Genomic DNA, 71,705 nt, shown 5'->3' on the forward strand with positions numbered 1-71,705 from the left:
TCTTAATCATTTGATGAGGGCAGATTTGACTCTCCAATGATATTGTGACAAATGGCACCTCAGAACAAGTAGGTGACACTTGAAACTATTTTGGCAACAACTTGTCTTAGTCAAGTTGATGGCGTCCCACTTGGTGGCCTGGCATAGGCACGGCCTAGCACAGGCGCGACTTGGCATAGGCGCGACCTGGCACAGGCGTGACCTAGCGGTCTGGCCCTAGCATGACCTGGCCCTGATGCGGGCTAGCAACCTGGCACAGGCATGAGCTGGCAGCTTGGCACTGGCGCGACCTGGCGGCCTGGCCTAGCGCGACCTGGCCCTGGCGCGAGCTGGTAGCCTGGCACAGGCACGAGCTGGCAGTCTGGCACTGGCGCGACTTGGCGGCCTGGCACAAGCACCGACCTGGCAACCTACGAGACATGCTCACCGAAAAATTCGGCATGCATATCCTAACACTCCCATGATCCTTGGAAGTTGGCCCACGTGCTGAACAATCCGGAGGGTGGTCAACGTGCATAGCGGTTACCTCCAGGAATCTCAAACTACTTAGATGACCTCACAGAAATCTTGGATATGGTGCGTGAAGAGCAATGAAGCTCATCAATCCAGCTCGTCACTAGGAAATTCGACACCTCATAGTCAGCTCGCCGCCAGGCAGCTCAGCACCTGGTCAGCCCGGCACCTCACAGGTAGCTCGGCACCTGGTCAGCCCGACACCTCACAGGTAGCTCGCCACCTAGGCAGCTCGCCAACTCACAGGTAGACCTGTTCATGGGCCGGGCCGGGCTCGGGTCGGGCTTTGACACTTTATTAACAGAAAACTGTTAGGCCCGAGCCCGAGCCCGGCCCGACCAACAGGCCTACAACTTGGGCCCGAGTCCGGCCCTGATAAAAAGCCCGAAGCCCGAGCCCAAGCCCGAAGCCCGACCTAATAAAAGAAATTCAAATTTTTGACATTTTCTATTTTAATTTAAATGTTTTTTTCCCCTATTTAAATGAACAATGGGTCTACAAGTGAATCAATGACCTCAAATCAAAAAATTTATTCAAATAGACATCACATAGGGTTTTTACTTAGGTTTAACTATAGGTCGGGCCGGGTTTACTTAAGTTTAACTATAAGTCGGGCCGGGTCGGGCTCGGGCCGGACTATTTTGGCAAAGCCCGAGCCCGACTCGAATTTTATGCGGGCCGGGCTTTTTGGCCCGAGGTTAAGCCCGCGGGCCAAAAATCTTGTTCAAGCCCGTCCGGGGGTCGGGCCGGGCCGGGCCGGCCCGTCGGGCCACCCGGCCCATGAACAGGTCTACTCACAGGCAGCTCGCCACCAGGCAGCTCGGGCACCTCACAGGCAGCTCGCCACTAGGCAGCTCGGCACCTCACAGGCAGCTCGCCACCTAGCTTGCCCAATTTGAATCAACCCGTCAGCCAAAGTTATCCACTTCGGCCTGAGTCATCGGCCACTTGGAAGTAGACCAAATGACGAGGTACTTAGCATAAAAAATTGGCCATCACCCAAAAATCGATTCATCACCATTCACACCGGATAGTGGCCTCAAGACGCATACAAATACAACGCTCACCTAACAGTGAGTAGCCCTCTTCGCAAGGAAGTAGATAAAGATGCCCATGGTGCTGTGTAGACGCATCATGAAAGCAGTGGACGAAAAAACACCAACAACCCAAACATATTGGACATGTCTCAATTGAATCTCGAGATCTATACAAAGGTGAGCCTTCACCCTCAGAATGTATGCTCACTATTACACACACACTTTCTTGCTCAGTTGCTTTTATCACCTCGTCAACTTGGTACTTAACCATCAGAGTTTCTTGCCTGGGATTTCCCCCAGGCCTTCTCACATCACTTGTCTTACAGATTCAGCGACCAGCTACACTCGCCGAGTTCCGAACTATCACTGCCAATAGGACTCATAACATTCTAACCATCATCACCTCCCTTGTGTTTTCTGATATGTTTTAACATCCCCCAAACCTTTCTTGACATTTGAGACCCATTCTAATAGTTTCACATTAAGGGCATGTTCGTTTCCTCTTAATTCTTATCTCTTAAGAGGAATCTTTTAACTTTAAGAGAAAATATTTGTTCTTTCCTCGCAATCATACAACTTTTTATTTTCTAATGATACCATCAAAAAGACAAACAAAAACTCTAATATATGGGGTCAAAATAGATATTTGATGATATTCAGAATTCAGAACAACATTCTTTGGATTCAAAGTTTAGAGGAAAGAAAAGTTAACCAATACCAATATACCTCTTAATGTAATTATTGCACTTTCAGATGTCAGACTTCAGAGCAAAGGAACAGGTCCTAAAAATTCAATAAAAAGTGATTTATGTCATTAAACACTTTAAAATTTCCAAATTACCAATGAATAACAACATTGGATTGTTTATTGACTTAAATGCCTTCAAATGGCTCTTTTCCAGGGGTATTTTTGTTTAATATGTAAAAGAGCCTTTTGTGATCATTTTGGTTAATAAACACTCTAATGCCATTCATGGGTAAATGGGGAATTTTATTCTGTCTTTATTGTTATAGGATTCTTTTTACTTCTATTTTATTACCTTAAAATTTTGAAAAACATAAAATTTAAAATGATGTTAAGTGAATAGAAATGAAGGCAAAGTAACACATAGAGACAAAACACCAAAATACAATCTACTCCTCAATTGGACATATATTTAGTCTCTAACCTAACTTCTATTACATATGTGTAGGTAGGGGTGATCATGGGTCGGGCCGGGCTTGAAGTATTAAGACCAAGCTCAGCTCTAAAATTTGCGGGCCTGATGTGGGTCCAAGCTGGGCCTAAATGCAAAACCCAAGCCCAAGCCTGGAATTTCTGGGCCAGGCTGAAATGATCACCCCTATGCATAGGGGTGTCAATGGACCGGCTTTGGGTTGGACTCCGTTCAAATCAAAATCAATTTGAACGAATTGGAATGACCAATAAGACATTGAATTTGGACAGACTGGGCGGACCAATATGAGACATTGGATTGGACCTGGTCTGTCCATAATGAATTTATATTGGATTGAGCCAATATCTAGTCTATCGATAGAAGATAAGAACATAGGTATCAATGGATCAGGTTTGAGTTGGAACCGATCTAAATTAATAGGAATTTGAACATATTGGATAGTCTCTAGACTGATCCAAAATGGTCTAAAATATTCATTGGACTAGACTGGACCAGGTCCATTTATAATGGACTCACATTGGACTGAATTGGATTGGACCAAATCCAGTCCAATTGATACCCCTGCATATGCATGATTTACCTCATTTGAAATTTGACCCCATGATCCAAATTCGATCTGTTTATAAATGAATTGAACACGGATCCACTCTTATCCCATCCAATATAATATAAATCAATGTTTTAAAAACGGACCTAAAACTGAAACCTTTCTAATCATCGGTTTTCGGGTCAATGGTTTGATTGTCCAATTCGAACAGACAACCTGTTCTAACAAAAAAAAAAGATAATTAAAATAAAAAACGGTTAAAAGTGTTGAACAGGTCGAATGGGTCGACGATTTGACTACCTGGTCAACGGATCATTGACCATTTCAACAGTTTTTGAGTAGGGATTGGGTTTGGGGTAAAATAGAACCAGTTGCTTGAACGGTTATCAAGCCACAAGGTTTGACAGTCCGAATCAACGGCAGTTCAAAAACATTAATATTAACACATATGATCATATATTTAAAATTTATATTGTAGTTGATTTGAATATTGAAATTTTTAAAATTTTCATATGTACAATTTTTTAAATAAGTAATTTTTAATTAATATTATTTATAACATCAAAGTCATTTTTAAATATTCAATGTATTAATATAATATAATATTTTGATCATTTTTAATTCCATCTATTTACATTATTCAATATTGGATTGCAAGCCGAATTCTATTTGAACCTGACACAAATCTAATGTATAACATCCAATTCGAATTCAAATATATAACAAAAAAAAAGAAAAAAAAAACAATTTGGATATACCTACATCAAATCCAATTCAACTCATTTGCAACCCTAATTACTTTGGATTGATCAAAAGGTACCATTTGCCGATGTCCTACACCGAACAAGAATTATTACAAAATGGATGAGGGTTTCAATGATTTATTCCAATTTTATTTGCTTTGGTTCTAAGTCTTCGGTACGAGAGCAGTAGAGATGGTTGGCACCTTGCGGAATGTTAGGACTTGAGAAATGATACTTTTCATTTTGCGTGGCTTTAGACTTAGAAAATACACAATATGCCAAAGCGAAATCATTTATATATTTGGTTCAATACCTACATGAACTGCTTCACGAGCTCATTTATTGACTTATAGCTATAGGGATAGGTGATCTCTGGATGATAACATAACAGTATATAACTTAATTATTCAAATAATATACAAGGACTAACATGGAAATCTGATTCAGTCCTCACAAAATCGTGGGAATATCTTCCATGCACAGTTGCAAAAGTAAAAGGCTGTGAGCACAAAGAGAGTTTTGTGAGGATTGAATGAGACGGTAGACCTGCTTAGCTTTCATTGCCGATTCTCACTCCAACATTGATACAAATTGGTAACCTGATTGGAAGAATCTTTCTTTGTATGAAAACTATCAAGGGACAAATCATCAGATTGTTGTATGCATTAATGGAAAAGGTTTGGAAATCTCTCACATTGGCTCATCTCCACATGGCTCTTTGCATCTTCAAAGAATTCTACATGTCCCCAATATCACCAAAAATTAAATCTTATTTTAGTAAGTCAAATTCTGCTGCAAAAATAAAGCTAAAGTCTATTTGGCATAAGAGACTCGGCCATCCGAGTCCAAGAATTACGCAGCATGTTATCTCTAAGTTTCAACTACTTGTTTCTAATAAAAAGTTGCATTTCTATGCTTTTTCAACTTGGAAAGATAGCCATAAGCTCTCCTTTGCGTCTAGCACTTGTATTGTTTCTAGTTTAATGGAGATCGTTTATTTAGATGTTTGGGGTTTTGGCCCCTTTCCATCTCCTAATGGTTACAAATATTATGTGTTGTTTGTTGATGAATATAACAAAATATTCATGGCAGTTTCTGATGACTTGAAAGCCCCAAGTTACACTTATCTATTTTTCTTCAATTCAAGGCCTTTATTGAAAACAAGTTAAATTGCAAAATAAAAAACTTACATATATTGTTGGTAGTAGAGAAGACCACCCTCATCCTTTTGTCTAAGAATATGGCATCTCTCACTGATTCACATGCCCACATATTCTAAACTTTGTCATCATCAACCCATTGTTGAAATGGGCCTCATACTTCTTTCCACCTAATCTATTCTACAACCATATTGGGTTGTTGCTTTTGAAGCTATGGTACATCTGATTAACATCATGCCATCCTGAGTCACTAACATGGTCTCTAGCTCCATGTGAAAAATTATTTGGCTCTACTGCAAATTATATGTTTCTTCATGTTTTTGGGTGCTCTTGCTATCCTTACATTCATCTATATCAGCACAACAAACTTCAATATTCGGTTTTTCTTTTTATTTTTCTTGGTTACAATAGTCAACATCGTGATTATAAATGCCTTGGCATAGCAACAACACAAATTTACATTTCCAAACATGTGGTGTTTGATGAACAAAGTATTCCCTTTGCTAATAAAGCTCCCTCTACCATTCATCCTACCACGCCTCCTCAACCATCCATTCTTGGGCCCCCACCTGTACACTTCCCATGTTCCAACCTAGGTCCCTCTCTCATCCAAACACAACTTACTTCAAGCCCACCTATTCAACCTTCTCCATATTCATCATTACCACCACAACCCACACTGTCAGCCCAATCCCCTTCCACCTCGCTTGCTCTCATTTCATCCCCTTTTATATCTAATGTTGCTTCACCTTCTGAACCATATCACCCCATGGTAATTCAGTCCAAACATAACATTGTCAAACCTAACCCCAAATATGCCTTACAAGCTAGCTCATTACCTGAAACAGAACCCACATGCTACACCATTGCTCACAAAAACCTCCTCTATCTGCTTCCCATGACTGAAGACTATTAAGTCCTTCTTCACAACAAAACATGGACTCTAGTCCCACCACTCGCTGGTCGCATGCAGTACTGTCATTAGCAACAAATGGGTCTATTGCATCAACTGAAAACCAAATGGATTAATTGACTGCTTCAAAGCCCACTTAGTGGTGAAGGGCTACAACCAAGCCATTGGGCTTGACTACGAAGAAATATTTAGCCCAATCATAAAACCAGCCATAATTTAAGTTATCTCTTTCTGATTAAGCCATCAATTGGATGTTAACAATGCTTTTTTCCATGGCCACTAACCTATTAGATTCGTTGATCCAAGACACCCTGATTATATCTACAAAATTCATAAAGCTCTATATGGACTCAAACAGACTCCTAAAGTATAGTTTAAATGCTTTTGTTATTATCTTCTCACTCTTATATTCTTTGACTCCAAAACTGATGCATCCTTGTTTATTCGACATACAGTCAAAGATATTACTTTTTTTATTATATATGTTGATGACACTTTGATCACAAGATCAAATCCTACAACCATTCATAACATCATCTTGGATCTTAATCACAATTTGCTCTCAAAGACCATGGTCAGCCACACCTCTTAGGTATTGAAATTCATCGCTCCAATCAAGGTATATCCATCTCTCGCAACACAAATACATACAAGACCTTCTTATACGAGCTCAAATGCATGAGGCAAAAGCATACTGTACCCCCATGGTAGCTTGTACTCACCTCATCTCCACAAAGTGGTGATTCCATTTCCAATGTCTCTAAGTATTGAAGTATAGTTGGCGCATTTCAATACATGATTCTCATGCAACCGGAGCTAGCTTACTCTATCAATAAAGCATGCCAATTTTTAAAAGCTCCAACCACTAAACATTGGTCTACTATCAAAAGGATACTTAGATATCTTAAATACACCATTGATTATGGGTTTCTAATAAGGCATGCTCACTTCACAATTACCCTTAAACCTTTTTTAGATGCTGATTGGGCAAATTGCCCTGAAGACTAATGCTCTTATGGTGGGTTCTACATTTATCTTGGTCCCAACTTTGATCTCACAGAGTTTTAGGAAACAAAGTACTATTTTCTATTCCTATACCAAGTTTGAATAGGGGAGTATTGCCTCTATAATTGCTGATCTTACATGGGTTCAAATGCTTCTCATTGAAATGGGCTTATCCCCCACGTCTCCACCCACAATTTGGTAACCTATCATGCCAGAATGAAGGACGTCAAATTGGATATACATTTTCTATATGAAAAAGTTGTCAACAGCTCTCTTCAAATTTGTTTTCTCTCCACTAAGGATTAGGCCACTGATATATGTACCATATATAATCTTTAGTCTACATATTCAAAATTCAGATTGTCATAAATGTTACAGCTAGCTTGTACTCTATATGTTGGGTGTGGGTCTAGCCAATATGAGGGGCCCACCCCATAAGCTTCATTGTGGAAGCCAAAAAAGGCTCCCACCTTTTTGATTTGGTGTGCTTCCATTTTGTAACCATCAAAGTGAGAAAGAGAGAAGAAAAACAAAGGGAATTGAGGGTTTTTTTGGGTTTGGAGTTTTGTGAAGAAGAGAACAAAGAGCTGATTTCTATTCCATTCAAGACCAAGTTCGGATGTATTATCAAGCTTGTTCTTGATGTGATTAAGTGTTGTTCAAAGAATCAAGAATCTCACTCCAGTTCAGATTGGTTGTCTTTTCCTTTCTTCTCATTTTCATATTTACAACTTGGTGAGATACAAACATTTTGTTTTTATTGAATCCACCTTACATTTGGTGATGTTAATGCTGTACTTATAAGCTATGGATTATTTTCTTGATGTTTGTAAACCTCTAGTTGTAACTAGAGAGGACTGTTGTACCCATTAATTTTTTAATTAGTGGAAGACTTTTATTGATCATAGGTCCTGTGTTTTTTCCCCAATTTTGAGGTTTTTCACATAAAACTTCTGATGTACTATTGTATGGTGGTTGTTATTTGTATTTTCTGTTATTTGGCTGAATTGTTTATCTGTTATCATTGTTGTTGACAAACCCATTTTAACACGCAAACTTAGGGAAAAGTTTTTTCCTGTCCTAGGATTGCTTATTTCTACTACTATAGTGTATCTTCCCCAACACTATATATCTGTACCTTTTGAATCAATACAAATGTAGAAAAAGTTCTTCATCTTCCTTTGTTCTTTCAAGTGGGGTTTTAGATATTTTAATTTTTCTGAGTCCAAATGTCCATTAATGGTATGGACTACATTAAGTTTAATGGTTTTAAGCAAGAATGACATGGCATAAATTCATTTATAGTTGCAAAAATTTTTCTGCACCATGAATGCAAAGGATGTGAGTTCATATTTATGGTTTCTGTAGACTCTGAATCCGAGAGTGAAGGGAGACAGATACCAATCCAACCATCATATGCAACAATCCAAAACGTTAATTTTTCTAAAAACAGATGTTTTTAATTTAAGAATGACAGATAGATACCAACCCAACCATCTCCCACTATTTACCCCTCCAATTTCATCAGCCATGATTCCTCTCCTAACTCCAGTTCTGCCCTTAAAGGTCCCACGGGCCACATATGGAGAAACTCTCTCCAAGAGAGAGAGCGGATGAACACTCTGAACACAGGGCAGACCATACAGGATCAAATGATCTATGATCAAGATCTCCAAGTTTTAGTTGAACTCAAACATGGCCAAAGTGCTTTAGATGAATGTCAATCTCTGAGAATACCAGCTGGAAAGAAAACCAACACTGGCCTCATTTGACGTGTATTTTCGTGCATGTTGTCAGTTTTTTAGAAGTTTGGCAGTTTGCATTTTAGTCTTTTTCCGTTTGGTTAGAAAAAGATCTGGCCGCAACCTTGAAAAGACATGAAAAAGCCCATTTTAGACTATTTTTGAAAAGTTTCAAATAGAGTTTTTTATCTTTTTTTTAACTTGTCTTTGCACGGAAAGACATACAACCAGATTCACCAACAGAGGCACCTTAACCAAGTAGTCTTCAAACTGCTAAGATCTTAATACAAAAGATTACATCTTCTTTTAACTACCAGAACTTCTAGAAGATCTTTTAAAATAAAACTTGTCAAACGGCCCCACTGTTTTTCCATACTAATCTTCCTTTGTCTAAGCTTCACACATCATTTCCGATCCGAAAGAGAAATCACGAGAGAGTTGACCCCTGTGGATATATAGCGCGAGTCCACCATAGTCTAGAGTACATATTATCATAATAAGAAATACCTCGTGGGATTTGGTCTACTATCAAAAGAATGAACTGCCAAACAACATCTGGTCAAACTTCTACACAATTTAAATACAACTTGGCTTCATTTGTCGTAAGAGTGCAAAATACTAAATAAAATAAAATAGGAAGTAGATGATGTGATACCTACTTTAGATGACAAAAGCTTTTTTTTTTTTTTGGAGAAATAATGAGGTAGAAAATTTATATATGGGAGAGAATTAAGATAACTAAAAGGAAAATGGTGTAAATCTTGCATCAGATTTAAATGCAAAATTTGCACTGCCGCTTGATAAAACTGAGACGAAAATGGAAATTCTGCATCAGATAAGAGTGGTCCAGATCCGGTTGATCTGGTTCGGCCAGTGGTCCAGTCTTCAGCAAGGCTTCATGGACTGTCAACGAGTCGTGGTGGGAATCTCCTTTTTGGGGCTTATCGGTTATTTTGTTGGGGAATTAATATGTAATGTAACTAGATAACCACCACACAAAACATTAACAAAAGAAGAAAATAATATAATATAAGCATATGTATAGTCAATTGGGAGAGTGCGTTTGGGCCAGAATGGATTCCTAAAAATGTCAAGCCTGGCGGGTATGACTTGGAGTTGAATATGAGCTTCTAGAATGACTTTTGGTGTTAAGTGGGTACTTGATGAATTTAGAAGCTCTGGACCATTGACCATGCTTACTCTTATAAGTGAAATTCCTTTTCTTTCTCTTCTGTGTGCTTGTGTCTCATACACCTTTACGAGTTTCAATCTGTGGAGAGAAAGATGAGTACTGTTCTTCCACTTCCAAATTTGATGGAAGCCGGATTGAACCATTCTTCTTTCATGGCCCAACTTCATCTTCATAAGGATCTTGACGCTGGAGCTCTCTTTGTTCTCAAATCCAGAGGTGGACCTATCTTCACCTTTTCATTTCTATACTGATTTTTAGCTTTTTTTTACTTACTGTCCTCTTGAATCATAACTGTTCCATAGAGAGAGAGAGAGAGGGAGAGAGAGGAAGTTCATGGAAGACTGAAGGGGGGTTTACATGTTTGTGTTTAAAATTGCAGGATCATGGGTGCACTGTGGATATCATCTAACAACTTCGATTGTAGCTCCGGCGCTTCTGAGTTTACCATTTGCGTTTGCTTTGCTGGGTTGGGTTGCCGGAGTGCTTTGCCTGACTATAGGAGCTCTAGTCACATTCTATTCCTACAATCTGCTCTCCCTGGTGCTCGAGCACCATGAACAACTTGGACAGCGGCAACTTCGTTTCAGAGACATGGCCAGAGATATATTAGGTAAAGTACTACTTAATCCAACATTTGATGTGAAGTTTCTAATTAATATCATCCTTGCCTTATAATCATCCAACACATTTCACACTGTTATTGAGTTTGGTGCATTAAAGTATATCACAGTGGCTAAAATTAATTCTTTGAGCTATATAACTTGATTCATTGATAACCTGTCTTTGTTTAAGGGTCTCATGCATGAACATGCAAATTCAATTACAAGGAGTTTTCTGGGCTTAGGGTTTTAAGAAATATGATTGAGAATTGATCCTGCATCAATCACTACTACTTCTGGCAGTGAAATGCTACCCCTTCCATCAATCACTTTATGATATAGACTAGTTAGGATCTTTACTGACCAAGTGTATGGAATGGTTTAATATTGCCAGGACCCAGGTGGGGCCGTTATTATGTGGGCCCGCTTCAGTTCTCACTATGCTATGGTGGAGTAATTGGTTCCAGTCTTGTTGGGGGTCAGAGCCTTAAAGTTAGTAATTTTCTTTCCTTGATTTCACATTTACATGTTTCACAGCCGAAAAACATTTTATGATGAACTTAAGGCTAATTAATTGGGCTCTCTTTGGGTTCGGATCTGGTCCCAACACACAACGTCCCAACGGCCATTGCAGGTGTACATCTCTCTATCAAGAACAAGGGAGATGTTCCTTATGCATGGCTGCATGCAATAGTTATTGAGACCCTTGTTTGAAGTAGATCCGAACTCCTCTGTCTGGACAAATTTTTGCTTTTGAGCTTTGGGCTAGTTGTAGGAAACAAAATTGAGCCAAAAAGAGTGGGGAGCGTTTGGTAAATATTAATTGCATGAGAATGTAAAGCCAAAACACTTTTAACCCCTAAAGCACAAAGCCTAAAATGGGAGCTTTGTGCTTTTGAAAGCAAACATGATAATATAAAGCCATAACACTCTTACGTCCCCAAGAACAAAGCCTAAAAGGAAGTACAAATTTTGAAACTTATTCAAATGCAACCTTATTTATTGCATATTTGAAAATCAGGCGCAACCAGAGATCATTTCATTTTCCTTTTCATCACATCTACTGAACGTTATTTAGCAATCCACTGTAAAATATGCATCTATTTAAAAGAAAAAGAAAGAGAAATGAGTTTATAATTTTATTCTGATTGCAAGTTTAGGCTCAGTTTGGAAAGAGTACAAATACAAATATGTCCTTTTCAAAAACATGTATTTTAATTATATTTCTAAAACTTGTTTGGCAATGTGCATATTTGTATTTATACTCTTCCAAACTGAGCCTTAGTGAGAACTCTAGGTTGATGACTTGGACAAACTACATCTTTTGTAAGGGTGGTATCAAATATATTAAACCCTAATAACTTCAAATATATTTGGGTCTTTTTTGCAGTTCATTTATTTGCTCGCCAATCCAAGTGGAGGGATGAAACTTTATGAATTCATAGCTATCTTCTCAGTTTTAATACTGATTTTGGCTCAAATACCATCATTCCACTCCCTACGACATATCAATCTTGCTTCACTAATTCTTTGTCTTGCCTACAGCATGTCTGTGACTATAGGTTCCATTTGCATAGGTAAGGATAACTTATACGATCAGTGAAATAATTAATCAAATAACTAGGATAATTTTGTATTTAGGAAATTAAATCAAGCAAACTTATCCACGGGTTGTTTTGTCTCAGGAAAATCTATGAAAATGCCCAAGGATTATTCTGTGAATGGCCATGGAATAAATCAGGTTTTTGGTGTTCTTAATGCCATTTCCATCATTGCTACATCATATGGGAACGGGGTCATTCCTGAAATACAGGTAAGGTTACAAATTGGGTTATCTGATTTTAGGGTTTGGATCCATTGAAAATTTAACAAATTCTCAACCCAATTCGACCCAAGTTATACACCTAAATATGACTCAGAATGCCGTCTACCCACAAGACACTATAGCCACACATCGGGAATATCTCAATTTTCATTCAAGGGGAAATGTTTTCGATGTAGATGCAGCTGTAACGTCTCATGGGTATCGTCTCTGTGGGGAGTAGATCCGAGCTGATATAATGCAGGCTTTCTTAAACCATTCGAGAATGTTTAAAAAATTTCTGTCATGACTTGCATATACATTTTACTCACCTTTCTTTTCAGGCAACTATAGCACCGCCAATTAAGGGGAAGATGTTCAAGGGCCTATGTGTTTGTTATGCAGTGGTAGTAACCACCTTCTTTAGTGTTGCCATATCGGGATATTGGGCATTTGGAAACAGAGCACAGGAAACCATTTTGGCAAACTTCATGATCAATGGAAACCCTTTGGTACCAAAGTGGACGATTTTGATGACAAATACCTTCACTCTCCTACAAGTATCAGCTGTTTGCTTGGTAATCAAAAGGCAATAGTAGATCGTGTCCTCTTAATTTGTTACTAAACACTTTGGGCTATGTTTGGTTTGAAGGAAAACGTAGGGAAAGAAAAGGAAAGGAAGGGAAGGGAAACCTTTACAAATCTTGTGTATAAGCTTCCCTGCATTTTCCTTCCTTTCCCAACATTTATTTTCAAACCAAACATAGCCTTAGGGTGCAAGTCAGGTTTATGATCAACTCAGGCCCAATTCTAAGAATTTTGACATGTATTTATATATGCATGTATGTATCTATAAATATATAAATATGTATGTATACATGATATAGTCTCACTAGACTCAGGCTAGGTACAAGCTACCTTATCTCGAAAACTAAAAAAGCATTAAGTCTTGGGCCCAGGCCCAGCCTGGGGACCGGATCCAAATCCAGCCCGTCTAAAATTGTGGGCTGGATCTGTTTGGGCTTGCCCAAGTTGCACCCCTGTTAAACAGTAAACACCAATAAGATAAACTAATATGAGCTCACTTTTTAGCCATTTGTATTGATTGATGTAGGTTTGCTTGCAACCAATTAATGAGGTGCTTGAGCAGAAGCTATCTGATCCTAAGAGCAATCAATTCTCTATCCGCAATGTCATACCAAGGTTAATCTCTCGGTCATTGTTGGTGATCATGGCTGCTACTGTTGCTGCAATGTTTCCATTCTATGGAGATCTCAGTGCTTTGGTTGGAGCATATGGTCTCATTCCTTTAGACTTTGTCTTGCCAATGGTCTTCTATAATCTGACTTTTAAACCATCCAAAAGAAATGCAATCTTTTGGTTAAATACATTCATTTCTGTGATCTTCTCCATATTGGGGTTGCTGGGAACAATTTCAGCAGTTCGACAAATAACTCTGGATGCCAAACTCTATCGCTTGTTTGCAGATCTATGAAAGTGTTGTGACCTTCTTTTTTGTAGTACAAGATGTAAATAGAGGATCTTTTTGAGTATAAGGCTGTGTTTGGTTGCAGTGCAATTTTATCTGTATTAATATAAATGTATGGGAGTGCAAATGAAAAAAAAAATGTAAATTTTCGTTTAATTTTGTTTTAGATTTTATTTTATTCTGATTTATGTTTTAATTTATTTCATTTACACTGCAATCAAACAAAATAAGCTAAAATTTGAAACAAAAATATGTCAGAATTTACACTCAAATCATTTGCACTGCCATAGTTTTGCATCAATGCAAATTTATTTGCACTGCAAGTTTGCAATCAAACACAGCCTAATGAAATTTTGATGCAGCAAATTCCATACTTTAGATGTCTCATGTCAATATTTTCTTTCTTCATGTCAAGTATAATGCATGTGAACTTTTAGGCTTAGTTGGTCTATAGTGGAAATTTCATTTGTATTGGTGTAAATGCATGGTGGGAGTGTAAGTAAACAGTATTGAGATAGGAGAAAAGTGGTGCAAATTTTGCATCAATTTTTGAGATGCAAAATTTTTACAATCAATGAGTGTAAATAAGACAAAAGGTACAAGTTTTGCACCAGATGAGAGTGCAAATCATAATTATAAATAAAGGAATGCAAAATTAAACCAAGTGTAAAATTTGTATTGGTTCAGATTTGTTCTGTAAACAGATCCTTAGTCCTTCATTCTCTCTTCTTTTTTTTTCCCATGCACAGGTCTTTGAGACCTTTTTGCAAACTACCATTGGCATGCTTTAAGAGAATTAGTTCTTTTGGCATGCTTTCAACGATTTTGGAATAATACATTTATTATGTGTTTGGTTCCATGGGCATTTATTGACAGGGTGTTTCTCAAATAAACTTTTATTTGAAAAACATTACTTTAAATGTTTATTGCTTTTGTTGTTTGGTTGGATGTTTTACAAGGGTTTCAAGTAACACCCCTTAAAATTACTTTCCACCTCAGCTTAAAGTGCACCACATAAGCATTTTGTTTCAAATTGTATATGTTTGGTTCTGTGAGCGTTTATAGATAGACCATTTATTGCTTTAAACAATTATTTGTACAACCTTTCTTTAAATGTTTCTTGCTTTTGTTGTTTGGTTGGGCTTTACTTTAAACTATTTTGCTTTTCACGTCAGATTAACACCCATAAAAGTGTGCCACATAAGCATTTCCTTTCAAAAAATGATGGAGCATTAGGGAAAACGAGAATTTAATGTTTCCCCAAATACCCCATGCATAAAAATTAAAGTGTTTCGATTTTTGGTATTTATTTGATAAATGGTGAAACCAAACAGTGGTTTGATATGCAATAGACGCCAATGCCTATGTGGCACTGATGTGGTGGCATTTTTTCAATAAACACCCATGGAACAAAACATCACCTAAAATGCCCAAGCATTGGGGGAAACAAAAATTTGAAGTTCCCCCATGCACATAAACCAAAGTGTTTTCATTTTTTAGTGTTTATTTGATAAATGTTGAAACCAAATAGTGCTTTCATACACAATGAACGCCAACACCTACGTGTGGCTGTGGCAGTGTTTTTTTCAATAAATGCCCACAAAACCAAACATTGCGTTAGAATTCATAATTTAGAATATACATTTAGAAAACCAATAAAAATTCCTCAAGGTTTCTAGATTAGGCCATAAATTTCCCATAACAAATATTAATTGTATCGAAGATTCAATCATTCAAAGGCTAAAAGGTCTTTTAGGTTGGCATGGCATATAGGGAGATCACATCAACACCCCATAAGGGGTCTGGATCTACTCCTCACAACATGTTTTGGCTGCACATTGGGAACACCTCTCATATTTGTATTTATTATCACGGGGAGAATATTCCTAATACACGGTGGGATGTGATTGTGACTATAAGGTTAGTGTGAGGAGAGCACTGCAAGGAACAGGCCCCAATTCCCCACAAGAGGCACCCCACATCTCACAGAGCATGCCTCACAGCCACATCCCACCCTATATTGGGAACATCTCCCCATGAATAATAAATACAGGCACAAGAGATGTTTATGATGTATGGCCAAGAGGTCAATGTGAGGCACACGGGGTTAACTTTGGGGTTGGGGTTCAACAGCATAGGCTGTTGAGAAAGTTTCTAGGGTGGGCGCGTTTTAGGCAGTTCACCTATTCACGCCCATGCTTTGATATTTAGTCAAAATAAATTAAAATATCATTAGTAATTTATAGAAACTATCTCGACAGCATATGCTCTTGGCCCCCCAACAGCTAAAGTTTTCCCCCAAATCAGTTCCGTACAAGCGCTGATGTGACCTCGCTCGCAATATAGGGGTGTGGGTCCTGTCCGGTGGGAAGGCCCAAGAACGGGTTTTTTATTTTCAGAGTTTTAGATCTAAATAAAAAATAGGAAAAGCGGGTTAAACCGTTGTTCGAGTAACATGTAGAAAAACGGGTCTCTAGAAAAACGAGTGGTCCAAAGCAGTAAATCCGTCCTCGCTTGAGCGCAAGTCGATATACCCCCGCCCGCACGAGAAAGGCTACACAAGACAGAACAGATTGGCCAATGGGTTCCCTCACCCTGGTCGCTGCTAGCACATCTCCCTTCCTGCCATATTCAAATTCAAATAGAAGAAACTCCGATGATCGATATGGAATCATCACCCAGTTGCAGAAGTGCAGAAATATCAGCGAAGTCCACCCTTTACATGCTAGAATAATCAGAAACGGCCACGAGCAAGACCCTTTTGTACTGTTTGAGATGATTCGTCTTTGCTTCAACCACAATTCCATGGATTATGCTACCAAAGTTTTTAACCAGATTGAAGACCCTAATGTGTATCTGTTCACTGCTCTTATTGATGGATATGTTTCAACTGGTGCTTATCTTGATGGAATTCGGGCATACTCTAGAATGGTGGGTGAATTCGTCGAACCTGATCCATATGCAATCACGTCCATTCTGAAAGCTTGTGGATACAAATTGGCCTTGAAGGAGGGGCGGGAAGTTCACGGTCGGGTCTTAAAGTTGCAGCTCAATTCCAATAGACTTGTTCGGATGAAATTGATGGAATTTTATGGCAAATGTGGGGAATTCAGGGATGCACGACAAGTCTTTGATGAAATGCCTGAGGGAGATGTTGTTGCTTCAACTGTAATGATATCTTGTTACGTCAATCATGGGTTGATCAATGATGCATATGCACTTTTTTATCAGGTTCCAGTCAAAGACACGGTCTGCTGGACAGCAATGATTGATGGATTTGTTAGAAATGGAGAGATGAACAAAGCCTTGGAGCTTTTTAGGGAAATGCAGAGGGATGGTGTGAGACCTAATGAAGTTACTATTGTGTGTGTTCTATCTTCTTGTTCACAATTGGGAGCGCTAGAACTTGGAAAATGGATTCATTCTTATGTGGGCAAGTATAACATCAAGCTGAATCAGTTTGTGAGGTCAGCTCTCATAAGCATGTATTCAAGATGTGGTAGTTTAGATGAAGCTCAAAAACTGTTTGTGGAGATGGTTGAAAAAGATGTTGTGACATATAATTCGATGATTGTAGGACTTGCCATGCATGGGAGGAGCAGTGAAGCTATTGAGCTCTTTCAGGAGATGGTGAAGCAAGGGTTGAAACCAACCTACATTACCTTTGTTGGTGTTCTGAATGCCTGTAGTCACGGGGGTTTGGTTGACCTAGGTTTCAAGATCTTCCATTCCATGACCAGAGACTATGGAATTGAACCACGAATTGAACACTATGGATGCATGGTGGATCTCCTTGGTCGCGTTGGCCATCTTGAAGAGGCTTATGACTTTATTGGAAGAATGAGAGTGGCACCAGACCACATTATATGGGGAGCATTGCTTAGTGCCTGCAAGATCCATGGAAACCTGAAACTAGGAGAGCTGGCTGCAAAAATATTAGTTGAAGGTGGGGCTGCTGATTCGGGAACTTATGTTCTTCTATCAAATGTCTATGCTTCATCTGGGAAATGGGAGGAAGCAGCACGGGTGAGGGCAAAGATGAAAGAGAGTGGAATTCAGAAGGAACCAGGTTGCAGCTCAATTGAAGTGAATAATGAGATCCATGAGTTTCTTTTGGGGGACCTCAAACACCCCCAGAGGGAAGCAGTTTACAAAAAGTTAGAGGAGTTGAACATAATTTTGAAATCAGAAGGGTATTCTCCAGCCACAGAGGAAGTTTTGCAGGACATAGGGGATGGGGAGAAGGAGTGGGCATTGGCAATCCACAGTGAGCGGCTTGCAATATGCTATGGGCTAATATCAACCAAACCAAGGACCACACTAAGGATAGTGAAGAACCTAAGAGTGTGCAATGACTGTCACTCAATGATCAAGTTAATTGCAAAAATCACACAAAGGAAAATCGTGGTGAGAGATCGGAACAGATTCCACCATTTTGAAGATGGATCCTGTTCTTGTGGGGATTATTGGTGAAACAAAATACCTCTATCATTCACTCTATGTGTAAAAAAAAATAGAAAGGAAAAAAACAAAAGAAACTCACTAGCTCCCCCTTTACACCTCAGGTAGGACACAGCCTTCTTCTTTATGCTTGAAAGGTCGAATTTGGAAAGGTCACACCTTCATTCATCTTGGTTCCTAACATCAGCGTCAATCACAGTGTCACTACATAGATAACCTCCCCAATACAGCTATTCCAAGTTCCATAGCCCATTAGTTGGCACTTTTCAATTATGAGTCCCATCTAAGTCTAAACATTGATGGTGAACCTAAAATAGATATAGAGCCTTCTTGTGGATTGCTTTCTTCATTATCAGAACTAAATTCATTACTATCATTGCTGTCTTCAAAACCAATGTCACTTCCCAAGATATCCTTATCTTCAGAATCAAGGTCAGTTTCTGATAATTCTTGACAGCTAAAATTTCCTTCCATCTCTAAATTGTTTTAGAGAATCCATTGCTAGTTGAGTCAAGATTTTCTGCCTTTATGTTTTCAGGACTTCCTCATTCATCACTCATCAGAACCTTTCATTCAACCAGTAAAGGATGGAATGGAACTGCAATTGCTTGATTTACCATAAATTGGAACATGCCTGTAATACAACTCTATTTCCTTCTAATCTATTGCAATGAAGCACCTCATTGACTCAAGGGATTGCTCATACTTTGTTTTTTTTTCAGTGCAAACAAGAGACGGTCTATTAATGAGCAAGAAAGATCTGCAATTTAACAAATAAAGCTGGCATGCTGGAAACATGGGCTAAGAATACATAAGCTGAGGAATATTGTTATGGGCCCGGGTGTAGGATCTCCTCACGGGTTGGTCCACCGGGAGAGACTCCTGTCTTCCCTTGCCCTTCCCTTTGCGTACAGACCCTATAGTGGCAATCGCGTGGGTGATTTGTACAAGAGATCACCCGAACTCTCCTAACACCTTTCTTGCTTGAAAACTGAATGAATTTATTTCCACTCATAGCTCCTTAAATAGGAGATTACAAAGGGAATTCCTTGTTGGATTCGGCTAGACTGGGGAATCCTTAACAAACTCAAACTCCTACTTCTAAACAGATTGCCTACTTCTAATGATAATACAACTCCTACTAAGAACAGATAAGATAAGGATAAGGCATGAGGGAAAGTGTAGCTGGCGGATGGCGAGCAGAGAAGTTGTGGTAGGATAAGGTGGGGCCCACCCTGATGAGTTGTCATGTGGGCCCCGCTCTACTACTGCTGCTGATGGTGCGTGCGCCTCACGGTGCTGCTGTCGTGGGGTGCGTGCTGCTGCCTTGCGGTGCGTGCTACTGCCTATGACTTTGCCGCCGCGCGCCGCCGGGCGGTGCGTGCTGCTATGCGTGCTACTGCCTATGGCTGCGCCGCAGCGCACTGTCGAGCGGTGCGTCCATAACATCACACCCCTCCTGGACAACGAGCTTGTCCTTAAGCTCGAGTTCTGGGTAGGCACTGTGAAGATCGGTCCAGGGAATCCAAGTGGCCTTAGCTGATGGTAGTCCGTCCCATTCTACTAGAACCTCGAAGGTACCCTGATTGATGCGTGATCGTACAAGAGCTCGAGGTTGGAGGATGGGTCTGCCATCCTTTAGAGGTGGTAGGGGAGGCACTTGATCCAGGGGAGTCCCTGTAAAAGGCTTCAGGAGGGACACATGGAAGATGTCATGGATTCTGTTGTGCTCCGGTAGCTCGAGTTGATAAGCAACCTTCTCGATCTGCCTGAGAACCTTGAAGGGCCCGTAAAATTTTGGGGCTAGCTTGGGGGGGCCTTGACGCCTGAGGGAGAGCTGCCAGTAGGGTTGGAACTTCAGCCAAACGAACTGTCCCGGCTCAAAGGTGACTTCGCGGTGGTGCTGATCGTAGGCGTGCTTCATGCGCGCCTGTTCCTGTTGTAGGCGCAAGGAGACTTCGGCCAGGAGGGCATCGCGATCTTGGAGGCTGCGATCCACTTCTTCCATCCGTGTTGAGCCTGGTTCGTAAGATAAGAGACGGGGAGGGTCTCGGCCATATACCACCCGGAAGGGAGTCATGCCAAGGGAGGAGTGGTAGGACGTGTTATAACAGTATTCGGCCCACGGAAGGCACTCCACCCAGCGCCTGGGTTGGTCTCCCACAAGGCAGCGGAGGTACATCTCTGTTGTTCGGTTCACCACCTCTGTTTGGCCGTCAGTCTGTGGATGGTAGGCGGAGGAGAAGGCTAGGTCTGTTCCCTGCAGTCGGAAGAGCTCCTTCCAGAAGGCACTGGTAAAGATCGGGTCCCTGTCACTTACAATGGATTCGGGTAGCCCATGTAATCGGAAGATGTGGCCGAAGAAGGCGTGGGCCACTAAAACCGCGCTGTAGGGGTGAGATAAGGGAAGGAAGTGGGCATACTTTGAGAAGCGGTCCACCACCACAAATATCACCAATTTCCCTCCCACCTTGGGTAAGCCTTCGATGAAGTCCATGGAAATATCTGCCCAGATCTGAGTGGGGAGGGCGAGGGGTTGGAGAAGGCCTACTGGGTGCAAGTTTTCCCACTTCTGCTGTTGGCACGTTGAACAGTTTTGGATGAAGTCCCGTACTGAAACCTTCATGCCCTGCCAGTGGAAATCTGCATGGATGCGGTGCAGTATTTTTTGGATACCCTCATGCGTGGCATTGTGTATGCTGGAGATAACAGAGGGAATTAAGGGGTAGTCGGTTGGAAGATAAATTCGGCCCTTGTACAGTGCCAACCCGTCCTGCATTCTCCAATTTGAGTTGGCCGTTCCCGCCTGTATTTTCTTGAGCAGATCATTCCATTCAGGTGACTGTGGCAGTTCATTCTGAATGTCTTCCAGCAGGGAGGCTCGGGGCTGTGAGATTGCATGGAGTAGCATGTCGTCTTCTCGGCGGGACAAGGCATCTGCGGCACGGTTCAAGGCCCCAGCCTTGTAGTCTACCCGGAAGTCAAATCCAAGGAGTTTGCTGACCCAATGCTGCTGTGGCGAGGTGGTGAGTCGTTGTTCCAGCAGATATTTGAGGCTGTAATGGTCCGTCTTGACTATGAAAGATCTTCCCCACAGGTACGGCCTCCAGTGCTGCACAGCCTTAGCTAGGCCAATAAGTTCTCGTTCGTAGGCGGGCAACTTAAGGTGACGGTCGGCCAGCTTGCGGCTGAAAAAGGCGATTGGATGCCCTTGTTGCTGTAGTATTGCGCCTATGCCGGTGCCGGATGCGTCACACTCCACTGTGAACTCAAGATCAAAGTTTGGCAACTGTAGAACTGGTGTGGAGGAGAGGGCTTCTCTTAATTTTACAAAGGCTGCTTCAGCTGTACCGTCCCAGAGGAAGGCGTTTTTCTTGAGCAGGCTTGTTAGCGGGGCTGCTAGCAGTCCGTAATTGTGAACGAACTTGCGGTAGTAGCCTGTCAGCCCTAGGAAACCGCGGAGGGCCTTGGCGGATTGCAGTCTGGGCCATTCTTTGATGGTCTGAATCTTGGAGTCATCCACAGTGACCCCTTGACCGCTAATCACATGTCCTAAGTAAAGGACCCTGCATTCCCCAAAGGAGCATTTTGACCGTTTGAGGAAGAGCTGATGTTGTTGTAGGAGTTCAAGAACAATTCGCAGATGCTGCATGTGCTCTACCCACGATTTGCTATAAACTAGGATGTCGTCGAAAAATACCAAGACAAATCTGCGGAGATGGGAGTGAAACACCTCGTTCATCAGGGCCTGGAATGTGGAGGGCGCGTTGCTAAGACCGAAGGGCATGACCAGGAACTCGAAGTGGCCATGGTGTGTTCTGAAGGCCGTTTTCTCTACATCTTCTGGGGTCATTCGGACCTGGAAGTATCCTGATCGGAGGTCTAGCTTGGAGAAGTATTGCGCTCCATGGAGTTCATCTAACAGCTCATCTACGACTGGGATGGGAAACTTATCCTTGACCGTCCGACTGTTAAGCTCTCTGTAATCCACGCAGAATCTCCAAGTCCCGTCTTGCTTGGGCACCAAAAGAACTGGGGAGGAGAAGGGGGAGCGGCTGGGGCGGATGATCCCTTGTTGTAACATGTCTGCGCACTGCCTTTCTATTTCATCTTTTTGCCGATGTGGGTAGCGGTAGGGCCTGACAACAACGGGATCTGATCCGGTTATCAGAGGGATTCGGTGGTCGCAAGCTCTGGGAGGGGGAAGCCCCTTGGGCTCCTTGAATACTGCAAAGAAGTCCGTAAGGAGCCTTTCCATATCTGTTGCGCGTGAGTCCCCACCTTGGAGTGTATGTAGTTGCGCCCTTGTTCTTATTCTGGTTCCCTGCCATGTGACTAGTTTGCCATCCAAGTGGAAGGTCATGGTCAGGGCGGCGAAGTCCCATAGGATTGGTCCAAGCGTGATCAGCCATTTAACCCCTAGGATGATGCCAAATTTGTCCAAGGATAGTACGAATAAATCTGCTTGGAAGGACTCTGTTCCGACCTGAATTCTGGTGTCCTTGCAAATTCCGGGGCTGTGAACTCTTTCCCCGTTTGCCACGGCCACCTGTAATTGTGGTCTTCTTTCCATGGGCAGTTCTAACTTGTGGGCCACCTGTTCGTTGATGAAATTGTGGGTGCTACCCGAGTCCACTAGAATACGGACTGGCCGCTCTGCTATCAATGCTCTCAGTTGCATGGTTTGGGAAGTCTTGACCCCCGTGATGGCATGGAGAGAGATTTCTGGTTCTGATGTTGCAGGTTCGTCCTCTTCCTCTTCGGGTTCTTCTACTAGGAGACAGAACAACTTCTTACACTTGTGGCCGGTGGAGTACAGGTCATCGCAGTTGAAGCACTGCCCCCTTGCGCGCCGTTCCGCCATCTCGGCTTGGGTCAGCCGCCTAATGGGGGGTGCAGACCTGCTGCTTCCTATGCTTGACGCTGATCTGGAGGGGTTGCCCGCATGCAGCCTTGGTTCTCTGCTGGTGATCGAAGAGGGAGTCACTCCTGTTGTCTTCGAAGGCGTCCATGTTGATGTCGGCCGTCCTATGCTGAAGCCCCCGTGGGAGATCTGCATCTTCCTTTCAAAGGCACGTGCGAGGTTCATAGCCGTGACTAGATTAGGGGGGTGCTGCATCTCGACGTCCACTCTTAGGGGTTCCACTAGCCCTGCTGTGAACATGTCGACTTGCTGGTCTGGGCGTACCAAGGCTGCTCTGGCGAGAAGGGTTTGGAACTGGCGCTGATAATCCGCCACAGTCCCGGTTTGCTTGAGGTTGATTAGTTCGCCCAGCGGGTTACTTGTCAGCGGGGGTCCAAACCGGAGGAGGCAATAGGATTTAAATTGTTCCCAACTAAGCCCGAGTTCTTCCTGCTCTAGACGGTAGAACCAAGCTGTGCCTCTTCTGTGAGGTGGAAAGCGGCCAGACTGACCTTGTCTCTGTTATCGGTGCACTGGTTGCGGAAGAACTGTTCGCAGCGGTACAACCATCCCAGTGGGTCTCCAGTGCCGTTGTAGGACAGAAATTCTAGCCGACTGTATTTGGGGATAACAGCGGCAGTTGGGGCGGCCATTTGATGTTCGCCGGACGTTTCTGCCCAGTCCGGCCTGCGGTTGTTGTTGGTGGCGGTTCCTTCTGAGTTCCTTTCCCTATTGGCTAAGAATGTCTCCAGCAAGCGTCGAAGCTCCCGGACATCATCCTTGACCTCACGAACCTCCATGCTGGTCTTTGCAAGTTTGTGTTCCAGTTCGTGGACCTTGGAAGACAGCGGCTCTTGTTCCCCCATGACGGTAGGCTCTGATACCAGAATGTTATGGGCCCGGGCATAGGATCTCGTCACGGGTCGGTCCACCGGGAGAGACTCCTGTCTTCCCTTGCCCTTCCCTTTGCATACAGACCCTATAGTGGCAATCGCGTGGGTGATTTGTCCAAGAGATCACCCGAACTCTGCTAACACCTTTCTTGGTTGAAAACTGAATGAATTTATTTCCACTCATAGCTCCTTAAATAGGAGATTACAAAGGGAATTCCTTGTTGGATTCGGCTAAACTGGGGAATCCTTAACAAACTCAAACTCCTACTTCTAAACAGGTTGCCTACTTCTAATGATAACACAACTCCTACTAAGAACAGATAAGATAAGGATAAGGCATGAGGGAAAGTGTAGCTGGCGGATGGCGAGCAGAGCTGTTGTGGTAGGATAAGGTGGGGCCCACCCTGATGAGCTGTCGTGTGGGCCCCGCTCTACTGCTGCTGCCGATGGTGCGTGCGCCTCACGGTGCTGCTGCTGTGGGGTGTGTGCTGCTGCCGTGCGGTGCGTGCTGCTGCCTATGACTGTGCCGCCGCGCGCCGCCGGGCGGTGCATGCTGCTGCCTATGGCTGCGCCGCAGCGCGCTGTTGGGCAGTGCGTCCATAACAAATATTTTAGTTGTGCTTGAATCAGAGGATTTTGAGACGTAAAATCCAAAAATAGCAAGGGAAATTAAAAAAAAAAAAGCAAAATAATGATGTCCCACCCCTAATTTCCTATGGTGTGCTATTGCCTATTGATATGACTGAAACGCCCGGGTTTGGGTCCATGTCAGAATTCCTCTCTTCTCTCCCTCACCCCCTTTGAATTTTCTCATTTCTCTGAAGTTTTGAAAAAAATTATAAATGTTAGCATCTAACCTCTCTTCTCTTGCCATGTAATAATGCATTGTCCACACTGGCTCTTCTCTTTCATCTCCTTTGAGTCCCATTATTTCAGTTTTCTACCAAAACCAACTGATTTATTTCATCTCCGTCAAAGTATCCATGTTTTTTTATACGTAAATGAATTTTATTAACCAAAAACTGCATTTAGTACAAACATCCTGAGAAGAGGGGCGTGACATGCAACCCCTCACATCATAAAAGTATAAATTGCATTTAACAATTGAACCCAAATAAAATTGACCCCTATTTACCCCTTGCTTAGCTGAAATATCAGCCATCGCCGACCCTTCACATCATAAAAGTATCCATGTATTCTCGCTCTCTAACCTCCATGTCTTTCTGCTCTCTATAATCTATTTTTGCATGATTACACTGGAAATCCCAAATGAAGAATCCTTCATTTCATTTCTCCATTTTTTTCACTTCATCCGTCTCTTTTTAAGTAACAAGTAAATGCACCAAGATTGCGGATCTTATTATGCTGGGAATGGACAAAAGGAATGAAGTGCTCTGAGAAGGATAAATGGGTGAAGAAGATAGCAGAACCATCTCTGATTTTTTTTTTTTTTTTTCAGTTGAATAGTGTGATTTGTGTGGGTGTTTTTGGATGTGAGGAACAGAATGACATAGATACTTGGGATGGAAAGTGAGATGAGGCTAATGAAATGCAGGTTAAGCGAGGGCTTCTCCAGACAAGGAAGAAGTGTAAGTTATCAGGGCCCTATAGAATGACACTGAATTCACTAAAAGAGGAGATGATATGGTTGGTGTTGGTGTTGTTGATGATACTTTGGGTGCCTAAGACAGTAAGATCGAGTTGAATGATTTGGCAGATGAAAGCAGAGTTAGAGAAGCAAGATGGATAGCAGATGGAGAGAGCTCATTTGATGGGGTAGGGGTGTATGTACTAGGTTGGTCTCTATATTTGTGAACTTTTGGAATGAGTTGGTTGGGGAGGTGATAAGAAAAATCTAAATTGATTGAACCAGTATGCTCCTACCTTCCCAATTCCAATTTCACCATTTGAAGGGAAAAAAGAATCCAAAGTACTGAATTTTGATGGAAGAAATGGCAATTCTTCATGCAAAGAGATGGATTTTGAGAAGATTTTCACAAGTCTCCATGCTACAACTCTGTATGGTTGGAAGTGAACCTACTAGGTTTTGCACAGCTGAGAAAGTTGGTACTGTCCTCTTTTATTTGTTGCAAATGCATGTTATTATGTATGATTTATATTATTTTCAATTTTGATACAAAGTTGAATCTTCTTTTCAATTTTGAGAAGATTTTCACAAGTCTCCATGCATCCACTACAACTCTGTATGGTTGGAAGTGAACCTACTAGGTTTTGCACTGCTGAGAAAGTTGGTACTGTCCTCTTTTATTTGTTGCAAATGCATGTTATTATGTATGTTTTATATTATTTTCAATTTTGATACAAAGTTGAATCTTCTTTTGATTCATGTCTTTTTTCTTTACTTTTTAATATTTTGTTTTGATTAATTACTAAATGTTGAAGGCACATCAAGGAGCAGAAATCAATATAATCAATTAATCTCCAAGCTCAAGATACCAGATGTTGTAAATGGTATAAATCTGGCTTGTACTCTGTTAAATCTTGTTATCAGGGTTTGGACACAACAGTTATTTTCTCTTTCCCTAGAAAACCATCTGGAGGTTTGTCTTACCCTCAAAGGTCAAGTTCTTTACATGGTTAGTAGCTTGAGGGAGATGTCTTACCAGACAGATGTTATTAAGGGGGCTAACATACCGGACCCTCTCCGCCCCTTGTACAGGGTGGAGGAAGAGTCTTCCAACTACCTTTTCCTTCACTGCAGCTTCACATATAAGATCTGGGTGTTTTTTGAAGGCCATTTCGTACTAGGGTTGTTTGCCAGAATCTGTTCAGGCTTTGCTACAAGGGTGAAAAGTAGCTGGAATGGGCAGGAAATTTTTGGTCTACATTCCCTTGGCAGTCTAATGGTTTTTTTGTCTGGAAAAGAACTCTTAAGTTTTTTATTAGAAGTTTAGCCCTGTGGAAAGGTTGATTAATGGTATAATTGAGGCTTTAAGCCATTGGCTATCAACCTCAGCCTACTTCAAGGAGAATGATTTCTCATCTTCCTTTTTGGCTGTCAACTTTTTTGAGGATACACGAATACTTGTGGTTGTACAGACACTTATATTTTGATACAATGATTACCATCTTACCTTACCATTTTCAAAAGGAAAAAAAACAATATAATCAATTGATAGGAAAAAAAGACAATATAGGTTAATCCACTCAGGAGTAACTCTTTATCATCCCAAAATAAAAGTGCAATTCACAAACACCAACAAATTAGAGATGTCAGAGATGTGATAGCTGTCAATCCCCATGTTTTTAAATAATGGCAAAGTCTGAACAGGAAAATGCAGACACTGGAGAAAGACCAATTCCATTTATTAAGTACCATAGAAAAAAGGGTAGAATGCTCAATATACGCTACCATGATAGTACATATTCTTCCAAGTTTTTAACTATAATATGCTTGAAGTTTCAGAATGTGAATCTTTTTTCCCTGATGGGTAAAAACAATGGTTCGACTGAGCATATTACAACCTGTGATATGAAGTTTAATTGGTGTCCTGCCTTAAAAGTTCAGCAAGCAGGTTGGTAAATAAGACAGATATTGTGGCCATTGGTTCCAGATCAACTAGATATTGAATATAGTTCACAAAGGAAATAGTGAAGTTGGACCCAGCAAGTTTGAGCTTTGAATTGTGACTTGTGAGGCTGCTTTTCTATCTGAATTTTGTAAGTTTAAGCATTGAACTAGATGCTGTTAACAAACTATAGCTATATCCACAACTTTGCTCAATAACTTCTTTGTGGAAGAAAAGTGTAGGAGAATCAAGTTTGAGCATCATTGCCATGAAAACTAGTACTGATCTTCCTTTCAATCAATGCCTTCTGGTCCAAAACATTACCATGCAGGTAATGTTTTGTTACTTTGATTTGTCATGCATTCAGGGGCTATTAGTTGGTATAATGGTAAAATCTCGGGCTGGAAAGTGTGACAATGCAGGTTTGAGTCTGAGAGTGGTCACTTTGTGCCAAAAATGTCAAAGGTTAGGACTGTATCGAGTCTTATCCCTCCCAAGACCCCAGACAAATGGACTAACATTGGGCAATGGCCTTATCTGTGTGATGCATGCCCATTGTACTTTCAGGTGATCAATCTAACGATCATATTCTGGAATTTTTCATTTCACTTAGCTATTAGTAGTGGATGAACTTATGTGGACTTTGTGACTTTTTCAGAAATGCCCATATATTGCTGCTGTATGTACCTCCTACAAATGCATCTGATGACTAGTAATGTACCTCTACAATTGTAACCCACTAGATTGGTTTTCCAAACCGGTTATGTGCTAAGTTATGGTTTGACTCAAAAGAAACTTCTTGTGAGATGTGGTCATTTATACCATAAGGTAGTAGTGACATTAAAGCTTGACCTCAATCTGAATTCATCTCTTCACGTTTCCTAATAAATCAAGTTCGGGGGAAGTTTCCTACATCGCCCAATCTATCTTTTGCTACACAAAGATGATTTGGCCGATCTAAACCATCCAATGAAATTTAAACTATTTGCAATGTCCATGTATTGAAATCTCAATCCAAATCAACTCCATACCCCCACTAACCCCGCTGAGTCTAAGCATATGGCACCCTGCCCCTATTGGGCCCCTAGGAGTTCAGATTGGCGCCCCACATGCACATTTCACCATGCATTGGGAGCACCTCCCCTACTTGTCATGGGGAGATGTTCCCAATACATAGCTGGGACGGAATGTGGGGCGCGATGCAAATTCTGGCCCAAGCTGCTAAAACTTTTTTATCAGGACCATGTGTGGTTTCCTACTTATCCAGCTTGGCTTCGGGATGCTATAGACTCTGTTCATTTTGTTTTCATTTAAAATTTAGTGAAATTTAGAGTTCAGTCCACCTAAGAAACTTTCATTAGTTTTTCAATTTTATTTACCCAACCCTCCACACCTCCACCTATGATTCACTACCCCCCGTAAATTTTGATTCATTCTCCACCTATCACTGTTCCAATTGTACAAACTGTACTAAAATTTATGGGGTAGACTGAACAATAAAAACCCCTTTAATTTAAGCCTTCTGCTTATCAAAAAAATCACATGTAAAAAATAAAAATAAATAAAAAGTTAAAAGAAAATAAAAATTTTGGAGGTGGAGGATCAAACCTGTGTGACTTCAAAATCTAGCATAGAGCTGTCAATTGATTTGCTTATTAACAAAAAAAATCACATGTAAAAAAATGAAAAAACAAAAAGCTAAAAATAAAATATTGGAAGTGCAGGATCAAACTTGCATAACTGCAGGCTCTACGTTAGAGCTGTCAATGGGTTGGATCTACCTGATACCAAACCAATTATACTGGCCTTGGTTATGAGTTTTGCGTTCCAATTATAATTGGTTGGGAATTTTTTTTCGTTCTTTTGTTTTTTTTTTTTTTTTTGGTTGATAATGAACCTTTTTTTTCGTTCTAAACTGATGAAAGCCTAAACCAATTTAATATTTAACAATACATAAAGATCTCATGGTTATCTTCTAATTTTTGTTGTACTTTATGTTATGGTAAATTTAATGGACGGCATATAAGATAATTTTAATTTAAAAAAAAAAACACATGTTTTGCCTACATATAAACAGCTTTCTATTTAGGCTTGGAAGGAGTACAAAACTATAAATATAAATATGTACAGTACAAATATATGCAAAATAATATAAAATATAATGTATTGCCCTCTATATATTTGTATTTTTACTTCTTCCAAATGGAGCCTTATGTCTTTATATTAAGGTATTTTTGATAATATTAAGATTAATATTACGAAGAAGAATGAAGTTTAGGTAACCATAGATATAAAATATAATCTGATCAAACCTGTTTGCTCCATTAACAATTGGTCTCGTTTTAGGGTTTGGTTTGGTACCGCGTAGTTGTCAGATTAGTTCAGGAACTTGTCCACCATGCCCCAGATCAGACCTAACCTATTGATAGTTCTACTCTACGTCTCATGGTTTTTAAAACCGACCCGGTAATCAAACCGTTTAGTGGTCAGGTTACTGGGTCAAACGATCTGACCATTTGAATCAAATGTTCAGCCCATTCTGATAAAAAATTAAAAAAATAAAAAACGGTCAAAATCGTTCAAATGATTAATCGCCCGGTTCAGTAGTTCGCTGACCAAAATCAACGGTTTTTGGGGAAAATCCAGTTTTTGGGGAAATGAACCAGTCACCTGACCAGTTCCCAATTTTTTCAGTCCGACCATCCTTCCAATCCGGTTTTAAAAACCATGCTACGTCTTATGGCCACTAGGCGTCACCTGCGAATTGTCCTGTCCCACCCCTATCTCCTACCATCATTTGACCCAGTAACACTACTCACTATTCAGATGCCAAAAAGAACCCAACCTGAACTTGGCTATCTGTTCTAATTAGTTATAAGGTCAAGCTCTCTAACTATTCAGTGTAAGCCCAGCCCACACTAAAATTTGATGCACTCAGGATGGTCAATTAGCCACACTAAAATATATGCATGCATGTATGTATAATTTATTAAAAAAAAATTTGCATATATGCATGTATGCATACAAATATGTCTATATATGCACATATACATATATATAATCAGACCAGGCTCGGATTGGAATAAGGCCAAACCGAGTTCGGGCTTTTTAAGGGCTAGGCCTGAGCTCATAATGAAAAAAATTAAAAGCCCAAACTTTTGGACCTAAACCCTATTGGATTTTAATCTCATAAGAGATTAAATCCAATGGGTTTGATTGGTCAATTACATGAGAAATTGCACCTACACACTTGATTTAAAAATCAGTTTTTCTCTTACAAAAGCCTAGTTTTGAACTTGTCTCACATTGGAAAATTATAAGTTTTGTTTTCAGTATTTCAATAGGAGCTGATTTACATTCCTTAGAATTAGTAGAGGAGAGTATGGGGATTCGATACCGCGCAACGCGCGGGCGCACTTTGCTCACACCCGCGTAGCTCGCGATGGACGGCTCTAGTTTTGGTGTATTGATGACCGTTGATGAGATCAACGGTCACGATTCGATCGGGTGTGATCAAGAGGCACAATTCAAAGTTAACAGTCACCAACTGTTAACTACTTTTTAAACAGTCACAATGTTTGAAATTGTGACTGTTCAAGGTGCCTTCTCTAAACCAGCACCTACCTTTTCTTCATACCTCTTCACAAATTATTTAAGGAGCATGAATCAGACTCCAAATCACACAATTTCAAAATTCACTCTCTCTCTCTCTCAGTCCGGTATGCTACAGTCTCACAGAAGGTTTCTCTGGAGACTCTTCAACTTTACTGGTTGCAGATTCTCGCCCAAAGCTCTATTGTATCCTGGGAACGAATTTGCCTGTAACCCAACAGCAAACTCAGTAAAACTGAGTGGGGGAAATAACGTTCTAAAGACAGTGTCTTCAGACGCGCCTCAGAGCTTCTTCTCCAAAGTTACAGTGACCCCATCTTCCCCAACAAACCCAGTCCATATAAAATTGTGGGCTGGGTTGGGCCCGCCCAAGTTGCACCCCTAGCTGCAACTTAGGCGGGTTGGATCACGTTTAGGGTCAAACCAGACCCAACCTAAAGACCCGGACCTGAAGCCATGACATGATCCAACACGATGTCAAAGCTACAGTTTGCCAGCCCAAACCTAGCCTGAGATAAATCCAGTACTAACCGTGGCAGGTTGGAATGCAGAGAATAGGTAGAGACTAGAGAGGTGCTTCATCCGCCAACACTGTGCGCCAAATTGCTGTTTTAGACAACGTTTTAAGACTCGGAATGGGTCCTGGTGTTATCCATGGTTTTCAAAAACGGACCGGAAAAATTCCATTTTCCCCTAAAATCGCCTTTTTTTTTAAAACCGTTGATTTTGGTCAGTAAATCGCTGAACTGGCTGATTAATCGTTCGAACAGTTTTGATCGTTTTTTAATTTTTTAAATTTTTTTTATTTTTTTTGTCAGAACGGACCAACCATTCTAGTCGAACGATCGGACCTTTCGAACCGATAACTGGACCCCTGACCAGTTCGGTCACCGCTTCGGTTTTAAAAACCATGGTTTTATCAGTTAACCGGGTGGTTTTTCTCTCCATCCGCCAACACTGTCATTTAACCAAAACCCAGAAAGGCCATCGGCTCCTGATTTTCACGATCAGGCCGTCCAAGCCGAGAACACTGGTTTTAGGGAAGAGTATGGGGAGTGTATTTTTTACCGGAATATTAAATATTTGCTACTCTTATTGACCTCCTAGATTTGTTTGATTCCCTGCAGAGTGGACCATGAAAGGCATGTCCAAAGACTTCGTTTCATAACTTGTCTTTTCATGTTTAATTATTGGTTCCTATCCTATCACATAGGGCGAAGAATATTCCAAGGTAGAGCGTTCATTTTACTGGCATTCATGCTATAATTTTCCCGTGTTCATACTATAAAATGGAGATCATAGACACCAAGGGGACTCCACTAGTACAAGTATTTAATTTCTTTCCTTGTATCTGAATTATCTTCCTACGCTACGCTGAGAGAAATTAATGGGGACAGTGGAAGCTGGGTTGGATTATTCTTCTTCAGATACCCAACATCATAAGGAGCTTGATGCCGAAGCTCTCTTTGTTCTAAAATCCAGAGGTAATGTAGACTGTGAAGTATTGAAGAGAGAGGGAGAGAGAGAGAGAGAGATTATGGAAATTTGACGGAGCTAGCGTGTTTATGCTTTAAATTGCAGGGTCATGGCTACACTGTGGATACCATTTAACGACTTCTATTGTAGCTCCAGCCCTTCTGAGCTTACCCTTTGCATTTGCTTTGTTGGGCTGGGTTGCTGGAGTTTCCTGCCTGATAATTGCTGTTCTAGTCACATTTTATTCTTACAATCTTCTCTCCAAGGTGCTTGAACACCATGCCCAACTTGGTCAGCGCCAACTTCGTTTCAGGGATATGGCCAGCGATATCTTAGGTGAATAAACACTGAAATCACAATCGGTATGAAATTGTTAATATATAGATTAACTGGGTTACTGATTCTCAGTCTGTCGAGCATGAAGATAGGGGTTCCATCAGTCTGAGAGCATCCGGTTTGTACTAAAATTTCCAAAGATTAGGTTCATATATATCATACCCATTTCACCCTCCCAAGACCCCGGATAGCCAGGACCATCATTGAGTAATTGCCCGTTCATAAAACACTCTTGCTATAACTTCTTAATGAACTGAGCTCAGCTCAGCTCTCTTAGGAACTACTTCAAGGCCAAGGCTCAGTTTGGGAGGTATAAATACAAATATGTACAGTGCAAATACATACAAAATACATAGATTTGCACTCTATATATTTGTATTTGTACTCTTTCCAAACTGAGCCTAAGAGCTAAGACCCAAATTGAGGCTCAATCTGGACTACACCAAGCTAACTACAATTAAGAGCTTTTGCAAACCTTATCAATATAACATTTTTTCAATGCTGTGGTATTACTACTAATATAGCAGCTGGATTTACTTTTCTGATGTAGTGTGTACTCTGTGGTTTAATTTGTCAGGGCCAAGATGGGGGCGTTATTTTGTAGGCCCACTTCAATTCTCTCTATGCTATGCTGCTGTCATTGCTTGCACTCTCCTTGGAGGGCAGAGTCTCAAAGTCAGTTTTTTTCTTCTTTTTTTCCTTCTTTATACTTAAATCTTAGGCTACATTACTTGTAGTGGCTTTTATTTCCAGATTGAGTGGCTTTGATAACTGCTGAAATAGGATTTGAAAATAGAATGATAAAAATCTTTGTAGTTCCATTGATTAACAAGTATATATAATTGTGTTTTTTTTTCTTTTGCAGTTCATTTACTTGCTCTGCAATTCAAGTGGCACCATGAAACTTTACGAGTTTGTTGCCATTTTCGGAGTCTTGATGTTGATTTTGGCTCAAATACCATCTTTCCACTCCCTAAGACATATCAACCTTATTTCATTAACTCTTTGCCTTGCTTATAGCACATGTGCTACCATAGACTCCACTTACATAGGTAAGAACTAAGAACAACCATTTGGTCATTAAACTTTTTTCTCAAATACAAAAACTTATTACTTCACTCAATTTTGTCTCAGGAAACTCTGTCAATGCTCCACCCAAGGACTCTTCTGTGAATGGAGATGGCAAAGATCAATTGTTTGGTGCTTTTAATGCCATTTCCATCATTGCCACCACATACGGGAATGGGATCATTCCTGAAATACAGGTTTTTCTCAAGATAATATAGACCACAGCACATTCCAACTGTGTATTGGGAACATCTCCTGTTGACAACTACGGGAGGTGTTCCCAATGCACGCCGAGATGTGGATGTGGGGCGCCCGTGGGGTGTGCTCTGTGCGGCGCTGATGTGAACTCATAATAGACTCCACATTGTATGTCATGATAGCATAACACACTCAATTGAACTTTTTTTTTTTTTTTTGCTTTTGGCAGGCAACCATTGCACCCCCTGTTGAGGGGAAGATGTTCAAAGGACTATGCCTTTGTTATGCAGTAGTAATTCTAACTTTCTTCACTGTTGCCATTTCGGGGTATTGGGCTTTTGGTAATAAAGCAAAGGGAACTATCTTGGGAAACTTCATGGTCAATGGGAATCCTTTGGTTCCCAAGTGGCTGATTTTGATCACTAGTATCTTTACTCTCCTACAAGTATCAGCTGTGTGCGTAGTATGTTATTAGTTACATTAGCAATTTAATGAATGGCCCTGTACTCGATCATAGGGGGAAACTTAGACATATTTTGTCTTTTGTCTGTTATTTATTTATTTATTTTTTAAGGGGGGACCCACTATCTAAGCAGTATATTAATTTGATAATCAGGTTTGGTACAACCTCATTATACTTTATTTTTTATTTTAGCTAAATTTTTAAAACCTCCCCTGAAGTTTTTGACCGTTGTTGAAATCTCTTCTGAAGTTTGGTAATTGTAATCACCTCTCCTGAATTTTATGACAGTCGCAAATAGACCCCTTTTGTTAGAATCGTCTAACAAGAAGTGTAAAAATGTCCATGCAGTTTTCTACAGAAAAAAAAAACAACAATAAAACTTTTACAAACAACAAAAAGAGAGAATTAAAGTTGCAGCTTTACGTTTGAGTGATTGATATAAAGGGAAAATTTGGAAAATAAATCAATTTCAGAAAAAAAAAAACAGGAAGGATTTGGACTAGCAATCCATATGTAAAAAAAATTTGGAAAATAAATAATGGGTAAAAAGTAATTGCATGATATTTTGGACATTTTCATGCCTCTTTTTAGAGAATTATAATAAAGGAAATCTACTTGCAACAATATCAAAAAGTTGAAGAGAAATTTCAGCAACAACAAGAAACTTCAGAGGAGGTTTCAGCAATTTACGTACCCTTTTATTTTTTAAAACACCTAACTTTATTCCAGGGGAGGGGTGGTACTTGACATTCATAATTACCTGTGATAATAACTTGGAATGTCACTTTTAATAATATAATCTTAACAAAAATAAAAATGACTATAAATAGTAAACTGTTTATTGTTGATAAAATAAGTATTTTAAACTAAAGTTATTATAAATACTGGTTTATGACATTTACCTTTTTAAATAATAAAATATAGCAAAAATTACAAGAACACTAACAAACCTTTATATACTATTAACTCTTTTTTTTTTTCTTTTGAAACCAGAATTAACTCATTTTGTAAAAGAAGGGGCCCAATAGCTCATGTATATCCCAATTTAATCATTTGTATTGATTTGTGCAGGTTTACTTGCAGCCAACGAACGAGTTGGTGGAGAAAAAATATGGAGATCCTAAGAGCAATCAATTCTCCATTCGCAAAGTTGTGCCAAGGTTGTTTTTACGATCACTTTTGGTGGTTGTAGCAACGATTCTTGCAGCAATGTTTCCCTTCTTTGGAGACATTAATGCTTTGATTGGAGCATTTGGTTGCATTCCTTTAGACTTTGTCCTGCCAATGGTGTTCTACAATGTGACCTTCAAGCCTTCAAGAAAGGCTCTTTTGTTTTGGGGAAACACAGCCATTGCTATGCTTTTCTCCATGTTGGGGGTCCTTGGAGCAATATCTTCAGTTCGACAAATAGTCATAGATGCCAAACTCTATCAAGTTTTTGCTAACATATGAACATCTCAATTCAGTACAAGGACCTCATTTCCATTACTTGTTATAATTCTATCTGTAAATTAACAAATCAGTCAGTTATACTTTAATTGTAAAGCACTAATATTATGTTTACAACCCATACATTAACCTTTTGTTGATTAGAGTTACTAGTTAGGTATGGTTTTAGGTGACTGAATGCTTTTGATCAAAGTTTTAAAATTCGACTCAGAACGGAACCATTTTGGCCACTGGTTTCCACATCAGCGGTTTGATCGTCTGGTTCGAACAGATAGCCTATCACAATTTAAGAAATAATTGAAACAAAATGGTAAAAACCGTTCACCGGGTCTAACAGCTCAACAATTTGACCACCCAGGTTGATGGGTCACTGACCAAGTCAAGGTTTTTGACATAAAACTGAGTTAGGGGTAAAACGGAACCAATTGCATGGACAGTTTCTGGGCCAAACGCTCCAACCGTCCAAATCAACAATGGTTCAAAAACCATGCCTTTGATTATATGTCAAAAGCCTAATCCACCAAGGGCCATTGCCTCAATATTGTTAACAGGATCTTGGGAGGGGTGGATTGGATATTAAGTCCCAAAATATACCCCTGATGGAGGGATCATATTACCTGCAACCATGGACGCATGACAAACACGAGACCCCAATGATTTTTGGGAGAATGACCAATCAGCCCAGATCAGAATTTTATAGCCCCAAGTACAAGGGGAAAGCATCCTGACCATGAATTGATGCCAAATTTACGGGCAGGATGTGGTTTATAGGGGGGGCTGGAATTCAAAATTCTGCATCGTGTGTATCTGTACTTCTCCGATGATTTTTTTGTAATCAAATATCAGTTTAGTATTTAAAAATCACTGGCATGTTCAAAAATCACCGGAGGGTCTCCGGTTTGTCATGCGACGGTGATCACAGAAAACATAATCTCCCTGATGGAGGGGTAGCTTCTCTTAATTTCATGTATATATAAGCCTTTCCACATTAGAAAAGTTGTAAAGGATTTGAAATTGACTTGATCTTTGTCATTTGTTTACAAATTAAAAGTGGATTTTCTCAGACTTGTCAGCCTGGGGTTTTACCACATTGAGCCTTAATGCTATGTTTGATTTAAAGGAAAAAGGTAGGGAAAGGAAAGGAAAGGTAGGAAAATCTTTACAAACCTTATATAAGTTTTTCTAATTTTCCTTTTCTTTCCCTATCTTTTCCTTCAAACCAAACATGGCCTAAAAGTTTAATCCAGCATTCATACAGCAATGAAAAGTGTATCACCTAGAGGAATGAAATGTTCTGAGATTTTTATTTGTCTATACAGCAATGATCATTTTCATCACCTGAGTGTAAACTACTGGACCTTGGAATCGGGTTAGGTGGGGGTCAACTGTAAGGAATTGGTCTTCCATTTGGTTTTCGTATGAAAAGTGGATTAAGTAAATCGGTTGTAAACCATAGCGGGTATTTTAGTAAAAATTCAATCTATAGGTAAGTTTTAGTAAATCAGTAAAAATATAAAAGGTATTTTAGTAAATTGCCTTCACTTTAAGTTGAATTGTTAATTTCATTCGTTCTAGTTAAATAGTCGGTTAATTTTTCTTATAATTGGGCCAGATTTTAGTCATGTGTCTTTTAAGAGGTTAATCCTTTCTCCATTTCCTAGCTTCTAGCAAATAGCCTCTTTTATTACTTCTCTGTGGAACAAAATCCCTTTCCAAGCCCACAAAGGATCTTTTGTAGGTTTAGTTCTTAGAATTTCGTATTTTTTCTTCATAACTTCTACCCACGAGCTTTTCTTTTTAGTGAGGATTCTCTAACAGTCTAACCTAATTTTTCCTTACGGTTTTTACTGGTATCTAAAGGAGACCTGCCAAAAGTTTTTTGATGCCTTCTATTCTATGGATATTATCTGAGAACTCAATCGTTGACTTATTGCAATTTGGGCTTTGACCATGCAGTTATTGATGCTTTTGCATATAAAACACAATTATAAGATGGGAATAGTAGAGCCACTTTTGAATGATGCTTTTAACCCAAGATAAGATTATTTTCACTTGTTCCCATCTCCTCATTATGTTTCTAGTTAGAGGTTCAGCACTTGGGACCTAGAGATATGGGGAGAGAAGAAAATGACCTAGTTAGAGGTTCAGCACTTGGGACCTAGTTAGAGCCTTAGAGGTTCAATGACCTGCCTTTCAGGAACAAAAATGACCTGATACACACAAAGAGGCTTCATTCTATTTGCTATGGTTTTTGAAATTATGTTATGAATAGCACCATGCTTGTATAATTTTGAAATCAAAAGGGTAACTCTCCACTCTCCAGCCACTTCAGAAGTTTTGCAAAACAGGATGACTTTCAATTAATCTTAGTTACAAAACAGATAACCTCCTCCATTTAATTAAACAAAAAAGGAAAAACTCAGTACAATCTAAGATTCAAGTTCCATAATCTGTCATTTGCTACATTTTGGTTCAGCCCCACCTCTATCTAACCATCGCTGGTGAACCTAAAACTGATGCAGAGCCTTCTCGTGGATCACTTTCTTCATTATCAGATTCAAATTCACTATAATCATTGTTGTCTTCAAAGTCAATGTCACTTCCTAACAAGTCTGTATCTTCAGATTCAAGGTCAGTTTCTGATAACTTTTGGCAACTGAAATTTTCTTCCATCTCTAAAAGGTTTTCTGAGAAGCCATTACTAGTTGAGTCAAGCTTTTCTGATTTTATATTTTCAGGGATTTCTAGCTCATTAGAATCTTTTGTTGGACTAGCAAAAGACGATAGGGAACCACGATTGCACGGGTCACCATAAAGTGCAACATGCCTGTAATACAATTCTAGTTCCTTCTCAGCTATAGCAATGAAGCGCCTCACTGACTCAAGTGACTGCTCATACTTTGATTTTTCCAGTGCCTAGAAAAAATGGAAAAAAACATTAGTAAGTATCATGGGATGCATAACAAGGACAGTTATTTAATAAGCAAAAAAGATCCGTAATGTATAACAAAGAAAATGCTGGAAACATGAAAAGGGAAAATAAAATAAAGACAAAGAAAGATGCCCTATCCTAATTTGTGATAATCCAGTGATACGACTGAAATAACCAATAACATATTGGCCTTAATAACATTGGCTAAATGAATCCTTTGGTCTTTAGCAATATTTTTGTTTTCTCTTTCCTACTAGGAGAGTTCTCCACTTACATACAGGTTTCCCTACCTTTCCCTTCCTTTCCCTACCTATTCTTTCCAACCAAAAACAGCCTTAGTCAAAATCTTGGGGGCACTGAAATCACTCATCATGAATAGAGTTGAGATTTTGTGTGTAAGTTGGAAAACATACCTTTTTCTTGGATAAGGTATCTATGGGCGACATAACTTCTGGCTGAACATAGTTCTTTCCCCTGTAAAATATTATCGTGTCATCCCCAATTATCTGAATTGGTGTCCCACCACTCAATCGAGCAATTTCCCTTGCATATTCGTGCACCTGACCAGGTTTACAAGGCTTGCAGATGACCTTAACCGTTTCATGTTTCTTCCAGTGCAAATGCATATTGAGAATAACACCCCCAAAAACCCCTCTTCTTCCAACTGGTACATAGTTAGACCTTTTCTGGGCCATCTTTTTCATGTAGAACCTTTCCTCACCAGTCAGGTTTTCTGGTTCAACAACTGGACCTTGAAGTTTGGAAACTTCATATCTCTTGAGTCGCTCAACCAATAAAGCTTCCTTTATTTTAGCCTGCAGTTGTAAGCGTCAGCATCAACTTAAATAAATTTCATCTGCCAGCTTAAGAAATTGTAAGTCAATGTTTCATCAATAGATAATTATAAAATTAGTCTATTTGGATTTAAGAACAGTTAACTAGAAAGAGCTGCTATATTGTACACATGCCAAAAGCAATCGTTGTTTACTTGTTTGATTTAGACATTTGATTGAGCAAGAAAATTTTAACATGCATCATCAAAAATGACAAACTTGTACGTCAAGTAGGATATTCAATTCCTGTGTAAACTTGTAATTTGTATTAACGCCTTCTGGTATCCAATCCAGAGAATTAATGTTCAACTATCAAGGTTCATAATAGTACAGAAGAACTAGGTTTCTATCCTAGCAATCGCACAAACTGGATTTTATATATAATAATGACTGGTTGAATAGAACAGATTGAGCTTATTAGTGCTGACAATTGTGGATTACATCAAAGACTGGACTACTTAATAAGGGACTACAATAAAAGCAAATAAGTTCAGGATAACACATGATTATTTTAAATGAGATGTGTCAGGGAATTTTGAAGATTTAGTCTAAAGTTTAGAGGTTAGGGTAGGATGATTATACAGTATATAAGCTAATAAGCAGGGCCATTATGAGGCTGATTTAAGGAATAACCTTGATTACAGGAAGTTTCTATTTTTTTATTACAAAATAGTGAGAAAATAAACAGAAAAGAGATTGTAAATCAACTCAACCCAAGAGTATGATATTTGACAGAATAAAATAAAACAGATTGCGTAATATGTGTACTATTAGAATCAAGGGTAGAATTGTCCTTTTACATCTTTTTATCTTTAGCCTAAAATTCCTCCAATCCCTTCTCTTGTTTGTTCTCTTCTCTTCCTATGGCAGATAATGTGGTATTAGAGCATTACCCACCATAGATCTGAGTTCTCTCCTACTATCTCTTATTTGACTTATTTTGGAAGACATCATTCAGATATTCAGACATTATTGGATTGATCAGATATACTAGACATCTTTTCTTATGCTTTTTCTTGGTCCTGGAACCAAAAATTATTTTTTAAGGATAATCTAGACCCATTGATAAAGATACAACAGTTCCTTAATGGTGTACCCAGTGTTTTAAAAGCGCAAGGCGCAAAAAAGGCACAGGGGTCAATTTGCACCTGAGAGGCACAAGGCGAAGCGCATGCCTTTTTAAGCAAGGCGCAAAAAAATAAAAAATAAAGCTAAAAATTCAAAAAAAAATCAAAAAGTTATTAAACATAATATTAATAAAAATATAAACTTAAATTTTAAAATAAATGTTTTAAAAAACCTATTATCTAAAATTAAAATACATAAATATAACATGTAATGCATATTCAAATGAGAATTTAAAAATAAAATCAAACATATAAAACCCACAATCTCTTTTTTTCTCAATTGCATTACTTCAAGTAGCTAATGTGATGTAAAACATAACATTCCTGATTCTACGAGCCGCCTTTGTGCCACGCCCATCGAGGCAAGCCCAAATGCCTTTGTGCCATGCACCCAAGGCGCAAGGCGCACACCAGGCATGCGCCTTTTGAAAGGGCTGCGCCTAGGACCTGGGCGAGGCGCCTACCCTAAAATGCGCCTCACCTGGGTGCCTAGGTGCGCCTTTTAAATCACTGGGTGTACCTCGATCATGTGGCTTAGTTCTACATTGACTGGAAGGGACAGAAGTAGTTCTATAAATAAACCTGTCTCAGTAACTGCTACTATAAAGTATAAACAATGATCTGCATGTAAATTATCAAAAAAAAAAAAAAAAACAATGATCTGCATGTACCAACTAATGGCATTTGAAAGAAGCAGCAGATCTGAGATCACTCTAAACCAGGTTTATGTGAACCTAGATGCCCAGATTTGATCTGCAAGGATCAATTGCAGATGCTCATAGACTGAGGCCATATTTTGTAAGTCTTTTTGAAAGATCTCCTGGGCTTTTAGAAGCCCAGTAGACCAAAAATGGTCTTTTCCTGTTTGGCTCGTGAAAGCCTGCTAGACCAAAAGATAGGATCCCAAAAAATACCCTAAAAGACCAAAGTGGTCTGGATCTGAGAAGCTCCAGGCCAAGCTTATGGTCTATTCAGGCTTCTCAGCTTCCCAATACATCTCGCAAAAATTCGACTGAGAGAAACTCTGACCCAGCAACTGAGAGCATCGACACAGGTATGTTCTTCTTCTTCTCTTCAGAAGTACTAATCGCGACTCATCGTTCACTATGTTCATGTTCTTCACTGTGTTCTCCTTTCTCATCAATATTTGTCGTTCTTCACCACGTTCAGATATAATCAACCGCCATTTCTCATTTTTTTTTCAGATTCCATTGATGCATTAGGGTTTCAAGTGGTACTGATGCACAGGTTTCTAGCATATTGAATTTATGAGAATGTAAATTTTGATCTGTAGCTTGATTTGCCTTCATCGGCTCATCGCCGTTTATCTTCTTTAATAGCCAATGCTCATCTGTGGATATTTGTTTGCTATTTTCAAGTTTGGTGAAAAAAATGTCATCGTTCTTTTTTTATCGTGTTTTCTATAATGAGAGGCAATTATCTACTGTATGTTATAAGAGATTATTACACGATGGGTGTTATTTCAAATGGAGTCCAGAGATCACTGGTCAGGTAGCAGATATTTTGCTGGTTTTGAATTTGAATGATTCCAATCCCAGAAGTTCTGAAACAAGAGTTGTTCCTCCATCTGATCATAGTTGCATTCCCTGACAACTCACTTGGATATTGAATTGAAATTATAATTTTCTCAGCATCACAAACCTCTAGCAGAGGCTAAAATTCAAGTGGTCTAACCTCTGAATGTATCCGAATGGATGGGCATTTAGTTCATTTTACATATTCATCTCCTTTTATCCATGGCAACATTTTATTTCTATTAGTGAAGGGGTATTTCGGTCTTTGTACCTGTTGAGAATGCTGATGTGTACTATTATGTTAGTTCGAGTGCCTCTTACTTAAATAAGGGCACTTATGTCTTTTCCAATTATATTAATAATATAATAACAGGTCTGGCCGAAACTAGGGTTGACTTTCCTAATTCGAACCAGACCTTTTCTCTTCTTCCTCTTTCTTCCTTCTTCTTTCCTCTCTTCCTTCTTGCTGTTTACTTTACTTTTCAGCTAACAAACAAAACAGACTTCTAGGGCAGGCCGAACTTCAACATGGTATCAAAGCAACATTAAACAAATCAGACTTGCCTAGAATTCTGTTTTCTGCGCATTCGAACTAGGGTTTCTCTTGGATTTCTCAGCCGTTGGTTGGAGACTGGGAAAAGGGCTGAAAAGGAGTGATCGCCCTCTTCCCTTGGAGGTTTCTATGCCTCCGGTGGTGTAGTTGGTGGTTGGTTGCTGTGGTTTCTAAGCCCTCCCCTAATTAATGTAGGGCTGGTGCGTGTGGTGCAGTGGTGTTTCATTCCTTCGTGTGGTTGGCCTTCAGGCGATGAGGTAAGGAGTTTTTTTTTATGCATAATTTCTGTTATGGAACACATGAGAGGTGTGGTACAGATCGTATGATGGGTTTTCAGATTGCAGTATGCTAGGGTTTATGCTGGTTTGTGTGTGATTGGAAGGGAAGTAGTGTTTACTTAATGGTGAAACTTCCGGTAGCTGTAGAGTAGGGTTTGTGGTGTTACAAGTACGGCTTTCAGCCTTTATTATTGCTGAAATCAGTGTGCAGATTTCGGTGAAGTGTCTGTGTGCAGTGTGCAGTGTGTAGTGCTCAGGATTCAGTGATAAGGGAATTCGGCAATGGCAAATAACAGTGTTAGTAAACCTAGTGTGATGATATCTACTAACTACCTGAATGTCCAAATGACCTCCATTAAACTGAATGGAGAGAATTATGTCCCTTGGGCCAAGTCTGTAGAGGTTTTTCTGAAGGCGAAGAAGAAGGTAAAGCACATAAGAGAGGAGAAACCCCCCACTAATTCTCAGGAGTACGAAGACTGGGAACAGGAAGATGCACAGATCATCACATGGTTGTGATCTATCATCCTCTCACTTTTGATGTCAAGGTTCAACAGCAACAGAGAGAGCAGCTTGATGTGACTCGGTTTCTGGTGGGGCTGAAGTTTGAGTATGAACCAGTACGAGCCCAGATACTAGGAGGATCTGCCCTTCCATCTTTAGAGGAGGTGTTTACTCGTCTTTGGAGGACTTCCATTGGATCTATGGAAAACTCTAATATCTCAGATAAATCAGCATTTGTAGTGTCGAGAGGTCGAGGTGGCAGAAGTGGGGCTCGAGGAGCCCAGCCTGGCCGTGGTGGCAGTAGTAGTCCAATGTATGGCCAGAGTGGTAGTGGTGGATCTACACATATTCGTGGTGGTGGTCGTACTGGAGGCAGAGATTCAAGGGGAGCTCATGGTAGAGGACGTGGATCGGGTCCACGGAGGTGTACTCATTGTGGTTTGGATGGACATACTATTAACTACTGCTATGACTTACATGGTCCACCCGCGACGTGGGCCAACCATGCCATCACTAGTGACACCAGTTCCAACTTTAGACAAGAGAACCAGTCAGCTGACCAGATGCCTTCTACCTCTTCAGATGGTCCAGGCAAGGAGATGGTGAGTGTTCCTCGTGATGAGTATGAAAGGTTTGTTCAATCCACGTCACAGCAGAACACAGCTACCTTTGCCCACTCAGGTATGGCTTGTTTGGCATCCACACCCAACCCCTGGATTATTGACTTTGGAGCCTCCGATCACATGACGGGAACTCCAGGTGTGTTTTCATCTCTCACTCATTGCTCAACATCACAATCTGTTACCCTTGCTAATGGCTCCACATCATCTATTCGTGGTGTTGGTAATGTTGACCTAGACCCTGTATCCCTATCCTCTGTTTTATATGTGCCTAAGCTTCCATTTAATCTTATGTTTGTTAGTAAGCTGACCAAGTCCCTTAATTGCTCCATTACATTTTACCCCTCTATGTGTGTTTTTCAGGATCTCAAGACAGGGATGAAGATTGTTGGAGGGCATGAAGCCGGTGGACTGTATTATCTTGATGGTGGTGGAAGAACGTCAACGGCCCTTCAGTCATCTATTTCTCCTCTCCAGTGCATTGTAGATTTGGTCATCCTTCGTTGAAAGTGCCGAAGTCCTTGGTCCCTTCATTGAGTCACCTTTCTGTTCTAGATTGAGTTGTGTCAATTTGGGAAACACCATCGTGTTCCCTTTAGTTCTAGGGTCAATAACCGTGTGTCGAGTCCTTTTTCTTTAATTCATTCAGATGTTTGGGGTCCTTATAAAGTGATGTCATATAATGGATACAGATATTTTGTTATTTCTGTTGATAACTTTTCAAGAATGACGTGGCTCTATTTAATGAAGGAAAGAAGTGAATTATTTGCCATCTTCCAGAAATTTTATGCTGAGATCCGCAATCAATTTGGCGTTCGCATCAAAATTTTCCGTTCTGATAATGGCCGTGAATACTTGTCTTCATCTTTTCAAGAATACTTGGACCAACATGGCATTATACACCAAACTTCATGTACCTACACCCCACAACAAAATGGGGTTGTTGAGAGAAAGAACCAACATCTTGTAGAAACGGCACGCTCACTCATGCACCACATGACTGTTCCCAAACCCTTTTCGAGTGATGCAATGCTCACCTCTTGTTTCTTAATTAATCGGATGCCCACGTCTATTCTTGATGGTCGTTCTCCTTTTAGTGTCTTATTCCCCAACATGTCTCCGTTTTCGCTTCCTCCTCGGGTATTTGGGTGTGTCTGCTTCGTCCATAATCTGGGTCCCGAGACTGACAAATTAGATGCACGATCCCTTAAGTGTATCTTCCTTGGCTATTCCCAGACTCAGAAAGGGTACAAGTGTTACCATCCCAGTTCTCGTCGTTCCTTGGTATGTGCTGATGTTACTTTCTTCGAGTCTACTCCGTTCTTCGTGGGGTCCGGTGATGCTGCTTCCTCCACATCACCTCCTCCTCTTCCCCTTCCTGTGGCTGATCTCCTCCTCTGGTTCCAGTCGTACCTACGTCCTTGCCTCCGGTGCCACCGTCCGTTGACCATCCACCTATCCGTCACGTGTATACACATCGCCCACGTGTACCAGCTGCGACTCCTCCGGCTTCATCACCGTCGACAGATCCAGCTCCAGATCCGACACCAACCTCCGACTTTGATCTTCCTATTGCCTTACAGAAAGGTAAGCGCACCTGCACCCTTCACCCTATTTCCAATTTTGTTTCCCTTGCTCACCTCTCCGCCTCCCATCGCCAGTTCATCTCTTTGTTATCCTCAGTGGTTGTTCCTAAGAATGTCCAGGAAGCGCTTACCTCTCCAGAGTAGTGCCATGCTATGGAAGAAGAGCTCTCTGCCCTCCATCATAATCACACTTGGGACCTCACCGCTCTTCCTCCTAGGAAGCAAGCTGTCGGTTGTAAGTGGGTGTATACCGTTAAGTACTTGCTAGATGGTCGTGTTGAGCACCTGAAGGCGCGGCTGGTTGCAAAAGGGTACTCCCAAACCTATGGCATTGACTACACAGAGACATTCTCCCCGGTTGCTAAGATAGGGTCAGTTCGTGTTGTCATCTCCCTTGCAGCTATGTATGATTGGCCTCTATATCAGCTAGATATCAAAAATGCCTTTTTGCATGGTGATTTGCTCGAGGAGGTCTACATGGAGCAACCACTAGGGTTTGTTGCTCAGGGGGAGGATGGTAAGGTATGCAGACTTAAGAAGGCTATATATGGACTTAAACAGTCCCCTCGAGCATGGTTTGGTAGGTTCAGTGAGGTGGTCAAGAAGTTTGGTATGAAACAGTGCCAAGTTGATCACTCTGTTTTCAGTCATGACTCTCCGATAGGCAAAATACTACTGGTGGTGTATGTAGATGATATCGTTGTGACTGGGAATGATGAAATGGGCATTGACAGATTGAAGGCATTCCTACAGGAACACTTTCAGACAAAGGACCTTGGCAAATTGAAATACTTTTTGGGCATAGAGGTAGCAAGATCTAAGCATGGCATTAATTTGTGTCAGAGGAAATATGTGCTTGATTTACTGGAAGAAACAGGTTTGTTGGGTACTAAACCGACTGAGACACCTATGGAAACAAATACGAGGCTGAGCAGTGATATAGGTGAAGTATTTGAAGACCCTGGGTGATACCGACGACTTGTAGGCAAACTAAATTACCTAACCATTACGCGGCCAGATATTTCATTTGCGGTTAGTGTGGTGAGTCAGTTCATGCAGAAACCTTTGGTCCCACATTGGAATGCAGTGCTAAGGATTGTGAGGTACTTGAAAGGAGCCCCTGGTCGTGGTTTGTTGTACAAAAGTAGCGGAAAACTGGAAGTAGAAGAATACACCGATGCTGATTGGGCAGGTTCTATGTCTAATAGACGGTCTACCACAAGCTATTGCACCTTTCTGGGGAGTAACCTAGTAACGTGGAAAAGTAAGAAGCAAACAGTGGTGGCAAGAAGCAGTGTAGAAGCAGAATATAGGGCCATGGCACATACTACTTGTGAATTAGTGTGGCTATGGAACCTTCTACAAGAGATAGGATATGGCATCAGTACTCCAATGAAGCTCTATTGTGACAATCAGGCAGCGATTCATATCTCTTCCAATCCGGTGTTTTATGAAAGAACCAAGCACATCGAAGTTGACTGTCATTTTGTGAGAGAGAAGGTGTTGAATGGAGTGATAGAGACTGCATATGTTAATATGGGAAACCAGTGGGCAGACTTGTTTACAAAAGGTTTGAGTCGGGGGAGAGTGGACTACATATGTAACAAGGTGGGATTATATGATATATACTCACCAGCTTGAGGGGGAGTGTTAGTAAAGGGGTATTTCGGTCTTTGTACCTATTGAGAATGTTGATGTGTACTATTATGTTAGTTCGAGTGCCTCTTACTTAAATAAGGGCACTTATGTCTTTTCCAATTATATTAATAATATAATAACAGGTCTAGCCGAAACTAGGGTTGACTTTCCTAATTCGAACCAGACCTTTTCTCTTCTTCTTCCTCTTTCTTCCTTCTTCTTTCCTCTCTTCCTTCTTGCTGTTTACTTTACTTTTCAGCTAACAAACAAAACAGACTTCTAGGGCAGGCCGAACTTCAACAATTTCCAAAAAGCAGAATTTGTTAATCCTATTTGTATTCTGCCATTTTGCATAGAACATAGGAAGCTTCAAGGGTTCGAATGGTAGCTCCTTGATTTAATTTGAAATATTTCTTTTCCAGTTTTTAGGTGTTGGATTGTTGAGTTCTTTTCTTTCTGATTATATTTTCAGGCTTCAGTTCATTTGACTGCATGCTACATTTTGTATTTTTCCTTAAAGATTTTACTCTAAAAATGTTCCATCTTTTTCATGAGATTTGTAGATGCTGGATTTAATAAATTAACAGAGTACATAAAATTCCTTTCTAGGAGAATTGATTTTTCCCAACTATTTTGATTCGATTTTTGTTTTTTTTTTCTGGTTCCATTAAATCATGGGAAAACAGAGATGGGATTTTGATAATTGAGACAACTTTCTTAATTTTGTCTGTTTTGAGATTGTCAAGCTTCAACCATGTTCTTGTTAGGATACAGATGTACAGTAATCATGTAGAACATCTGATCTTTTTAAATATTTTATTTTATATTTTTGCCTTTGATTTCAATTAAGAGATGTAAAGTTGAAGACATGAAGTTAAGGATCACCATACATGTAACAGATTTGCTAGACTCAGTTTGCATGAAGTCACTTTTCTTGGTGCTAATTGTGTGATCCACTTCTTCATTGCTCAACTACTGAAGAATTTTGAGAGATCTAGGGTTTAATTCATGAATAACTCTTCCCTTGGGCTGGCTTTCCCTGTTAAGTATGGTGTAATACCTATTCCTCCTAGGGTTGGGTTTTTTTGTTGGAAGCTTTCCTAGAGCAAATCAACACTTGTGACTTGCTTCAGAAAAAAAGACCTAAAAATTGCTTGTCTCCTCATTGGTGTGTTTTGTGCAAAGCTAGTGGTGAGAATGGATATCACTTATTAATCTCTTGCCATCTTGCCAATTGTATTTGGGATTGGATCTTTCCATTGTTCGGTTGTAGTTGGACTCCTCCACCAAATGTGCAAAGTCTGTTTTCTTCTTCTTTTTTCAGGTGGCCTGTGAAAAGGAAGAATTATGTGCAGAATTATAAGGGCTGCAGCATGTTGGACGATTTGGGAAGAAAGGAACTTGAGAATTTTTACTGATCAGGAAAGAGGGATACAGTCCATCTTGGAGGGGATTCATATCAGAGTGGTGCATTGGCATAAGTCTTTGGAGCTGTTTAATGACTTCTCAAATGATGATTTGTTAAGGAATTGGAAGGAAGTTGCAAGGTCTACTCCACCTACTGTTTCTTTTTTACATGTTTGGACCCCTCCTCCTAGTGGGTTTATTAAGTTAAACTTTGACAGTAGTAGTGTGGGGAATCCAGGGCCATCAAATATTGGGGGAGTATTAAGGAATGAGTATGGGAATGTGATTTCTCTCTTCTCTGGTCCAATAGGTGAGGGTGACTCTATTCGGGCTTGAGATTTTGGCGACTTTGGAAGGTGTACAAAGGGCCAAAGACTTGAACATTAAGAAACTCGTTATAGAGGGAGATTCCAAGTTAGTGGTGGGCTGGTTAAAGGAAGATGGAACTGGCTTTTGGCTTTACAACAATGAAAAGAGGAAATTTAAATGGTTGACTAGGGAATCGAAATCAAGCTGAATTGGGTCAAAATGACTGCAAATTCTTTTGCAGATGGGTTAGCTAAGCAAGGGGTAAATAGGGATGCTTTGTTTTGGGCTGATGTATAATTTGTTCTGTATTTCCTTTGGTGGGGAGTTAAGAGAGTTTATATCTCCCTCTCACCCCCCCCCCCATCTTGTTGCACCTCTTTTTTTTTTTGATAAACGGTACTTCTTTTTATTTTTTAATGAAAGCTATTCTGTTATTGATCAAAAAAAAAAATCCATGTAACCCAGAGTATGTGTCCTATATTAATTCTGCCATAGGCATCTTTGTTGGCTTTATAAAGTAAATATAGATACATATAACTTGGCTTTTCCTCTCTTAGAAGTGGCTTTGGGGCTATTGATATAATTCTGCCCTAGGATTAAATTATTTTATCAGTGGCTTTATAAAGTAAATATAGATACATGTCACTTATCCTTTCCCATCTTAGAAGTGGTTTTGGTGCTTTGAAAGTTTTAGGTAGTACAATTTAACATTGTGTTACATTACTGGGGTAAAGTTGGTCAATCATTCACTCTGTCCTGTTCCTAATGCATGTACTTGGACCAATGCCCACCATGGCTGTTTAGTCTTGCATTTTCTTCTAGGTTGTAAGTTGTAACTTGTGAATTGAATGAAAATTATCTCATACTTTTCTGTCCAATTAACATGATCTGGATGACTTAGTAGTTTGGCCACAAAAAATTTGTATGTTGAAATGGTTGGATGAGGCAATAAAAGTTCTCCTGTGAAGACAGTGCAATGACCCAAAGATTTTTCTTCAATTTGTTGGTCAGTAGCAAAGGCAAACTTAGGACCTGATGTTGTGATGTTGCAGGAGACAAAATTAGCTGAACTGGATAGAAGGTGGGTCAGGGAGATCTGGAAAATAAGAGGGGTAAGATGGTGCTCAGCTCCGTTGTGGGGAGCCTCGGGGGGAATAGTAACTTTGTGGAGGGAGGACTTCGGAGAACCAATAGAGGAGCTAATAGGAAACTTCACTGTATCCCTAAAATTCAGAATGGTGGAAGATGGATTTACTTGGGTGCTAACAAATGTGTATGGTCCAAATAATCACAGAGAGAGGAATGAGTTATGGGAGGAGCTTCATGGAATTCAAGGTTTGTGGGAAGGCCCTTGGTGTTTGGGGGTGATTTTAATGCAATAAGATTCACAAATGAGTCAAATAATCCTAGGCAGGCCATTACAACTAGTATGAGGAAGTTCAATGATTTCATAAATTCCTGTGAGTTACGGGAGCTTCCTTTACTACAGGCTACCTACACTTGGTCCAACTTCCAGATTCCTATTTAATGAGGGTTGGGAGAACCACTGGAGAGGTTTGGTGGCTAAGGCCCTACCTAGGATAACCTCTGATCACTACCCTATAGAAGTAGGGCAAGAACCTCTTGGTAATGGACCTAGACCATTCAGGTTTGAAAATATGTGGCTGACACACCCGGACTTCTTGCCTAAGGTTAAGGAATGGTGGAGTGAAGAGATGAGAGAAATGAAATGGGATGGGGTTAGATTCCACAAAAAATTAAAAGAGTTGAGAGGTAAAATAAAAGAATGGAATAAGGTTCAATTTGGAAGAGTGGAGGAGGTAAAAGCTAGATTATTGGTTCAGATTGAGGAGTTAGATGCAAAAGACTCCCAAGGGATGATGGATGAGCAAGACAGAGAAATGAGGAGGAAACTGAAAAAGGAGTTAGAGGAGACTTTGTTGAGGGAGGAGATCTCTTGGAGACAAAAATCCAGGCATAAGTGGATCAAGGAAGGGGATGGGATACCAAATTTTTTCATGCTTTGGCTAATGGGAGAAGGAGGAAAAATCTGATACTAAAGCTTGAGGTTGATGGTGTGGATATAACCTCTCAAGAGGAGATTGCCAATAGGATTGTGGATCACTTCAAATCCATCTTTCAAAGACCCTTAGAGAATCGGTTAATAGTAGGGGAGGAAAATTGGCCAACTTTGAACCAAATAGATAAGGGATGGATGGAAAGAATGATTGAGGAAGAGGAAATCAAACAAGCTGTTTTTTCTATGGATAGGGCTAAGGCACCGGGTCCTGACGGATTTACAATGGCATTTTATCAGGACTGTTGGGACATAGTCAAAGAAGACTTAATTGGAGTATTTAGAGAATTTGAAGATAAAAATTTTGTGAGTCCTGGAATCAATGCCACCTTTATAGCCTTAATTCCCAAAAAGAATGATGCCAGACACCCCAAAGATTTTCGGCCAATTAGCCTAGTGACAAGCGTCTATAAGATTCTAGCAAAAGTGCTCTCTAGGAGGATCAAAGTTGTTCTCCCCTCTCTCGTTAGCCAAGCACAAGGAGCCTTTATACAGGATAGACAAATTACAGATCAGATCCTTATTGCTAACAAGAGTGTGGAAGAGATAAGGAGATCGGACAGGAAAGGATTTGTTTGCAAGCTGGACTTGGAGAAAGCCTATGACTTAGTGGATTGGAATTTCCTACTGGAGATGTCGAGAAGACGCGGATTTGGGGATAAATGGTGTAATTGGATAAGAGGATGCTTAAACTCTTGTCGTTATTCAGTGTTGGTGAATGGGGTGGTTAAGGACTTTTTTCCAGCCAATAGAGGCTTAAGACAAGGGGATCCACTCTCCACTTTCCTCTTTACACTTGTTGCTGATGTCTTTAATAGGATGATCTCCAAAGCAGATGAGGAGGGCCAAATAAAGGGATGGAGAATAGCGAGCAGAGGCATTCCAGTAACTCATCTTCAGTTTGCTAATGATATTGTTATTTTTTGTGAAGGGAATGAGTTGAGCAAAGTGGAGAACCTTAGGATTTTAATAAGTACTTTTGAGAGGGTCTCCAACTTGAAGGTAAATTTTGATAAAAGTTGTGTGGCTGGAGTAAACTTGGAGAATAGGGAGATTGAATCCATTGTAGAATGCTTAGGTTGCAATATTTCTTCTTGGCCTTTGACATACTTAGGGCTACCCTTAGGAGCCAACCGTAAAGAAAGTAGTTTATGGGCCCCTATTGTGGAGAAATTTGACAAGTGCTTAGCGGCTTGGAAAAAGAATTACATTTCAATAGGGGGTAGGCTGACTTTAATTAAGGCTACACTTGCCAACCTTCCAACCTACTTCCTTTCAGTGTTCAGGATTCCTCCAAGGGAGGCTAAGAAACTGGAGAAGAGAATGAGGGACTTTCTATGGGAACCAAGAGAGGTGAAAAAGGATCACTTGATCAGATGGGAGATAGTTAACAAACCAAAGGAAGAAGGGGGTTTAGGGATAGAGAACTTAGTGCTGAAGAATGTAGCCCTTCTAGGGAAGTGACTATGGAGATGGCCCCGAGAGAGAGAGAGAGAGAAAGATTATGGCATGAGGTGGTGGCAAGCATAAATGGTTGTGCAGGAAATGGTTGGGATTCCGGGATATCTCGCCAAGCTACCCTTACTACACCTTGGAAGGCTATACATGGTATTCTCCCTCGCTTCCTCAGATTCATCAGGTATGATGCTTGTTCTGGAAATGCTATTCTGTTCTGGGAGGATATTTGGGTGGGTACTCAACCCCTCAAAGATTTCCCCTTGCTCTATTCCATTTCCCTTCACAAACTTGAGCCAATTGCAACTTTTCTCCCGAGCCCGTTAAACTCCTTATCTTTAAACTGGACTTTGGGTTTCGTAGAGGGTTAAGGGATGGTGAGTCGAATTGTGTTATTGAGCTAATTCATTTACTAGAATCCGTTTGCTTGGACCCCACTTCTTCTGATCAAAGGGTTTGGACTCATCTTCCAAAAGGTACTTTTACTTGCTCTTCTTTTCTAAAATCCCTCAGTTCTAACCCCTTTTCCCAAGGATTCCCTGTCAAAGAAGTCTAGGCACAACCTATTCCCCCAAAAATTGTTGTATTCTGCTGGGAAGTCTTCTATGGGAAAATCAATACTTTGGAAAACTTACAGAAAAAGAAACCCTCGCTTTGTCTTTCCCCAAATTGGTGTTCCTTGTGTAAGGCCGAGAATGAGGACTGCGTCCATTTGTTGATCTCTTGTTCCTTTGCTACAGCTATCTGGAGGTGGAGCCTTTGTTTATTTGGAGGTAGGTGGTTTATGCCTTCTGATTTAAGCTTGTTATTCAACCCATCTGTCTTTGTTTGGCACACTAGAAGAGGTAAGGTCATGTGGAAATGTGTCAGGGCAGCCACTCTATGGACTCTGTGGGAGGAAAGGAATGCAAGAATTTTCTTAGAAAAGGAAAGAGGGTTAGATGAAATGAAGGATTGTATCCTAACAAGAGCAATCCATTGGCTGAAAACTGTGGACATCTTTGATGACTTCTCCTCTGATGACTTGTGGAGGAATTGGCTAGTAATAGCTAACACTTCAACAAAGAAGGATAGAATTCTGTCAGAATGGATTCCGCCTTTGGAAGGTGTCATCAAGCTGAACTTTGATGGAAGCAGCCAAGGCAACCCCGGGCCTTCAGGTATAGGGGGTATCCTGAGAAATAAGGACAGCAACAAGGGCAGAAATCCTTGCTACAGTACAAGGAATTCAGATTGCCAACCAGCTTGGGGTGGAGCATCTCCTAGTTGAAGGGGACTCTCAGGTGGTAACAAGGTGGCTCCTAAACTTGGATACCACCATTTGGGGCTACAAAGATCTCATCAAAAAAGTAAAGTGGTTAACCAGCAATATGAGAGTTGAGGTAAAATGGGTTAGTAGGTCTGCTAATTCTTTGGCTGATGCTTTAGCCAAACAGGGGGTTTATAGAGAAGATCTTTTTTGTGCTTCTATGTAAGTTGTTATTAATTTGGAAATCTGTACTTAACTAGCCCGGAGAGGTTGCAACTCGTGTCTTTCCTTGGGAACTTTGAAATATTGTCTATTGCTGATTAATAAAATTATTTCAATTATCAAAAAAAAAAAAAAAACAAAGGCAAACTTAGGCTAAGGAGTTTGGAACAGAAATTATGACCAAAATCTAGTTGAATACTTTTTAATTGTCATTGTTTTCTTCCTTTTTTTTTTAGGGAAAGATTAATTTGTAATAGATAGAAAGTATAGAGTTCTTTACTCTCCTGAGGGTGCAGTCCTGTGGGCTTTCAGCAGCCAAATTGGCCTTTCGGACACTATGAAAGTTGAGGTCCTAGCAGTTCTCAACAATCTCCAAATAGTAAAGAGATTAAAATTATTCTCCTTGTTTGTGTTAGGTGCCTCAGACAATGTTATCAACTGGCTGAGTTTACAACCGGCCCACCAATCTCTGATACCTCCCAACATACTTTACTAGCTCACCGTCTATAGCATTAATTCTATGATTCTGGTCTGTATCAACTAGTTTAACCCCAAGTTTTCCTATCTCCTGTAGTAGGCCCAACACATACTTCCTTTAGGAAATGAAACTCCCATGTTTAGACCTTGCCACCTCAAAGCCCAAAAAATACTTTAGCTCCCCAAGATCCTTAATCTCAAACTCCCGATGTAAATTTTTCTTCAATGCATCAATCTCACTTAGGTCTTTCCTATGACTACAATGTCATCCACATATACTATCAACACTGACACCAATGATCTCATTCTCTTCACAAACAAAGTATGATCAGATTGGCTTTAATATAACCAAACATAATCAATGCACTCCTAAACCTGTTAAACCAAGCTCTGGGTGATTGTTTCAAACCATATAATGACTTCTCCAATCTATATACCTTTCCTTTGGCCATATCATTGTAAAAACTAACTGGAAGGTCCATGTACATCTCCTCCTACAAATATTTATTAAGAAAAGCATTCTTCACACCAAGTTGGAAGAGGGGCCAAGAGTAAGCAGTTGTTAGAGATAAGAGGATCCAAACTGAACTCATCTTAGTTACCAATGCAAAAGTCTCCAAATAGTTTATCCCATAAGTTTGAGTGTACCCTTTTACAACTAGCATTGCCTTGTACCTTTCTATGCTTCCATCAGCCCTGTACTTTACAGTATAAACCCATCTGCAACCATCTCCTTTCCATCAAATAGATCCATAATTTCTCATGTCTGATTTTTAATCAAGGCCTCTTGCACCTCTTACAACCTTTCTATGCTTCCATCAGCCCTCTTGCACCTCTTCACTATGATATTCCTAGCCTTCCACATGAGATGGAGGATCATATCCCTTCTACTCCTCTCACCCCTTTGTTTCTTCTTTTTTTCTCCCCTTTCTTCCTTGTCTCATATTGAAATACATGTAGCTTGTAGAGAGATAAGCATCTACATCCTTGTCTATGATATTTGGCTGATTATGATTCTTTACTCCATCTTAACCCATAAAATCATTATTTTATACATAAGGAGATAACCATCTACAGCCTTGTCCATTAAAGTTGGCTAATTATAGTTCCTTACTTCATTTTGACCCCAGAAATCATTACATTGTGTGAGGGAAAAAACCCATCTACAGCCTAGTTTAGAAAACTTTTTTGATGAGTGCCAAGTTTAGAAAACTTGGCTAACTATGGTTTCTTACACCATGACAATATACATAATCAGTATTTAAAGGCCATCTACAGCCTTATTCATGAAATCTTATGATCCCTATTTGCTTGTTATGCATAGAGAAAAAAGTTTATTTATTTAAATTTGTTGTTTTTCTCTCAAATAAAGAAAGAATATGTACCAGAAATTGAAGGCTAAATTATATGAAAAAACTTGATAGGTTGTCAATGTTCTATTACTGAAGATGTTTTGGAAGCTAAATTATATGCAATCCATCAAGCATTCCTAATTTTTTGGTCATTGAATCTGATTTCCTTTTGGCAGTTAGAAAATTACCTGGTGCAGGTTTAAATTTCCATGGACTGTTCATAGTATTCTAGATGATATTTTAGGTATAAAGGCTAAGTTCCAGCTGATTATGTTTTGTAATATAAATAGGTAGAAAATTGTTGCTGCTCATAGAATAGCTAATTTTGCTAAAAGTGAGTAGGATAGATTTGTATGATTTAGACTTCCTCAATGATTAAACTCTATTGTATTATCTTTTGTTAATAGTTAATGATGTGGTTTCTTTTTCTATCAAAAATAAATAAATAATTTGTTCTTTTCGTAGCCCAAACAAAAAAAGAAATGAACAAAAACAATTCTAATTCTAAAATCCCATTTCTGGGATCATATTCATAACATTAACTACTGAACCTCATTATTGTATAACCGCGAGAGAAAAGAAAAGAACCCCGTTGTAAGAAAACATTGTTTAAGTGTATATCAGATGAAAATAACATCATAATAAACAAAGATTCATGTAAGGGTTCCTCACTCTTTCAATCTTGTACTTGATTCTCGCTTCTGCATTTGGGAATTTTTGCTTCTTCTTCTTCCCCTTGACGCCGAGACGTCGTGGGTCCCTTTTATTAGCCGATTTTCTCTTCTGCTTCTCCCTCTTCCGCTGCAGCTTCAATTGCTTCTTGGTCTTCCATTTCTCCTTCTTCGGAGGTTCGATTTCGTGGGTCTCGAACTTGGGTTTTCCCTGGGAGATAATAAGATTGACAGACCCATGACTCAAATTCCTGAAAGCCCAAGAAGGCTTCCATGGATTGAACTGAAAAGAATACTGGGATGGAGAAACAATCGAGTGGGGGTGCTGGAAAACCAACCTGGTTAAAGAAGAAAATGAAGAGAATTTTGGTTATAAGTTTAAGAGGAATACAAACTAATTGGGTAGATAAAAATCAACTAAAATGGGAATATAAAACAAGAACTACCAGACAGGATGAGAATTTGCAGAACAGTGATTTTGGAGCGAGGTAAGAGAAGCTCTACAGAGTCTGTAAAGGAAACGGCTTGCCATGCAAATGAGAACCGTACCCGGAGTGCTGCAAACCAGAGTTAACTCATGATACTGCCGAGTTAAAGACTGAAATTCGTTTGATTAACAACCCGAACGGTTGAATTCCTCTGGAAACTGGAATCAGCTCTGCTCCCAACCTGAATGCTCTGGAGAGGCATATTTTCCAGGGGGGACAGGGATCTGCTGCTAACCCAACACTACCAAGAGTTGCTGTACATTGGAATTGAGACATTTCATGGTTTCATGGAGATGTTTTCGATGTGTCTCTTCAGTTGCCGGTTGGAAAGTTTTGGTACGGTTGAATAGGGTTGTCTATCTTGATCCCAACCCATTGAACCATTCATACCCACCCAATCTATTGGTGAGACAATATGGGTCGAGCAATTCATTAGGGTGAATAGAAAAGAATTAGGGTGGGCTACGTCGAGAGTACCCATTAGGGTCAAGATGGGTTGGATCCTTCTATTTATACTTGCCAAATCTCAAAAATAGAAATAGAGATTTGAACCCAAGCCTTGATGCTAACATCTTATAATAATTCCAAACCACTATGCCACATCTCGTTTTAAGAATAAGAGTGAAATAAAATAGTTTATGTAATTTCGTGTTTACATGTAATTTTATAAAAGAACAATTTTACAAAAGTAATTTTATGAAAATGACTTTTATGAAAGCACTTTTACAAAAGTACTTTCACACGAAAACAAAAACACTATGAAAGTACTTTTACAAAAGCATAAAAGCACTTTTATAAAAAATACTTTTATGAAAGCACTTTTACGAAAACACTTTTACGAAAGCATAAAAGCACTTTTATAAAAGTACTTTTGTAAAAGCACTTTTACGGAAACACTTTTATAAAAGCATAAAAGCACTTTTGTAAACAAAGTACTTTTACAAAAAAGCACTTTTATGAACGCATAAAGCATTTTATAAAAGTGCTTTTATGAAAATACTTTTATGAAAGCACTTTTATAGAAGTACTTTCACAAAAGTACTTTCACAAAAGCACTTCTGCGAAAGAACTATAAAAGTTATACATTATTTTGCATTTTTTTGGTGTTTTTCATGCATTTCCTACAATTTTTTGTTTTTTTTGCATATTTTTCTGATTGTTTCTGCAAAAGTTCTGAATTTTCTAAATTCTTTTAGTATCTTTCATAATTTTTTTGTATTTTTCTACAATTTTTTGGTATTATTTTGCATTTTCTGTAATTTTTCTTCAATCTTCTGCATTTATCTACAATTTTTGAACTTTCGGGTATACAGGTTGACTTGACTCGTTTTTGTCACGTGACAGTCTTGAGAGAGATTAATCTCTCAAAATTTATTATATTGTTTATACGGGCCATCCCAACCCATTTTTGTATCTATAAGTGATGGTAGGTGGGTTAGTATGGGTGAGGGTGGTTAAAGGTCAATATGGATGGGTCAAGTGAGTCAATATGGGTGGGTCAAGGTGGGTTAGGGTTAGGGTAGGTTGTGACCCTTTAACTATAATTGGTGATGGGCCATGGTGGGTTGGTGGGTCAATATGGGTGAGTTGATATTCAACCCTTACCCAACCCACCCATTTGCCACCCCTACTGTTGAGAGTAGATCCTTTAGGATGGCAACCTGATCCGTCGCGGTTTGCTAAGTTTTTTTATCATTGTTCTAAGATGGCAATTTGACCTATCCCATGGGGTCCCACCCCGCTCTACCCCAGCCGGGGGTGGGTTTTTATCACTCGTCAAAGTTTGGGTGGGTTCAGGAAAAACCCAAAATTCTTAGGGTAGGGATGATATTTGTCCACTCAACCCCGACTCGAATTCCATCTCAACTATATAATATATATATATATATATATATATATATATATATATATATATATATATAAACTTATAATAAGTTTATAAGTATACAAGTAAGAATGACTAGGGCAGGGTGGGGCAAAATTGGGGATCTCTGTTCCTTGTAGAGACAGAGATGGGGTTAAGATTTTTAGCCCCATCAAGGATCGGGGTGGGGAATTTCAATTTGGGGACGGGTACAGGGCAAGCAAACCCGACCCTGCCCTGTCACCATTCCTACCATTCATCGAGTTAGGGGTGGGTTTTGGGAAAACCCGAAACTATTCTGATCCGGGACAAGGTGAGGTGGTATTTATCCACCCCCACTATGACCCCCGCCTTGAACCCACCCCACTATAAGGTACATAGTTTCTTTTTAATAAATATATATTATTACAATATAACAAAATATATAATATTATTTATTTTTTTGGAATGGATATGTCAAAATTAAAGTTACTTAGTAATTGATAAACCAAGTCATCAGGTTCAAGTTAGATGAGTTACTTGTTTATGAAATTTAAATTTTTATAGGTGATTTTAAAATGTTATTAATGTAATTATTTCTAAATTTAATGAATCTTAAAATAATGTAATTAAAAATTAAGATTGCAAAAAGAAAATGGTATCTATTTCTCTGAATTCAAATTAACACTCAATTGATTTGGGCAATTTAGGCTATGTTTGGTTTGAAGGAAAATGTAGGGAAAGGAAGGGAAAAGTAGGGAAACCTTTACAACCGTTATATTGGTTTCCCTTCCTTTCCCTACCTTTTCCTTCAAACCAAACATAGCCTTAAAGTCCAATCCAAGCAATATTTTTATGTGGATTACTTGTTTATGATTTTTAATCTTTATCAATTAATTTTAAAATTTTATTGATGCAATTATTTCTAAATTTAAATGGACTTTAAATCAATGCTTTATGATTTGGGATTGCAAATGGTATTTATTTGCCTCAACACTCAATTGGTCTAAGCAAGTTCAAGTCCAATTCTATCATTATTTTTAGGTGATTTACCTGTCTATGAATTTTATTTTTTAAAGATAATTTTAAATTTTATTGATATAAAATCTAAAATTTTATTGATAATAAAATTTAAAGATAATTTTAAATGTTAAGTCTTAAGTGGTTTTGATCAAATAAGGGATGGCGAATAAGTGACTTTGTGGGAATTTTTTGGTACTTCCCAATTCTAATAGGACCTATTTATCAAAACCCTACAAGGTTTGGGATTTTAGATTAAAACCCTATAGGGTTTTGGGATAGGTGTGGGTTTTGTCCTTTCTCCGCAAGTTACCCGATACCCAATAGGCCAATACCTAAAGTTGTGTGTGTGTGATTCATCTCCACTTTTATGACATTAGTTGTATACCAGTCATTTGTCCTTTATGTCTTTATGTCTTCAAAGACATATATAGATAGACAAATGACTGATATAACCTTTGAAGAGATAGATAATAAATATAGGATTTTATAAGAAGAATTTACAAAAAATAAGAGGAGTTTAATCAAGTTTCACTATGTTAGCCCTTTCCGGGCATTAAGAGTTGAGTAGGGATGGCAGTTTTCCCCAACCTTGACAGGCATTAAGGTCCTCACCCCGCCCCCACTCTGGTTATATATTAAATATTATTCATATTACATATATATCGATATTATTCATATAATGTATATTTGAAATATCATTTATATTTAAAAATATTTATTTAATTTCTAAAGTATACTATTAACTTAAAAAAATTGGGGATTCGGGGATCAGGGATGAAAGACAACTTTTATCCCTAACACCAACAAGGATCAGGGTCAACAACGGAGAATATGATTTCCTATCAAAAGAAATGACAGGAAATATGATCCTCACCCCAAGCCTGCCCCATTACCATTCCTAGAGTTGAGACTTGAGACCAAATCCCATTGACCCAGTTAGGCAATTACCCAAACAACCAAAACGAACCATGAGCTACTCTCACGACCTTTTTGGGCTTTTGATCTTTTCATTTCCATATTTTTAACTTTTTGAGTTTTTGTAAATGTTTGATGTCAAACAGATTAACAGAACTTGAAGTTGGAAGTTGAAACGCCCAACGTGGTTACTTGAAACCATTATCTCAATCATCCAATGTTCAACTCTAATATATATTTTTGGACCTTTGATTTAAGTTTGGAACTTGGAAAGGGACAAAACTGTTAAAAATAATGGAAACTCAAAAGTCAAAAGACACAAAAATATTAAAAATAAAATGCAAATCAAACAAAATGCATTAGTGTAAATGTAAAAAATGCAAATTCTTATTTAATTTTGTTTTGGATTTTACTTTATTCTGCTTCATGTCTTAATTTACTTTACTTGTACTGCAATCAAACAAAATAAACTAAAATTTAAAATAAAAATAAGTCAAAATTTACACTCAAATAATTTGCACTGCCATAGTTTTGCATTAGTACAAATTTATTTGCATTGCAACTAGACCTATTCATGGGTCAGGTGGCCCGACGGGCCAGCCTGGCCCCCGGATGGGCTTGAACAGGCTTTTTGGCCCGCGGGCTTAACCTCGGGCCAAAAAGCCCAGCCCGCATAAAATTCGAGTCAGGCTCGGGTTTTGCCAAAATAGCCCGGCCCGAGCCCGGCCCGGCCCGACCTATAGTGAAACCTAAGTAAAAACCCTATGTAATATCCATTTGAATAAATTTTTTGATTTAAGAAGGTTGTTGATTCACTTGTACGCCCATTGTTCATTTAAATAGGGGAAAAACATCTGAATTAAAATAGATAATGTCCATTTGAATAGGGAAAAATTCAAATTTCTTTTATTAGGTCGGGCTTCGGGCATTTTATCAGGGCCGGGCTCGGGCCCAAGTTGTAAGCCCGTTGGTCGGGCCGGGCTCAGGCCCAAGTTGTAGGCCCATTGGTTGGGCCGGACTCGGGCTCGGGCTCGGGCTCGAGCCTAACATTTTTCTGTTAATAAAGAGTAAAAGTCCAACCCGAGCCCAGCCCAGCCCGACCCATGAACAGGTCTAATTGCAACCAAACACAGCCTAAAGGTTTATGAGGGAGAAATACTGGATCATATGGTGCATAGGAGTCGCCAATCACTAGAAACATTTTATGCACACTTAGACATGAAAACCCATAATGGTTTCAGCTGGGATTGGCATTTGGAAGAGGATGATGTCATCTATATATGGGCTTTGGATCATAACTAATCCATTGGACGTTAGTTCCATCCGTTGTAACAAACAACCAGTTCCTAGACCATCCTTTAATAGCTTTTAAGTTGGAATAGTCCAAGTGGACATTTGTCTTGGTTCTCTTGATTGTGCCAGACAACTTGTAAATATGATCATAATTAATGCATGAACATCCCCTTTCTATGGTGGAGCATGTTGGATTTAAAAGATCTTCATATGCTCTTTAATCATTATGTAAATGCCCTTTTCAGAACACTATAAAGAGTGATATATTAATATGATTTATGAGTTTGAAAGAGTGAAGACAATGAAACTAATAGAGAAAAATAAAAGAGTGGCCATAACTAGTGACATGCGCATATTTGATCATTAGAAGAGAGGGTTTATGGTTAGTATTGCACACTTCATCGATAGCTCTTGGATATATTTTAAATTTAATTTCTTATGTTTCTCCATTTTCTTAATTAATTGTATGCATAATATGCTCTGGTTTATAAATGATAGTTTGTTATTATATATGATTATTGATTTTAATTTATTCATTGTGTATAATTTGATCCATAAATTTGATAATAAATTTATTATTATTATTATTATTATTATTGATGTAACCGTTTCTGGTCACGTATCAATTTTTTTATTTTTTGGCTAAGTACCTCGCCATTTGACCTGCTCCTAGGAGATGATGGTGGAGCTCCCTGGTGGTGAACTGCTTGGGGGAGAGCTATGGAGAGCTACCCGAGCTATGCCGAGCTGGGGAGAGCTATGTCGAGCTGCCCGAGCTATGCCGAGTTAGGGAGAGCTATGCCGAGCTCCCTGATGGCAAACTGCCCGGGGGAGAGCTATGCTGAGCTCCCTGGTGGTGAGCTACCTTGGTGGACTCGTCATTTGACCTGCTCCTAGGCAGCCTGTAACTCAGAGGATGGTGGAGCTCCCTGGTGTAGCGCGACCTAACTGCCCTCTGCATGAGGTGATCTCCTCTCCTTTGTAGGCGGTAGGAGCTGAGGGACCTGCGAGAACTCCATCTTTTCCTCCTCTATGTAGGCGGCGGGAGCTGAGGAACCTACGAGAACTCCATCTTTCCTCCTCTTTTTTGGTGGCGGGAGCTTGAGGAACCTGCAAGAATTCCATCTTTCCTCCTCTTTGTAGGCGGCGAGAGCTTGAGGAACCTGCGAGAACTGAACCAGGGGGCCCGAGGGTATTTACCCGGCGGGGACTCTCCGATGCCAAAATTAGCACTCTGATTGTAGAGGGCTTGAAGATGATATTAGAGGAATGAGAGAGCTAGAGAGCAGGGATTACCTCCATTTTTTCATTCTCTCTCCCTTGGCTTTGGGGGTCGGAGTCCTTATATAGTGGTGCCCAGTCACATCAGGCATAACCGCCACCGCCCTAGCCATTACTACCAGGACTGAGGTGGCAAGTGCAGGCTGCTGCTGCAGGGTACGAACTCGTCAGGCGTGCCATGCTTTTCAGAGACGGCAAGCACGACGCCGCCTGGCAAGAGATGTGGGCGCTGCCACCAGATCTGTCAGGTACGGTTGTCAGGCAAGAGATCTTCCTACGATATGCCGAACTGCTCTTCTGTACCGAGCTACCCTGCAAGTGGCGAGCTGCCTATGGTGACGAGCTCCCTGGTGGCTACTTGGTGACGAGCTCCCTAGTAGTGAGCCACCTTGATGAGCTGCTGAGTGCGCTGCCTTGGTGGCGAGCTCCTTGGAGAGCTGCCTAGCTCCTTGGTGGCGAGCTCCTTGGAGAGTTGTCGAGCTCATTGGTGGCGAGCTCCTTGGTGAGCTACCGAGCTCCTTGGTGGCGAGCTGCCGAGCTCCTTGGAGAGCCGCCTAGCTCCTTGGTGAGCTGTCGAGCTCTTCGGCGAGCTCCTTGGAGAACTGCCGAGCTCCTTGGCAAGCTCCTTGGAGAGCTGTCGAGCTCCTTGGTGGTGAGCTGCCGAGCTCCTTGGAGAGCCACCTAGCTCCTTGGTGATCTCCTTGGTGAGCTGCCGAGCTCCTTGGTGAGCTGCTGAGCTCCTTGGCGAGCTCCTTGGAGAGCTGTCGAGCTCCTTGGTGATCTCCTTGGAGAGCTGCCTAGCTCCTTGGTGAGCTAGCGAGCTCCTTGGCAAGCTCCTTGGAGAGCTGCCTAGCTCCTTGGTGGTGAGCTCCTTGGTGAGCTGTCGAGCTCCTTGGTGAGCTGTCGAGCTCCTTGGCGAGCTCCTTGGAGAGTTGTCGAGATCCTTGGTGGCGAGCTCCTTGGTGAGCTATCGTGCTCCTTGGCGAGCTCCTTGGAGAGCTGCCGTGAGGTGCCAGGTGTCATAATTCCATTAGAGGGCCAAATCTGCCCTCATCAATATTATTATTATATTATAGAAAAAAAAATCATGATAGTGTAGTGTACTGGACTACAACACCTAAGAGACAATAAAATTTTGAAAAAGAAAAAATTGGGTCTTAATTGTTCAACTAGGTGAAGCTCCTCTTATTTGATGCTTCAAACCACTATACAATACAAATGTGTGTTCTTTTGGTTGAAACATCGTGAGTATCAATGCAATACTTTGCCAAGTAATGATGATTGGGAGTTTGCAAAGGAAATTTGTGGGAGATTGAAGTTATTTTATGGTGTCATTGAATTGTTTTCTAGAATAAAGTATCCCATTGCTAATAGGTATTTCCCCAAAACTTGTGAGATTAAATTGGTATTGCCTCAATGGGTTAGTTCTCCTAGTGCGGTGATCAATAAGATGGCTCAAAACATCTATACTACTTTAAAAAGTACGAATAGCCTCAAGAATATTTCTGGAATTTTCTGAGGACAAAACGTATCCCTTTATATTTTAATTTATTGATAAAAATTAGGGCAAATAGGTCAATTGGTTATTGATATTAAATGAGTTGAAAAAAGGTAATTTTAAGATATTCAATGCATTCAATTCTCTCATTAAATCCAACATTTAAGGTATTATTTGCATTCACCTTCATTGAATCATATATTTAAGGCTTTTTTATTTTTTCTCATCATTAAATTCTATAATTAAATCCATACAGAATAAATTAATAATTTCAATAACATAAAAACTTGTACTTTTAATATCTACCTAGAAAAAAATAGTGTTTTCATCTAGGTGGTAGTAAGAAATTAAACCATTTGGGTCAAATGGGTTAATCCATGTTGCCACAATTAAATAATAAAATGCAAAAAAATATAGAAATTAAAAAATAGGAACCTTTTTGACATTATATATTTGACATATTAAACAATAATCAGTATGATAAACAATGTTTTAAAAACCGACCTGGAGGCCGACCCGCTTTTGCCTTTAGGTCATAGGTCACAGGTTTGACAATCAAGGTCAAACGAGTCAAATCACTCTGCGTCAACACTATATGTGTGTATGTAAAAATACATATTTTATCAATAAATAGTATAATTATGTTTTACATATATTTTATAATTATGTTTTACAATATATAACATATGTATTATGTTACATTTATTTATGTTTTTTAATTTTTTATTTATAAAAATATTAAAATTTCAATTTGGAGCCAAAAAGGGGTTTTTTCACGAAAATAGCAAGACAAGGCACCTAAGGCCCTTGGGATAGATAGATCTTGAAAATTTACTCAAAATAAAAAAAAAACCCAACCAAACATCGGAGTGCAAAGTTATGGCTTCCAAAAGTTTGCACATAATTAAGTGTGCAATCTGTAATCTGGTTATTGGGTCGAATGGGGCAATGGTTGAATCACTTAGGTTAGACGCTTTTTAACCGAAAAAGGGGAGTTTCAACAAAACCAAACCCATGACCAAGGCCGAGTGACGATTCGAATGGTTCAATCGGCCAGGTCAACAATAGGTTGAAAGCAGTGCTGATAAATAAGAAATGTTTTTTTTTTATTAATGATGGAAATGGAATGTAAAATTTAAAACCAATTGGAAGTAAAACTATTTTCCCATTATCTCTCATTAAATCTCATATCTAAGGTATATTCTCTTATTAAATCCTATATTTAAGATATATTTTTATTATTACTAAATTCCACTAATTAAATCCATAATATTATTTTAATATTATAAAAAATAAATAATTTGAAAACAAAACCATTCTCTTCCCTCTCAATGGTGGGTAAGCAATTCAACCATTTGGGGTCAAATGTGTTAATAAATAATGCCATAATTAAATAATAAAAAATAAAATATATAATACAAAAATTAAAAAGAATTCAACACGTCACTAATATTGTATGTTCATTATACTGAACAAAAATAAGTATGAAATGTAAAAAGTATTTTTATAAATGATGAAAATGGAATATCAAAATTAAAATCAACCTAGAAATGAACAAAAATTTAATGTCATACAAAATTTAATTAGATACATCTATAATACTATACATTCATTATATTGAACAAAAATAAATGTTATACATAAGATATAATTTTATTAATAATGGAAATGTAATACAAAATTTAATGTCAACCTAGAAATCAAACTTTTTTTTGAGTCGTGGGTTAGTGGTTTAGTTTAAATGGATTAATCGATGATATGATAATTAAATAATAAATATTTAAAAAGTAATCAAAATGTACAAGTAATCAAAAGAATATATAAAAATTATATATTAATTATGACAAACAAAAATTAAGTGTGATAAGTAAAAATTATTTATATAATGTAGATAAATATACAATTTAAAACTGATCCGTAACAAAAGCTATTTTCTTATCTAAATGATGGGTCAATGGTCCAACTTTTCAAAGAAATTCATGACATCATAATTGAATAATAAATATTTTAAAAAAGATCAAACACAAAAAAAAATAAAAAGTCCAGAGTTTTGTTAAAGACATTTCGAAGCAATTCTAATGTTATATAATAACCCTATTAAATAAAAATTATTTTTATTTAAGATAGAAATGTAACACAAAAATAATAATAATAATAATAATAATAATAATAATTCTAAACGTTATATGACTAAAAAGTAAACTTAAACACTTGTCATTGAAACTTGACCAAGTTCTTTTTTTGGTAAATTAATCTAAACGTTATAATACATACATATATACATGCATACACACACATATATAAATGGAGAAGAGTGGACAAATACCACCCTCCTCCATTCCTGATCATTGGGTTTCCTCATAACTTGCCTCAAACTTGGTCAGTTGTATGTATGGGAATATATATATATGTGTGTGTGTGTGTGTGTGTGTGTGTGTGTGTCGGGGGCAGAGTGGTTGGAGCCCAAATGGGGGTGGGTCAAATTGCCATCTCTACCTAGGTCTTAGACTTCTCATGCCCCCTCTTTCCCCCTCTTAACAAACGTTTGGGAGGGCAATTGGTTATTTCTCTAATATGGCATGGAAAAAATAAAAAATAAAAATAAAAAAAGCAAACCCTCCTTTGTTTAAGTGTGTGCATGTGTATATAAATTTCTAGTTGGGAATTATGCGATGCATAGGCTTTGTTAAATGAAATTGAAGCAAAAAGTCCTCTATGTCCAACCCTCATCCAAGCTTATTTGTTTGTGCACTGGGCCAAGCCTCATCCAAGCTTGAAACATTAGGCCTAGGCTTGGCCCTAAAATTTGGTAATATTGGAATGATCGCCTCTAAGCAAAGTGTGTTGTTTATTATCCATTTTTTCAAATAAAAAAAAATCAAAAAAGAAGAAAAAAATAGTCAATGAATTTTAAGCAATTTAATGAAGTAATCGAGATGAGAGAGAATTAATGAAATGCATTATTTTAGGAGCAAGAGTTAATAGCATGATTAATGGGGGAGATAATCAAATAAGTTAATGAAAAAGAGAAGAGAGAGTTAATGAGAATAGATGAAAATCTTAAAGATGATGTAGATTATGTATAATTAAAAAAAAAGAAGGGGATTCAGTTCTCACAAAATTGTGCCCACACTGTTCTCACAACCCTTTTCAGCCATGTATTGATAATATCTCCATACTATCTTTTTATTCAGGGAGAGATGTTTCCAATGCACGAGTGAAAAGGACCATGATAACAATGTGAGTGCAATGTTGTGAGCACTAAATCTGATTTCTTATAGAAAAAAGTAGAGGACAAAAAGGACAATAAAAAAGATAAATGCCATGCCACACAATTCCATTTTAATATATAGACTAGCAGTACGTAGGGGCTCGCTCATAAACTATCAGGCTCAAGCTCGATTCAAATTAGATACTTGAGCTTGAGCTTGAGCTCGACTCTAGTCAAAAGCTCGAAAGTTTGAGCTTAGCTACCTTTGATTGTAGGTCTTACAAGCAGTCGAGGTTCCAAGCCAAGGTCTCCCTCAATTGTCAAGGTGCCAAACCGAGGTCTCCCTCAGCTGCTGAAGTGTCGAGCTGAGGTTTCCCTCACAGGCGAGGTGTCGAGTTGAGGTCTCCCTTAGTTGATAAGGTGCCAAGCTGAGGTCTCCCTTACTTGACAAGGCGCCGAGCTGAGGTCTCCCTCAGTTGTCGAGGTGTTGAGCCAAGATCTCCTTCAATGACTGAGGTGACACCTTATGTACACACTTGATTAGGCTCGTGAGACCTTTGATTGCAGGTCTCCCTAGCAACCGAGGTTCCAATCCAAGGTCTCCCTCAATAGTCGAAGTCTCCCTCAGTTGCTGAAGTGTCGAGTTGAGGTTTTCCTAGCAGGCGAGGTGTCAAGATGAGGTCTCCCTTAGTTGACGAGGTGTCGAACTGAGGTCTCCCTCAATTGTCGAGGTGCTGAGCCAAGGTCTCCCTCAGTAGTCGAGGTGTCGTCTAGCTCGAGCTTGATTCAAATTAGAGACTTGAGATCGAGCTCAGAAGTTCAAGCTCGACTCGGCTCGAGCTTGACTACCTTTGATTGCAAGTCCCCTAGCAGCCGAGATGCCAAGCTGAGATCTCCCTCAGTTGGAGAGAGAGAGTGGCATTCTTGTAATTTATAAGGAGAGAGATGGTAAGTGAAAGAATGATATTATTGTAATTTATAAGGAGAGAGAGATAATTGATAGGAGAGAGTGACATTCTTGTAATTTGTAAGGAAAAAGAGAGAGAGAGTGAGAGAGAGTTGGTAGGAGAGAATGGCATTCTTGTAATTTGAAAAAAAAAACAAAAGAGAGAGTGGCATTCTTGTAACTTGTAAGAAAAAAAGAGAGAGTTGTTAGGAGCAAGGTTAAAAGTATCAACACGTATCGGCTGATACGTATCATTCCGAGACCCTTCCGATACGCCCCTATAGTGGGTGTATCGAGGGTCTGACCGGTTCAAGGGGTGGAGGAGCCCTAAACCGGCCCCCCTGAATTGGTTTCAAAAAGAAAAAATAAAAAGGCACAAAAATGTGTATCAATTCGCCCAATATGCCCCTACCGGCGTATCGGGCGTATCGATATTTTGAACCTTGGGTAGGAGAGAGAGTAGCATTCTTGTAATTTGAAAGAAAAAAAAAAAGTAAAAGAGAGAGAGTTGGTAGAAAGTGGCATTCTTGTAATTTGAAAGGAAAAGAAGCAAAATTTACTGTTATATTCCATTTCTTGCCTTCTCAAGCCTTCTTTCGTACACATTCCAACTTAATGTATTTATATTGATATTGATATAAACAAATATAAGCTACATAGATACTAGGCTCAACGCTCAAGCCCAAATTTTTGTGAGTGGTTAGATGGGTTTTTTCAACTACAAATAAAATAGGGTAAATTACAAAGACCTCTGTATTATGGAGTTAGTGACAAAAATACCCCCTAAACTTTCATTCGTGATAAAGACCTTCCTAAACTTTCAATTTGCAACAAAGACCATCTCCATTATAGTTCCATCAATTAACTATGAAAAAGATTCTCATTCAATTGTTTAAAAATTTTTAAATATGTAAAGTACCATTTTGTTATTTATTTTAATGATTAATGATTTGATTAGTTTTCTAAATATAACATTAAAGCCCTATCGATTGCTCCAATATATCTTTGCAAATTTTTGCCTAGATTCAATATTCAAAAGAAATGGATCGTTTAGTTTTTCTTGATTTATTGGAGAAGGAAGTGGATGCTTTTTTATATTTTAAGATTAAGAGAGTCATTCATGTAAGTGAAATGAGTCAAAATTTAAGAAAAAAAATGTTTTTTTTTTATGACATTGAAATGATTCATTTGATTCTTATTGTGTAAGGGAAAATTCCCGATCAATACCCTATACTTTGGCTTAAGTGACAATTTGGTCCCCGAACTTTAAAATGCGACAATCCAGTACCCGAGCTTTTGAAACGCAACAATCTAGTACCAGCTGTTAAGTAGCATGTGAAAAGACACAAATGCCCTTCAAGTGTCATCTAATTTTCTTTATCAACCATCCACTAAATTAGAACCAACCGTCAAAATTTTCATCCTTGCGACGGCACTTTTGTCTTTCTTCTCCTCTGAATATTTCGTTATCTTCAAACCAAAACCAAAGAAATTTTTGGGAGAAAAGTTTTCCTTTAACTACTATAATTGTCTTATTCGAAAAATGGAAAAAGAAAAAAGTTTCTGGCCACCATCATTGATCTCTCTCTCTCTCCCTCTCTCTCTCTCTCTCAAGTATGAAGACAAAGCTTCAAGTTCTTCTCCTCTCTTTCACCTATAGGAATAAAATATTACTGTGTTAAGTTAAAAATAAAATAAGTTGTACAAAACCTAGAATTTTTTGTTCATGGAAAAGACTTACAATGACTTTGCGAGAAAGGTAAAGTCGTCACAAGTGTTTGTAATAGAGAGTTTGGGCTCTATTGCAAGGATTTTGGTGTTTGTGACAGAGAGATTGGGCTCTGTTTCATCTTCTTGATGAAGAAGATTATGAATAATGTGTTTTATTTCCAAAATCAAAGACTCTTCTCTGAAAAAAAGTAAATCAAATGAGGAAGTCATCGAAGTCATAAAAATCAAAACTAAACATTGGGTGATGACCATGGAACTATTCAAAACTTTTCTACGAATGACATTCTAAGAAAATGGACTGAAGTAGCACAAGCAGATGTACCCAACAAAGTTGTGAGAGTGG

At 39.4% G+C, this 71,705-nt stretch overlaps 4 protein-coding genes across 8 annotated transcripts; 3 read left to right on the forward strand and 1 right to left on the reverse strand.

The window, feature by feature from the left end:
- Positions 1-10,035: 10,035 nt before the first annotated feature.
- Positions 10,036-14,535, forward strand: LOC104605214 (GABA transporter 1-like). Its single transcript, XM_010269882.2, has 7 exons — positions 10,036-10,246; positions 10,410-10,640; positions 11,024-11,121; positions 12,020-12,206; positions 12,315-12,442; positions 12,775-13,008; positions 13,545-14,535. Exons 1-7 carry the CDS (start codon positions 10,123-10,125, stop codon positions 13,923-13,925), a joined length of 1,383 nt encoding a protein of 460 aa, XP_010268184.1. The 5' UTR covers positions 10,036-10,122; the 3' UTR covers positions 13,926-14,535.
- A 1,844-nt stretch (positions 14,536-16,379) lies between these two features.
- Positions 16,380-18,392, forward strand: OTP80 (Tetratricopeptide repeat (TPR)-like superfamily protein). The gene has a single exon (XM_010269881.3). It carries the CDS (start codon positions 16,500-16,502, stop codon positions 18,390-18,392), a length of 1,893 nt encoding a protein of 630 aa, XP_010268183.1. The 5' UTR covers positions 16,380-16,499.
- A 13,973-nt stretch (positions 18,393-32,365) lies between these two features.
- LOC104605211 (GABA transporter 1-like) lies at positions 32,366-36,448 on the forward strand. Of its 5 annotated transcripts, none has more exons than XM_088886795.1 (7): positions 32,366-32,802; positions 32,900-33,130; positions 33,681-33,805; positions 33,996-34,182; positions 34,265-34,395; positions 34,626-34,859; positions 35,931-36,448. In XM_088886795.1, the coding sequence occupies exons 1-7, from the start codon at positions 32,706-32,708 to the stop codon at positions 36,309-36,311; spliced, it is 1,386 nt and encodes a 461-aa protein (XP_088742921.1). In that variant the 5' UTR covers positions 32,366-32,705; the 3' UTR covers positions 36,312-36,448. The 5 variants fall into 5 exon arrangements, with proteins under 5 accessions (XP_088742921.1, XP_088742922.1, XP_088742924.1 ...); XM_088886796.1 differs by having other exon boundaries at positions 32,388-32,802; positions 34,626-34,688; XM_088886798.1 differs by having other exon boundaries at positions 32,388-32,802; positions 34,626-34,852; positions 35,931-36,187.
- A 2,195-nt stretch (positions 36,449-38,643) lies between these two features.
- Positions 38,644-57,946, reverse strand: LOC104605210 (RNA-binding CRS1 / YhbY (CRM) domain protein). Its single transcript, XM_010269876.2, has 4 exons — positions 57,580-57,946; positions 57,135-57,471; positions 39,654-40,055; positions 38,644-39,224 (listed from the first exon to the last, which is right to left on the reverse strand). The coding sequence occupies exons 1-4, from the start codon at positions 57,663-57,665 to the stop codon at positions 38,793-38,795; spliced, it is 1,257 nt and encodes a 418-aa protein (XP_010268178.1). The 5' UTR covers positions 57,666-57,946; the 3' UTR covers positions 38,644-38,792.
- Positions 57,947-71,705: the final 13,759 nt, after the last annotated feature.

Source organism: Nelumbo nucifera, chromosome 1 (assembly GCF_055504915.1).
Source record: "Nelumbo nucifera cultivar China Antique chromosome 1, China Antique-T2T, whole genome shotgun sequence".
NCBI classification, from domain to species: domain Eukaryota; kingdom Viridiplantae; phylum Streptophyta; class Magnoliopsida; order Proteales; family Nelumbonaceae; genus Nelumbo; species Nelumbo nucifera.

Excerpts from the sequence above, each read along its gene's own strand:
- LOC104605214 (XM_010269882.2), top strand. The coding sequence starts at position 10,123 with ATGAGTACTGTTCTTCCACTTCCAAATTTGATGGAAGCCGGATTGAAC. Across the intron at positions 10,641-11,023 it reads CATGGCCAGAGATATATTAG|GACCCAGGTGGGGCCGTTAT; the intron begins GTAAAGTACTAC and ends TAATATTGCCAG. Across the intron at positions 12,443-12,774 it reads GGGTCATTCCTGAAATACAG|GCAACTATAGCACCGCCAAT; the intron begins GTAAGGTTACAA and ends CTTTCTTTTCAG.
- OTP80 (XM_010269881.3), top strand. The coding sequence starts at position 16,500 with ATGGGTTCCCTCACCCTGGTCGCTGCTAGCACATCTCCCTTCCTGCCA.
- LOC104605211 (XM_088886795.1), top strand. The coding sequence starts at position 32,706 with ATGGGGACAGTGGAAGCTGGGTTGGATTATTCTTCTTCAGATACCCAA. Across the intron at positions 33,131-33,680 it reads TATGGCCAGCGATATCTTAG|TGTGTACTCTGTGGTTTAAT; the intron begins GTGAATAAACAC and ends TTTCTGATGTAG. Across the intron at positions 34,396-34,625 it reads GGATCATTCCTGAAATACAG|GCAACCATTGCACCCCCTGT; the intron begins GTTTTTCTCAAG and ends TGCTTTTGGCAG.
- LOC104605210 (XM_010269876.2), bottom strand. The coding sequence starts at position 57,665 with ATGGCAAGCCGTTTCCTTTACAGACTCTGTAGAGCTTCTCTTACCTCG. Across the intron at positions 40,056-57,134 it reads TCAAGTACAAGATTGAAAGA|GCTAAAATAAAGGAAGCTTT; the intron begins GTGAGGAACCCT and ends TTACAACTGCAG. Across the intron at positions 39,225-39,653 it reads ATACCTTATCCAAGAAAAAG|GCACTGGAAAAATCAAAGTA; the intron begins GTATGTTTTCCA and ends CATTTTTTCTAG.